Source organism: Ascaphus truei, chromosome 2 (genome assembly GCF_040206685.1).
Source record: "Ascaphus truei isolate aAscTru1 chromosome 2, aAscTru1.hap1, whole genome shotgun sequence".
Taxonomy (NCBI): Eukaryota; Metazoa; Chordata; class Amphibia; order Anura; family Ascaphidae; genus Ascaphus; species Ascaphus truei.
The window spans coordinates 377,367,129-377,439,217 of NC_134484.1; the positions used below are offsets into that span (position 1 = coordinate 377,367,129).

At 43.5% G+C, this 72,089-nt stretch overlaps 2 protein-coding genes and 1 long non-coding RNA gene across 4 annotated transcripts in view; 1 reads left to right on the plus strand and 2 right to left on the minus strand.

The window, feature by feature from the left end:
• Positions 1 to 8,774: 8,774 nt before the first annotated feature.
• On the minus strand, positions 8,775 to 48,893 carry BFSP2 (beaded filament structural protein 2). The gene is made up of 7 exons (XM_075587116.1): positions 48,423 to 48,893; positions 29,842 to 29,924; positions 18,773 to 18,929; positions 17,755 to 17,916; positions 15,851 to 15,979; positions 10,852 to 11,072; positions 8,775 to 9,164 (listed from the first exon to the last, which is right to left on the minus strand). The coding sequence occupies exons 1-7, from the start codon at positions 48,876 to 48,878 to the stop codon at positions 9,161 to 9,163; spliced, it is 1,212 nt and encodes a 403-aa protein (XP_075443231.1). The 5' UTR covers positions 48,879 to 48,893; the 3' UTR covers positions 8,775 to 9,160.
• LOC142487573 (uncharacterized) lies at positions 11,828 to 31,326 on the plus strand. Its single transcript, XR_012799257.1, has 3 exons — positions 11,828 to 16,924; positions 28,953 to 29,015; positions 30,646 to 31,326. It is a non-coding gene; the product is annotated as an uncharacterized LOC142487573 (long non-coding RNA).
• A 20,870-nt stretch (positions 48,894 to 69,763) lies between the features above and the next one.
• The window catches only part of TMEM108 (transmembrane protein 108), a 285,211-nt gene continuing 282,885 nt past the window's right edge, over positions 69,764 to 72,089 (minus strand). For both annotated transcript variants that reach the window (XM_075587118.1, XM_075587117.1), the window contains exon 6: positions 69,764 to 70,287. In XM_075587118.1, the coding sequence (XP_075443233.1) occupies positions 70,165 to 70,287 (123 nt within the window). In that variant the 3' untranslated portion in view covers positions 69,764 to 70,164. The remainder of the gene's footprint in view (positions 70,288 to 72,089) is intronic.

The following is a 72,089-nucleotide window of genomic DNA, read 5'->3' on the forward strand; positions in this document are numbered from 1 at the left end:
CTCCCGCTAACTCTGTAGAAGGAGAAAAATTACGACTTGTAGCGGAGAGTTGGCATGTCTGCATTCACAAGAGAAATGTTGCTGTTTTTATTGCTTGCAATGTTATGGAAGCAGAATATTGTAACGGATTCGCGGGAGGCAATTAATGGTTTTGTTGGAGGTACCAATAAATATACGTTTATTTTATCGATAAAAACGTGGTAACTGTGGTGCTCAACAATTGTAACCAATTCTATATACGATAGATAAGAACATCATGATTCCATAATTGAGAGTCCAAATAACGATGGAGTGCCCCCAATGTATTAGAACAAAACTAGAGGGGATTAGTGACTAGTGGAGTCGGCCTGACATCCACAACTATGTACACTATAATAAATACCCAACCAGCTATACTATATAATATATATAAAGGACAATGTCCGTGGTAAACAGGAAATGATAAGGTACTGCGGCTCTTTACCTGTGTTACCCCAGGGGCACTCTTGTCATCATTGGCGTGCAATCCATCCGTGGTAGATTCAAGAAGGTAGTAGGTGTAGATGAAGCACAGCTGAGGAAATCCTTCATCCGGTATCCAGAGAGGGAAAAAAAGCCAGGCCACTCCAAAACTGACAAAAGGGGTCATTTATTACAAGCTGAACATACAGTGAAAAAAAGGGACTAGATGAACGCACCTACGCGTTTTGTACACAGAGTACAAAATAAGTGCAGCAAAATCAGACAATAAGAGGAAATCCCTGCCCTGAAGAGTTTACAATGTAAGAGGTTTGATGGGCAATTTACAGAGACAGCAGGTGAGGGAATAAGTGCTGTTGATGGCAGGGCTTGGTCACAATGGGTGGTAGGAGTGACTGTGGGTTTGGGACAATAGCCAGAGGCTATTGGGATGCTTGATTTGTGGGGCAAGTTTTAAGGTTGGTCAGGATTAAATCAGAAGGTTAGCACCATTTGCATCGGAGGAGATGGCAGGAAGGCGGGAGTGAGAGCAGGTGTGTTTATGTCTGGGTTCAGGATTAGGAGAGATATCCCTAGCAGCACGAAGGAGTAGAACGAGGGTGTGAATAGAGGATTTGTGGGGGTGCTTTTTATTGAGGGATAAGGAAGTTGTTGGGAAAGAGGTGTATAAATAATGGTGCAGTGTATGGGCACAGACATAGGTGGAGGGGAGGAGAGGTGAAGAAATGTGGATAGGAGGGGAGTGGGGAAGTTGGAGAGAACAGAAACGTTTACAAAGTGGTATGTAGCATTGCATTCAGTAGACGGATGGTCATTTTGGAGCGGCATTCATAGAATGAGAGACATTTCCGCCTTGCAACTGTAAGCCTTAACATCAATGTATCAGGTTACTGTGCTCTAGTTCAGCAGCAGCTTGTAATTTGGGGAGCTTCAATAACTCTGCCAAGATTGAGGTGGCATTAGCCTCGGCTAATGACCACTCAGCACACAAGCTTCTTACCGTTGGCATGGCTGCAAGGAGAAAATGGTGCAGTGCATCAAAACAAACGTTTCTGCTCAGAATGTGCTGAAATGACACGAAAATTGTACAATTTTGCCGTTTTCACATTCCTTTTTTTAAAACCGGCTCACAGTTAGCGTCGTTCCACACCTTCTTTTTCCCGAACTGTTGCAAACGGTTTGCACATCTCTATTTTAAATTATTATTTTTTTTAAACATGAGGAAATGAAAAAGTGAGATGTGCATTTTAATTAAAAAAAGAACCAAATTAAATTGAAAATGATTCATTAAAATAGTGCTGACATAAAGAAGCATGATGCAAGAGAGAAAGGATGTCACTTGCATTCCAAAAACAAGCCAGATGTGTCCCCTTGCAATAAAGGTCGACAATCATTGTCTAGACATTCCTGGTGAGGCAGACAGTGAGGTGTATGGATCAACCCAAAGACAACAACTACCATTTTGGCTGTCTGTTTTTATATATATTTGCTTCACTTGTGAACAAAGAGGTGAAAGCAGGTTAGATGCAGGATATATTCATGCAGCATTTAGATACAAGGCTCCTCAAGTCTAGGTGTGGGGAATGTATAAATATTTATCCCTGTGTAACATCTCTTACTACACCTAAAATGACTGCCCTGGACAGTTAAGAATGGACATCCTGCCACATTCTGCTTCCCCTTTAACGTGCTCTTCAATAATGGCCAAAGTGTGATGATGCTCGTCTTGCAGAATAACCGACCAGAGGCCAGGGACAGAGTCCTGTAAGAGTATCCGAAGTCGGTAAGCAGGCAGGGGTCAGGGCTGGCGGCAGTGGTGCAGAGTCAGGGAGACAGGCAAAAGGTCAGGGCAGGTAGAAAACAGCGAGGTCGGGGTCACGGTCTGGGGTCAGCAACAGAGGAATCCAAACAGGCAAAAGGGGAAGGCGTGACAGCGAAGACCAACAGGAGCTGCGAAACGTAGAACCTTGCTCTAGAAGCTGCAGCCTTATATAGCAGGCTGCCAGTAAACAAAATGGCCGCACTGACTAAAAAGGGCAGGCAACCTGTAAAACCCGAACTGCAGCAAAACCGACACGGATCGGTCAGAATCCTTACACAAAAACATGGGATAATAGGATTTTAGCCCTCTGCTTTGACCTGAATGTCTTCTTTCTAGTATATTTAATATTAGTTATGCAGCTTTGCTTTTCTCTTCATATTCTGTTGAATAGGGTGACGTTTTTTTTTCCAGCCATTATAATATTAAGACATTTTAGCAGACACGCACACAGTGTGACACACAGACAGTCAGATGCATACATGCACAGCCACCCACAAATAGACATGCACGGTGAGTCACTGAAATACATTTATCTCCCAAATAGAGATGAAGACAAAAACGATTTCCTATACTCAACCACCCCACACAATTCCTGTGAGTGCCAAAATAGATTTGAATACATTATTTAGATTTTTTTTAAAGAACTCAGCAGCAATCACTGCAACACTAAAATCACTTCAGTATTCTGTGCTCAGAAAAGTATGATCCCTAGTGGAAGCACAGAGTTGTTGCTTTCTTTCCCCCCTCCCACCCAGAGCACCATTACTTTTTTTATTTACATTCTTACAATGTCACTTTAAAATGATTTGTGGATTTATTTTAGAAAGCTTCTCCACTTTCCTCTTTCTACAGCACAAATATTTTAAAAAATGGTATTTACTGTACTACAGAAGGACCCCTCAATAGGACATCTGTTTTGTGATCACCCTCTCTTTGCACATTAGAGACCTAGAAACATCAGGGATAACATTGTAAAGGCCGACTCACTGAAAGTTTCAGAACCAACCTTTGTATCGACACCATCTGTTGGGCCTATCCATGCAGGAGCTTTTTCAAATGTAATCGTATTATTGGGGGAGAATATTTTTCTCATCCCCATACAGGAAAGCAGTCCAACTCCATTGGTTTTTGGGATTGGTCTTTTCTTTATAATGAGGGCTACCCTATTTTCTGTGGGTGCGCGTTGGAGAAATGGAATAGGTATACCATCCAACCTCTACACTTTCCTACCGACAACTGCTAGGGGTTCCCCAGGTTCACCTATCTGGAATATGGTCCCTATACCCCATAATAAAATCTCTATGCCACTATTCCTTGTGCTGAATCCTTTTATCCCAGCTATTGTGGTAGGCATATTTTATATATATATATATATATATATATATATATATATATATATATATATATATATATATATATATATATATACATGTAGAGGTATCAGTACCGTGTTAGCCGAGCTTCAATAATCAAAAAATAAATAGATGATACCGTTCTGTGGCTAACGAAATGCTTTTATTTGTGCGAGCTTTCGAGATACACTGATCTCTTCTTCCGGAAGAAGAGATCAGTGTATCTCGAAAGCTCGCACAAATAAAAGCATTTCGTTAGCCACAGAACGGTATCATCTATTTATTTTTTATTATATATATATATATATATACTATATATATATATATATATATATATATATATATATATATATATATAAAAAGAAAAGAGAGAAGCGCGTGCCCCATAGTGCAATTCTGTTAAAAGTTTAATGCCAAACTTAAAAGATCATTGAATGCACACTCACAAACGAAAATGGATAATTCAGCAATATAGAGAAATGAGTCTCTGGTGGTTACTTCTCTCGGGTATACCAGAAGAGTGTATTCACAGGCATACGATCTGGCAGCTGGTATTTTCTCTGCTCATCCTGTTCTGTGCTGTGCTGGTTACAACTGGGAATCCTTCGACTACACATCTTTGGGGACTGGCATCTACCCGAGAGGAGTAACCACCAGAGACTCATTTCTCTATATTGCTGAATTATCCATTTTCGTTTGTGAGTGCATTCAATGATCTTTTAAGTTTGGCATTAAACTTTTAACAGAATTGCACTATGGGGCACTCTCTTCTCTCTTTTCTTTTTTAACAGATTAATGTGGATGCAGGTTATCCTACAAGAAGCAGCGAACATCCCAAGGACTAATACACCATCTTGTTGACTTTCATTAAGTATCCATTATTTCATTCACTATATGCCTACTTATATGTATGTAGCACACTCTTTTTTCTAGGTTACATTTCAGCTAGGTAATTTTATCTGTTCCTACTGTTATAGTATTTTGTCATAGAACATTATTACTATTTGTTATCATTTAATTATCACTCTTTCCATTCACATTTGGTCTATCTAGCGCTGATTTTTGTTCTGTATATATATATATCAAGACAAAAAGGTAAAGATATATATATATATATATATATATATATATATATATATATATATATCTTTACCTTTTTGTCTTGATTTAAAAAAATACTTTTTGTATTATAATCTTTACATACAACTATATGTAGCACCAGGATTTTAATTTACAGCTACAAACCCCGGTGCTGACTGCCTTCCTGTATGCATATCTGGATTGATTCCAAGAAGCTCCTGAAATTGAAAAGGCACACATTCTGTGATATATTGATATTGGATGACTGTGAATGACTCTTGTTATATGGAATAAGTAATCGCTTTCTTTATTAGTGTAGCCAGGACTGGTTTCTGACTACCAGTCTGCCCTTCTCCTGGCAGTAAGCCCTGGTAAGAGCAGGCTGCCAGGACTAATCCTGGGGTTTCCCCACCCCCAGCAGCTTCAGTGAGTCACAGTGGAGGTGGTGCGACTAGGCCTGTGTGTCCAATCAGGGACTCAAACCTTGTTCCTGCTTTTCCTGTACTTAAGGGGCTGCACTACCAAAGTTAGTCAGTTGTCTCTACCCTTGAGACAGGTTCTCACCCAGAAGTGCGGATTGGCTGTGCACTTACTCCCTTCTCCCCTTGGGGAGTTAGGAGTGAGACATACCCCTGGCTCTAATAGGGAGTAAGGGAAGAGCAAGGACTGCTGTGTGGGCCCTGTACCCGCAGTGTAGGTCCAGGGTACATCGTGAGAGTGAAACCCCAAGAACTGCTGTAACCACTGTGTGAGCTGTGTATGCTGACCATCTGCAGTGTGTACAATAAAGAGTGTTCCTGTTCCAATATACCTTCCTGTCTGAGACTGCAATCTATCAGGGGGGTGAGGAAGTAAGTTCTCATGCAGGAATTGCCTCCACATCCCTGGGGCCTGCAGAGATGGAGGCGCTGTCACCGTGAGTACGAATCAGTTACTACCCCAGAAGCCTGTTCTGTTCTCCCCTACAACAACGCGGGAGACTCCGATCTACTGTGAGCCAGCAGGTATGCACCACACCGTATTATAGATGTGAATATTGTATAAGATTGAAGCTTATTTTGTTACCTGTATTCAAAACTGGTCTCTAGACTCTAATCTGCTTCCAGGCGATTTGCATACTGTTACAAGGACCGCAGGTGGTGGGACTTTGGGTGAGTGTTAATTGCTTAGGGTGTTTTGTGAATAGTCACTGTTAGGTAATGGGTGCATAGGTCTGATGAAAGGGCTCAGGGCCCTGAAACATTACTTTATGGATGTGTCTGCTCTAAGAATGTTTTGAGAATAAACACAGAGTAAGCTGATTTGACTACACTTGGTTTCCTGTGTGCCTCCTACTTTTGCTTAAATATTTCACAAATATAGTGCAAAGAGTTTTGCCCCACTGAATAACCCTTTGAGTACCAGAGGTGCAGTGGTGCCTGAGTGTCATTGAGGGCCATTTTGCAGGAAACGGAAGAGGAGGAATTCTCTGTTTCGCCATTGGGCAGATCATGTCCTGCGCTCCGTGGGAATGCAGGATGTGATCTAAATGGCACACAAACCCTTCATTTTGCATGACATAGTCATTACGTCATGGGACCTCCGCAGTGCCTCTCCGCAAGATGTAGTGACTACATCCTGGGGCACCCAAAGGGTTCATAAATGTATTAAATCAGACATAGGGCCACCACATTTAGTAAGCCACTCAACCCACTGCTCTTACAAGGCAATTAAATGTTCTTACTCACATTAATTACTGATAATTGACAACTTGCTCAAATCGAGGTTTATATATTTTTGTTTTGCTCCATCCAGAAAGATCCAAGGGCTTTATGATTTATTTCCCCTCCCTCAAAATAATAAATAAACCTCACTTCAGGGATATCTGTTAAAATCAAGGACTGAAAATACGTTACATTGCCATGAATATATATTTCATTTTTTTGGGTGTCATTTATAATGGGATTCCATGACTTGGATCTGATTTGGCTAAATCTAGTGCCCAATGGCATATGTAGCAGTGCAGCCCCTTAATCAATAACCTACAAAACTTCAAGTTGCCCCATATCACAGTTATTTTATATTGATATATTAACCCCACTAGATGTCCCATAGATCACAAATTCTTGTAGCTACGTATTTCCTATCTATAGAGATGGACGAACTTTCAGAAATTCAATTAGTGGTCTCTCTTTCCAACTTTCACAAAAGTTTGAAACATTGCAAAAAATTGGATTCCATTGTAAAACCGAAAATTTCTAGTGCAAGTTGAATAGTGTTTTCAAACTTCTGTAAATTTGTGAACGTTCAAAAATGCACAACACCTTTGCAGCAAATTCGAACTGTGGCGAAGAATTCGCCTCTGCCTTTGTTATCTGTTGATTAGTATGTTGTATGTTGTAGTACACATGTTTTTAAGAGCACCTGGGCTCCTTAATTAGACTTTACAGCCTGAATATGGAGACTGGGATCGGGAGAAGATAGTGAAGAAGTCATATAACTAAGTTCTAATAAAACATCTGCAGTGGACTTTTTATTTGTTTAGTTATGTGGACCAATACAAAAAACACCACCGTTAAAGAATACTAGTTCAGTAGATCAACAGCGCTACCTAAATTCTCTTCTCCAATATGGAAGCATTTTCATTATTTACCCAGTGAATAAATGACACAGTAAAAGCCCATCATTGAACATGCTTTCTTGTTCTGATGGTTACATTTATCAGGTTTTAATTATTTCCCAAATAATCATACACCATATAAAAAAAAAAGACAAGTACGAGTCAGAAGGGAAAAAAGAGCTAACTGGTTTTCTGACACTTTCCATATCATTAGGGAAATATTTTGAACCCCTATTTACCTGGCTCAAAAAGAGTACTACATCGAGGTCTCTTATATACAGTGGTGCTCAGTGTCTCTAATTACTGTACCTTCTGAGGGTGCTGGCATTAAGGCTGGTTGGGCATGTATGCTAAATGGTTGTAATGAAGGATGCCAGGAACTTTATTGGTACAAACAAGAGCTTTGATTATGCTCCACATATAAGGACATATTCTCTTTAGACAATGAGTGTAAAATAATAAAGATGCATTTGATAGTCTTGTCTGGTAGCTCTCACCACTATCCTAGGGAGGTTCAGGACTAGGTACCTTTAGCACTGGGTCTGCATGGTATTAGCTGTCCCTGCATTTGGATTTGCCTCCTTTACACCAGGATTCAGGGTAGAGCTAGCATCAAGGATGCCTATCCCGTCGCTCTGAGTAGTACCCTCCTTATCCCAAGACAGCAGGGCCACACATTTACAACTGGTCAGTATGGGCCAATCCTGCGGTGCTCCAGAACCCTTTATTTAAAAGGATTCCCCCCTGGAGTACCATGTATCCTCCTCTTTCAGGGCAAACAAATAACCTCGGACCATTGCTATGGGCTATGACTAGAAGCCTTCCTTAAGACATCCTTAAACACATAGCTCTACATATAAACATGATTGACACTATATACAGTGAGATCCCCACCTGTGTCTCATCCTGGGACCTGAATCTAGAATCTTCTACCTCCATTATATAGATTTGCTAGTGATATCATTCATCACCATACCTACAGGGGGAGTGGTTTGTACCAGGTGACAGGCTAGACACCACCTAGAAGGTGGGCATGGCTAGGTTTCTACCTAGTCACCCTGTACCACGTGATGGGAGAGGGGCATTACACTTTCTAAGCACATAGAGTTAATCCTTTAGGCCCTTAACCCTTAGTAGTCCCTAACAGGGAGCTGCATATTGTTGATGTAACATTTTTCTTCTCAGTTCTACAGTACTTTGTCACCCCTCTCTGGCCTATATCTGTCACTACTTCTTTGTCTTATATTGCCTGACCTCCATTCTTGCCACAATTTCCTCTTCATCACTCCAGATGTGTGTAATGGAGTGGACTACTCTGGCATACCACATCTTTTTAGCTGTTACATTTGATAGAATGGCAATAAGACACTGCTGGAATTAGAAAGCACCTATTTGGCTCCAACAAATTTGGAAAACTTAAGAACAAAGAGGTTATAGCAATTTGAAAAAAAAATAACACATATTTAAGAAGATTCTGTGAGATGCTTTATTTTAGTTTCAGTTGTCCACAAGACAGTAAATAAACCAGTATCAAAGTAAAATGAGCACAAGATGTTCCTGAAAATCATATATCCAGAATGTCATCCAAAGGTTATTTATTAGAATTGTTTTTCATTTTAACAGTATTGTATAATGGGAACATAGCATGCCAAACTTGTGAGAGGGTTAAATTAAAGTTGTTCAATCTGCAGCCTACCTAAACTGAATTGCACGCAAACACAATAAAACAAGGCTTGCTTTGATGACAGGAAATGTAGCACTGAATCATCCAGTAGAACATTTGTTGTGATTCAATCATCCTTTATACTGAACATCAGCACCATCTTCTGTGGACCACTCATTGAAAGATCATCTGCAAGAAAAAGGAAAGAACCTTGGATAGTTCTACAGGTAACAAGTGGCATAACAATTGGGGCATCATATCAGAATAATATTGGAAGTATGTGCACACAAGCTATAACCCATACACTGGTCACTACTCTATGTTGTGGTAAACTGAGCAATCATAATACTGTCATAATCAAATAATTATGTTGTTTAGAATATCGATTATAGATAAAAAAAAAATATAGAAGTAAAGATTCCTGATTTAGGGGAAGATTCAGAGTTTTCATGCCAGCCTGCTAAACCAGCCATTTAATGTGACTATGCATTTAGGATAGGATAGTGGTGAGAGCTACCAGAGAAGAATATCAAATGCATCTTTATTATTTTACACTCATTGTCTAAAGAGAATATGTCCTTATATGTGGAGCATAATCAAAGCTCTTGTTTGTACTAATAAAGTTCCTGGCATCCTTCATTACAACCATTTAGCATACATGCTCAACCAGCCTTAATGCCAGCACCCTCAGAAGGTACAGTAATTAGAGACACTGAGCACCACTGTATATAAGAGACCTCGATGTAGTACTCTTTTTGAGCCAGGTAAATAGGGGTTCAAAATATTTCCCTAATGATATGGAAAGTGTCAGAAAACCAGTTAGCTCTTTTTTCCCTTCTGACTCGTACTTGTCTTTTTTTTATATGGTGTATGATTATTTGGGAAACAATTAAAACCTGATAAATGTAACCATCAGAACAAGAAAGCATGTTCAATGATGGGCTTTTACTGTGTCATTTATTCACTGGGTAAATAATGAAAATGCTTCCATATTGGAGAAGAGAATTTAGGTAGCGCTGTTGATCTACTGAACTAGTATTCTTTAACGGTGGTGTTTTTTGTATTGGTCCACATAACTAAACAAATAAAAAGTCCACTGCAGATGTTTTATTAGAACTTAGTTATATGACTTCTTCACTATCTTCTCCCGATCCCAGTCTCCATATTCAGGCTGTAAAGTCTAATTAAGGAGCCCAGGTGCTCTTAAAAACATGTGTACTACAACATACATGTGTGATTTTTATTATGGTTGACACATGACTGATCCACAGATAACAAAGGCAGAGGCGAACTCTTTGCCACAGTTTGAATTTGCTGCAAAGTTGTTGTGCATTTTTGAACTTTCACGAAATTACAGAAGTTTGAAAACACCATTCAACTTGCACTAGAAATTTTCGGTTTTACAATTGAATCCAATTTTTCGCAATTTTTCAAATTTTTGTGAAAGTTGGAAAGAGAGACCACTAATATAATTTCTGTAAGTTCGCCCATCTCTATAGATAGGAAATACGTAGCTACAAGAATATGTGATCTATGAGACATCTAGTGGGGTAAATATATCAATATAAAATAACTATAAAATATTTAATGCGAGTAGCTGCTTAACTTCCTCATCCTGACTAAATGGCTGTAGTCATGCTTATGTGAGGCATATTAAAGCTGCCAATACTGAAGAAGAGAGCGCGTGGTTAAATTAAGTGATTGCTACAGGATAAGAAGTAGAGTCAAAATGATTGGCAGTGAAGTTCGGCTGGGTGTCTGTGTCTGCGTAGCTGCCAATAAAGACGCAATCTCTCAGTTATGCAATGTGAAATGTTGGCATTCTACATATTAGCAAAACTGGGTGGGAAAGCACTCCGTGTTCTTGGCAGGTTACCTGTTTTCCTCCCCATCCAGGATAGAGTGGTATGCTGCTATGTCCTTCTCCATTCGCAGCTTGTGGACTAACAGGCTCTCTCTGTCCTGCTGATGCTGTTCACTTTCCCCTTTGATTTCTTCCAGTTCTGCTTCCAGCTTGGTGACCACTGAGCCCAAATTCTGGAGTTCGATGTCATGCCAGTGTTTAGCATCATACAGAGAGTTCTCCAACCCCCTTTTCTGTAAAAATAGTAAAAAATGTAAGTTTGTAGGGGCCCCAAGTAGTATCTTTGAGTAAGATTTAAAGTGGGGGAACCCAGTTCAAATCCCGGGGTCAGCTCTCTGTGTGAAGAATATCAGACGTAATTCTAGCAAGACCCACCCAAATTCCATCTAACTATGGCATTAAGCACCTTATCTTTTAGAGTTACATATGTAGAGACAGCCTTGCTGTCCCCACTGGCGAGGAAAGCCATGGGAACGCAACTGCGGCACAGGGATAATCACAGGGATCAACGCAGCAGGAGGTCTGGTACGGAAGTGTGGGCTCCCCACAGGTTGCCATGCTTTTACCTTCTCTGGAGCCACACAATTTGCTTTTTTCCCCGTGGCTCTGGGGACAATAAGTCTGGCTACACCTTTATGCCAAAGTGACTGCGGTTTAAAGAGACAACTACTAAGAACTACTTTTGTAAGTTCGTTCCTCCCTTTGTATGGTATTTTGATTGTGATATGTCTATACTCTTACCTGCATGTACATTTTTCCATCTTTGCATGTATTGTTTGTATATGTACATTATTATGGTGCAAGAAAGAAATAGGTGCACTCACTGGATTTATGTAACTGTCTCAGGTGCACATCGATCATCCCCCGATGGGGAGACCTACAATATAGAACACATCCTCCTAAAAATAAAAGGAACCGGCATTCCAGAGGTCTTCATACAAAAAAAAAAGAGGTTTTAGTCCACATAGATCAACGTTGTGGTCAAACACACTGACCTTTGTCAAGATGATGTTGTTTGACCGAAAAGGTTGATCTATGTGGATTAAAACCTTTTATTTTTTAGGAGGATGTGTCCTATATTATTATGGTGCACTATAAAGGAATACAACAGATATCTGCTTCACACAATAAATATATAGTATAATGGTATATAATGTTATAGTCACCCTGTTCCTGGTTCAGGGTACCCCTTTCTGTACTCCAATGTCAGCAAGCCAAATTAAAAGCAGGGCACTAGGGATTTACTGCAAAAAAACTATTTATTTAGCCAGTGTTACCAACTGCACATGAGCACATATATAAATAATATATATATATATATATATATATATTTTTATTTTTTTTTAAAGTGTGCTATCTGCAGAGGGGAGTACAGTATGTCACTGTTAAAATATGCCAGTTGATGTTGTATACCATATGTGGTCTTTCATACATGACTTATGGTTAGAAGTACTGTATAGTAGTGCAAAGAATATTTGATAGGTGAATCTTATCCTATACAGATGAAGCAGCCGTTATTGCTCCAGCTGACGTCAGCGGGAACAACTGCCATTGTAAATGCATTAGCTGCGTGTGAGAAAGGGACAGGGCTAACAGCCAGCGGGTGCAATAACGACCGGCTGCATCTGTATTTCTTATGTATTTGTCATGGTTTTACCATACAGCACGTGCTAAAAATAATATTTTGGTGATGTCAACATTGGAGTGTTTTGTGGCATAATAAATACTATTTTTATGTTCTACTTTTTGGGGATGCCCTTGAGTGCTTATTTATATGGTATTTTTCAGCTCTCCTTGTGACCTTCGGCAAGCCACTTTATCTCCCTGTGCCTCAGGCACCAAAATTAGATTGTGAGCTTTATGGGGCAGGGAGTCATTAATAAGTTACTGGATGAAATATAATGGACAGCTTACAGTATTTTCTCCTCCATTTTTTGATAGTCAAAACATCTCCAGGGCTTAGCTGGTTTAAACCTACTTGCCTAATATATTTCCTCTTTCTATTTTTTTCAACTTGTAACAAAATAAATATCATTGCAATAAAATGTGTTGAGTTTTTGGTACAACAGAGGGGAGATGTATGAAGTTGACTCTACACTACATTAGAAACATGTACACATATACATTTGATGACAGTTTTCTAACCAGTCGCAGGGCCGGCCTTCCCTTTGGCGGGGCCCAAGGCGGCATGCAGGCAGCAGGGCCCCTCCTTCTAAGGCATCATGACATCATGGCGTAATGACGTTGCCTTGTCATGGCAACGCCATGCTGCAGGAGGGCCGCTCTGCATAAGGTAAGACCCCAGCTATATACACATGCATGAACGCACGCACGCACACACCTCCCTCCCCCAGCTACACACATCTCTCCTGCTACAGACACCTCCTCCAACTACTCACACCTCCCCAACTACAGACACCTCCCCCAGCTACAGACAACCCCCCCCCCCTACTTTGGGATGAGCAGCGACTTGGCACCGACAGGAGGAGGGAGCGCGGGGCCCCCCTGAGACGCGGGGCCCAACGCACCTGCCTTGGTCGCCTTGCCCTAACGCCAGCCCTTAATGGTAGCCAACATCTTGCAAAGAAAAATGGTGCCTTATATGGAAGACATTTTTTCATGTCATACCATGTGTAATAATAATGGCTTTTTTTCCTGAGTAGTTGTGCTAGAAGTCCAGCACACAAAAGATATAACTTCATCTGGAGTTAATATTACATTTTAAAAGTGCCTGTTTTTTTTCTGCCTCATAAAGGTTATTAGAGTCAAAATTAGCCAATATTAATGGGCCAACTTTATTGGTCAATAAAGCAATTAATTAACAAAACATCTTTACAGTGGAGTTTGACAACCAGATGTGCCATTAAGTAACCAGGACATGTTAACGTAACTTCAAGGGAATTCCAAAGTGCTCTGGACAGAAAAAGAAGAAGTGACCAGGGCAGCATTACCCATGTCCCTACAGATTTACTAAATACAGGAGGCCCTCGCTATCCGTCTGTCCGTTATCCGTTGAATGGATTATCCGATGCCAGATAATGCATTCCATAGAACGTATTATCCGACATCGTAACGGATTATCTGCCGCTCACCGCCGCGGATTACATTGGATCTGCAATCCAATTGCGGTTTGCGGATGGATTTCGGCAGAAAACCGAGGACCACCTATATAAACTAAATCCAATCTGATTTGATTCACAAGCAGGATGAATATACATTTCTGACCTGTGAAGTCAGGCGACTTAATTAATATCAAACATGCCATGTTGTTGATTGTGTAAATGTCAAATATTTGTTTGCCCCATAAAATTAAGAGTAGTCCTGTCAAGACTGATTTATATGCCTTCAGCAAGCTCATCCGGACACAATGCTATGGGTCACATTATTCTAGGAGTTACACAAAGAGAGTTAGGGGTGATTTTTAGTTTAAAAACTATTTCTCCACTAAAAATGTCACAAAAGGTGGAACTCATCTTTGTGATAGAGGCAAAGTTACACTAAAAACCATTTCAATTGTGATATGAAATTAGAATTCAACATAGAGGGTGAGTTTTGCCAATACACACGTGGATTTTCTTACTTTCAACTTCAACCCTCTTTGAAGAATCTGATATTGCTATGTGGTATCGTACTTAGATTTTCTGTTTTTATCCCGTAATTTTCTGAAACTGTCTGCATTTCTATATTGTATGTATTTTGTAACATTCTTTTTCTGTAACCAAGCACTGTACCACTTTTTATACATCTGCGTTGCCCCAAAGGCGGATGCCTGATGGGGCTCCCCAAGAGGATACAGGACCAGAGTGCAAAGGGTTAACATTTGCTGTAATTTGTGGAACATCAACCCAACCCACTGGAATGTTAATAAGCCAAGGGCACAAAGAACTTTGTATTCGCAGCTGCATTCGATCTGAACCCCTTCAGTGTACATCTGCGTCACCCCAAAGGCGGACACCTAATGGCGCTCTCCAAGAGCTGCTCCACTCTGCACAGGACCAGCGTACTAAGGGTTAACATTTCCTTTTACTTTGTCGAACATCAACCCCACCCACTGGAATGGTAATGAGCCAAGAGCACAAAGAATTTTGTATTCACAGCTGTATTCAATCTGAACCCCTTCAGTGTACATCTGCATCGCCCAAAGGCGTGCAGCCTTTGGCACAGTCAAAGGGCAGCTAAAGGGTGTGAGCCGTTTGCTGCCATTCGTTGATGTTTGGTGATGTTAAAGCTTCTCTATTTCAATCTGAAACTCACCAGCTCTTTATCCCCCTTTACCCAATTTTCCAACTCTATCTGTCCATGAAATGTCTGTGAATTGACTGTATAACCTCTGTTCTTTTAATGTAACCATGTATTGTTATAACTATGTGCCTAGGACATACTTGAAAACAAGAAGTAACTCTCAATGTATTAGTTCCTGGTAAAACATTTAATATAAATATATAAAATAAATATATTATATCTAAAATGTAATAAGTACAGTCTTTTTGGGATATAATTTGAACCTAGTCCCGTTTAGAAGAGATTAAATGCATTTTAAGACACATTTAGCTACATTGGGTTTCGTGCTGATTACATATTTTTCCTAGTAAACCAGGACCAAGGACTTTGAAGGTAAGACCTTAAAAATATTTTCTGTGGTGGCAGCAAACTGAGGTGTAGTGTGATGGTTTTGGGGTAGATATTATTAATTGTGAGGGCCCTGCCAGAAGATAAGTCAGCAAGTTAGCTGGAAGTATTTACCCTTTTCACATACACAAGTCACGTACTCACAGATGTGCCATATGGGGCACCATTTATTAAATAACTCCACCCTAACTTATTGTTTTGTATAACCACTCATCAAATCACTTGATGAAAATAATGCTATTATGACCCAAACTAATGCAAATCGTTGGTATAGCTTGGCATACTCAAACATCACTTCAATAACAGTACAAGCAGTCTTGTAGATTTCAATATCGCCCAGAATGTCCATGTAATATTAACTTACAGTGCAAAAAAAACTTACCAAAGTCCTCAAGGATTCTGTCTCTGCTTGCAGGCTCTGGATTTTGCAGGCAGTGTTATGGAATTCTTCTCTCAGAGACCCCACAACTTCTTCATCTTGGCTTTGCACAGCAGGTAAAATGGCTGAATGCTGTTGACAAGAAAACAGTGCTAATAATGAGAAAATAGGCCTCACGATGACAAGTGGCGGTTGTGTTTGTATGCAAGTTGTCTCACTGATTCCAATGCGTGACATCATTTCAAAGCTTGTGTTATGCATGGTAGTGAGGGATATTTTATCCAGTTCTTCATTTTGTGTTTGTTTGAGCACATTCTTGCTCCCAGTCTTATCATCAGGATGACCTCGGCTGGACCACAGTTTTTCTCTGTAAGACCGAGCTAACACACCCATAAGCAATTATGCAGTAACAGAGGAACCATTCTCATTATTTATTAGCTTTGTTACTGGCTATGCTATGCTCCTAGTTATTACAAATAGGTGCAAATTGTGGCAAAACCTGTGGTCTACCAGAGTCAATAACAAAGCCATCTGTTGAGGCTCCCCAACATTTTGAACATGAATAAAAATATATAGTACAAATAGTGCAGCTTGATTTTTTTAAAGTAGCCACCTGCTCTACTCACCATAAATTATACGTTTCCTTTCTTATTACCATTGTAATATTATTTTCTGCTCTTTTTAACAATGCCCTTTCTGTATTTCTGGAGATATCAACGACTGAAATGTATAAAATGACTGCTGCCTATCATACACATCAAGACAACAGTGTTTGTCATGCTAGCAAAATAAAAAGTGGCTTTTGAAAACCATGAGAAACAAGAAATAGATCCCCACAACAAGCTCTTTGTTTCATATGATTGTGATGTCTTTTTATAAAGACCTCTACGCGTCAGGAGGTCTGACGAAGCACGTGGTGCGAAACGCGTAGAGGTCACGACAGGTCATCCTGCGCGTGTTTGCTGAGAGGCTGAAACGGAGCTTGCCTGAGGCTCCAGTGGCGGTTGTTTCCATCTTCCTTGATGCCGTGATCCGGATCCTGTACGGTTATCAGAGGTCCCCCTTCTCTGCCTCAGTGTGAGTGTTCGTTTCCCCCTGTCAGCAGTATTATAGCTCTCTATGGCGGTTTTTACCTTAACTCCCTTGGGCTGTTAGTACTCTCTCTGTTTATTATTATTTTTACATTGATTGTGTTTTTTTCTTATGTTGTGTATGTTTTACTGTGTTAGAGTTTTCTATGTTTAGAGACCATATATATGGTTTACATTTCTGGGCAGCTAATTCATTGAGCTGAGGAGGGGTTGGATACCCTCAGCTGTTTATGTGTTTGTTTTAATAAATTAATACTAATTCCATCCCTTGTGCGCTTTTGTGCATTTTTTCTTCTCTGTTTCTCAGGGTGTCCTCCCCCCTTCGAGGGGGGATCACCTCTGAAGTGGGAGCTTCTGGGGAGATGCTCCATGCACGTGCAGCACAGGGATTATTCCTATCAAAACATCTGCAGCACGAGCGCTGAAAATCCTGCTTTTTGCTTTAAATCATGACACAGTGTAAAATGTCATGTGCTGTAGTTCATCTGAGGGTTGTATTTACCTAATTTTAAGACCTGCTAAGGAACAAATGATTGTTATTATGTCCTGATATGTAAAACCATGTAATTCAAAGAGGGTGTACTTTCTTTTTCACACAACAATATATATATATATATATATATATATATATATATATATATATATATATATATATATGTATGTATGTATGTATGTATGTATGTATGTATGTATGTATGTATGTATATATATATATATATATATATATATATATATATATATATATATGTATATGTATATATACACATGTATGTAATGAAATGTGGATGATGCAAGCATGTACGCCACAGCACTTACTTTGGCTTGAAGCAGGGCACCTGTCTCAGCTCTGTTCTTCTCAATGTCTTTCTCCCAGTGAATCCTAATGGTCTCTAGGATATCATCCAATCCTGTCCCAATTGGAGCATCCACTTCTTCCAGCTGAGATCCAGCCAGCTGTTTGTACAGCATCTTCACATCCTGTAAAATACACATTATACTGCTTTCAATTTATTGGGCTTTTGAACTATAGGCATCATCCGACTATTGTGAATACTATTTCAATGATATCTTTTAGAAGGAAGAGTGTTTCTCCAATAGTACAAATTCCTGATTTGACAGGTTTCAATTGGTATAGTTTTAGACAAAACCTCATAAGAGTTAATGTGTACAAGTGCATGGATGACGAACTATCATGTTGGTCTATAAAAATATATAACTATCTTTGCAACATATATAAGATAATCTACTACCTATGACGAATTAGAACCGTGAAAATAAACTGTGATTGTGGCTATTGACACCTAATTGCTGGGAGAAGCCTGTATTTCTAAGTGAGAAATAGCACATACCAGGTCATGCATTTAACCAGCATTTTGTATTTTCAAAATAGAGCATCCCTAAATATTATTAGATTTTAGACACCAATATCCCCTAATTCCATGCAATCACCAATAGAAAGACCAATTTACTGAAGGACGCTCACAATAATGGGTTTGAGGGGAGCATGGATGGGTCCACATGAATTTAACATGACAGACCTGTCTGTTTTTCAAACCTACTTAAGTTTTATTTCCTGTAAGGATAATGAGATTTTGAGTTTCGAAATTGTATAGTGATACTCAGAATCATTGTATAGTGCACCATGTCCAGTTTTTGGAGAGAGGGAACAGTATGTATGAGTTTGTCATGTCTGAAAGTGCTAAATGTAGGCAATGGTAAGATAATAGGAGCTGCGAGCTGTGCAGAATGACTAATGGAGACTTCTTATTAGTGAAAGTCACCACCTCGATTTGTAATAGTGACCGCGACACAATACCAGGGGCTAATTTCTTACCTCCTCGTGATTCTTTGACAGCAAAGCAAGCTCTTCCTTCATACTTTGGATCTGACTTTCCAGATCCATTTTTGTCAAATTAGCATCATCAATCACTTTGTACAAAGAGCTTATGTCTTCTTCCACTGCTTTTCGAAAAGGCTGCTCATTCTCATATCTGCAGTGGGGACAACACTTATTCAGCTCCTTAAAGCATTTTGGTTTGTGACTCTGGTAAGGGGTCGTGTGCTGATCTTAAATGAGTGTGAGCTGTATTTTGCCCCTCTGGTTATGTAGAAATGTATTGCAGTCTGGTACAATCTATATGGCCTATCTATGTATTCTGACTATTGATCTAAAAATGTTATACTGTTATTTTATAGGTAAAACTGCACCACAGTAGAATCAATAGAAAATAACAAGTTGTTTAGTGTCACAGAAACCAGAGGGAAACACTTGTCCCTCATAAATAACCAGTATATTTGTAATGTTATCCAGCACTCAATAAGGAAAAATGGATCTTAATAGAATTTTAAGTCAACAAAGTAATATAGAAAAAAGATTTTTACACTATGCTTGTTACATACAAAAAATGCAACTATATAGAAACCAGTCAATACAATATACATATAGTCTGCAAATATCAGATAAAACCTGAAAGAGCAACAATACTGTACTTATCCACCAATCTAGTAGATTTGGTCAGCACAAGAGTTTTCACCCCCTCGTTACCACTTCTGATAGCTCTGCCTCGGGGTCTTCCGCTTCTCACACCCCATGAGCCACGTATTCTGGCTCCACAGCACTAAGGGGGGAATCCAGCTGCATGCTAGGGCTTCCTGAACCAGTGGGCCATACAGTTTGAGCTACTGTACAGCCATCAATGTTCACCCCTCATGGTGCAGTGGCATACATTATTTCTCTATTGGTGAGCGAGGCCTTAGCATGGGCCACCCCTATCTGGGAGAAAGACTCCCCCTTGGTAAACGACTCCCTGTTGTTCGTTCAGGCCTTAAAAAAATGTATTCAATGCTTCAGGGTGTGCATTGTCTGCTGCAGCGTCACTGCTTCATATACGCCAAGGGATCCGGACGGTGGGCCAGTATGCGATAGAATTTTGCACCCTTGCAGCCGAGACAGGATGGAACAATGCGGCTTTACTGGCTGCCTTCTGGCAGGGACTCAGCAAAGAGCTCAAGGATCAGTTGGTGAGCCTGAAAACTCCTAAGGATTTTGATGAACTGATCACCCTTTGCATTTGCATAGACCTTCGGATCTGGGAGGGACAGAGTGAGAAATCCACACTCAGGAAATCTTCAACTCTCCACCAGCATTGTGTGTTCAGCATCCCGCTGACCCAGTGGAACCCATGCAAATTGGGGGTACTAGACTGTCTGGACAGGAGAGGCTCTAAAGATGCTCTTCTGGCCTCTGCCTGTATTGCAGTCTAAAGGGCCATAACCTCCTCTTGTGCAACCTACTCAACTTCTGCTGCCAGTATATCATTTCTGGAGTCATGGTATGGGCATACCCGGGCATTCATCAACTCTGGGGCAGCTGATAACTTCCTGGATCACACCTTCGCTTAGTCCCATGCCATTCCACTTCGACGAAAGAAGGATCCACTGGCGGTAGAAGCTATTGATGAGAAATCTCTGGGCCCGGGGTCATCTCCTGGGACACATTAACCTTAAGAGTCTTAAGGGCTCCTTTAATCTCAAAACACTCTGCCTCAACATAATATTTTCTCCTTTGACCATGGTCATTTTGGGATTTCCGTTGCTCTAGCAACACAATCTGCAGATTGAGTGGACCACAGGACAGGTAACAATGTGGAGTCAGGCCTGCCAAACCTCTCTCTCCAAAATTCTGACTAACGAGGACAAAAAAACTTCCATCAATGCTATTAACCCTAGCCTGCTGAAATGGTAATTAGAGTTCCAGTGTGTCCTCGACAAAAGACAAGTCAGCTGCATTGGCCCTATGATTGCGGCATTGACCTTTTCCCAAGCTTCGTTCCTCCCTGTGGTCACACGTATGCCTTCTCTGAACTGGGAACAAAGGCCATGATGGAATATTTTCTGGATTACCTCGAGAAGGGATTCATTCAGGTCTTCTTCTCCTGCAGAGGCAGGGTTCTTTTTGGTCCAGAAGGGCCGACACTTGAGACCCTCTATTGACTGCAGGGGCCTGAATAAAAATCACTCATGAATCGATATCCCCTTCCTCTGATTCCCGAATTGTTTGATCGACTGAAGGGAGCTACTCTTTTTATGAAACTTGACCTCCACATGGCCTAAAACGTTATTCGTATTTCGAAGGGTGATGAGTGGAAATCAGCGTTCAACACCAGGGATGGGAACTATGAATACCTGGACATACACTTCGGCCTGTGTAACATTCCAGCAGTGTTTCAGTTCTTCATTAATGAAGTATTCCAGGGTCTCACAAACCTCTCGGTCGTTGTATATTTGGATGAAATCCTAATTTTTTCCACATGTGTGTACAAACATCGGGTTTTGGTCAGGCTGGTTCTATTATACTTGGGCAACACTGTCTCTTCTCCAAGTTGAAGAAATGGCTCTTCGAGCAACGGATGATTTCCTTTCTGGGATACATGTGTTCCTATATTAAGGCAAACAGATTCCTGAAAGGAATCAAATAAAAACCTTCAATATGCGGGAAACCATGGATAAGGCCAATTCAAAATAGCCAAAATTGATTTATTACATAATACAAAAAAAAAACATAGACGAATAGTTATAAAACCCAAGTAAAAAGAATCACAATCCGGAGTGAGGCAAGAATATATAATCAAATGGGTAATTGCATGTAGAGTGAATAAATGTGAAAGTACTGCTGAAACCAAATACAAATTACAGTAGGAAACAAAGTTTCCAGTTGACACCACATACAAGTACCTGGCTACAGCAATAATCAAACCACAGAACAAAAAATAAATGGTACACTGAATAATCCTAAACATAAATTAGAGCACAGAACATAAGTAATCTAATCCTGTAAAGATAAATGCTAGTGCATATGCTCACAAGATGTTCAAACTGGGTATAGAGAACCTGCTGAGTCCCCGCAGGATAACAAGTGAAATACAGAATATATTTAAGAATGTATAACATCTTAAAAGTACTAAAGTCCCATACCAATTTTAATAGAGAAGAATATCAATAGTAACTGGCCAGGAATGCTGCTCACGTACTGTATAATGCTGGGAAGGTCTCCAGCTGGGAACAGAAAATCACAGGATCTCCATAGAATTGTAGACACGTGTGGCCATCAGCACAACCATGACAAGAAGTCTCGCTATGGGATGTGAAGCCCGACCTTCCTTTTTGCAACAGATTTGTCAATGGTGTCAATTAGTTGTTAAACATACATTATTTCCTCTAACGCAGAGGTTCCTAAATCCAGTTCTCAAGGACCACTAACTGTGCAGGTTTTAAGGCTATCTTCTTATTAGCACAGGTGGCCCAATCCTTTTGACTCAACCACCTGTGCTCAAGCAAGGGTATACTTACAAACTGCACTATTAGTGGTCCTTCAGGACGAGAGTTGGTAACCTTAGTTCTAATGGCTTCAAAATACACCTAGCAAAGGTCACTGCTGTCCTTGATTGACTATCCCCACTGCCCTTAAACCCATTCAAAGATTCTTGACCATGGCAAATTACTAATTGAGGTTTTAGAACCTCCAAAAACTCTGAAGGGAGAATCACCTCAACCTCAACAAGGCTGCCCAGATATAGAAATCTCAGGCTGACAAGTGCCGGAGTCCTGCTCTGACTCTCCAACCTGGGAACCAAGGGTAACTAGCCATAAAGAATATGAATCTCAAGATGCCTTTGACCAAGTTGGGCCCCAAGTTTATTGGGCCTTATATGATTAACCCTGTTTGTTTCAGGATGGAACTACCTAGCAACATAGGAATACCATGGGTATTCCATGCATCTCTACTCAAACCTCTAATCCATAACTCATTTTTCCCTTTACCGTTGCAGCCGTCCCTCTTATTACACTTACTCATCCATGAGCTCTGTGCCTCTATGAAGATGGCCAACATTTGAGGTAATTTCGCCCTCAGCCAAGATGGCCAAAGTGACTTCATTCTGCCCTCAACTAGGATGGAGGATGCAATCGGCTGCACCTGTTCCTGGTCTGTAAATAGTAGCCATTCACTCCTCACTAGTGCTCGAGCAAGGTGTCTAATACTTGGTTCCTAGACAATATCTGTTCCCTGCTATGCTTTACCTTCGTTGAACCTTTGCTTTGACTCAGATATTCTTCTCAATCAGGACTCAGTCCCTAAGCCTGTGTTCAGTTCCCATACCCTGCCTCATCCCTGCGGGTCGGCCTCCTGGTTTGAGATGAGCACAGTCACACCTACACCCATTGGCCTCTGTGACGCAATCTTCTCCTGGTTCGTCCTACCTATTCAACCGCTCTTTTGGTGTCTTCTCCTCTTCATTCCCTCTTTCTGTTGGGTTTCCAGAAGGCTCTGTCCTCTACACCTCTAATCTTGGAGAACTAATACAATCTTTTAGCTTTCAGTATCATCTCTATGTTGATGACACCCAAATCTACCATTCTTCTCCTGACCTCTCCCCCTCTTTCTTGTCCTCTGTCACCAACTATCTATTCACAATCTCCTCCTGAATCTCCAACCGTTACCTGAAGCTTAACATGTCCAAAACAGAATGAATAATCTTTCCCCCTACAACGGCCACTCCTACACCCAAACTCTCCCTCACTGTCAATAAAATCACAATCTCATCAGCACACCAAATCTGCTGCCTAGGTGTCACTTTGTCTCTGACCTCTCCTTCATTCCTCACATTTAAGCCATCACTAACTCCTGCTGCCTCCACCTCTGAAATATTGCTAGGATATGCCATTTTCTCCCTAATGATGCAACTAAAAGCCTAACTCACTGATTTTTCCTGTCTCACCGTGATTACTGCAACCCTCTCCTAGTTTGTATTCCCCTCAACCGCCTGTTCCAACTTCAATCCATCCAAAATGCTGCCGCCAGACTTCTCTACCTCACTCACCGCTCAACATCTGCTGCTCCATTATATAAATCCCTACACAGGCTTCCCATATCCTCTAGAATTAAAGTTAAAACCCTAGTTCTTACTTACAAAGCTCTCAAGGACTCTGACCCCTTACACCTCAGCCCTTATCCCTAAATATATCTGTAAATGCCCCCTCTATTCTGCCCACGACATCCACCTCTACTCTTCCTTATTACCACCTCTCACTCCCACCTTGTCAGAGTCTTCCTAGACCTCCTGCTCCCAGCTACAGTTCCCTTGTCTGTCCACTGAGTGTGCTGCTGTTTTCTGTCTGCTCTGGGGTTCTTCTGTCTGTCTCTTGGTGCTCCTGTCCTCTGTCCTTATAGTTTCATGTTCCTCCCTTGCCTTTGTTTTGTGTCCTGACTCCTTATGCTTCTGCTTCTGTTCCATGTGGAGTCCTGATTACTGACCCCTGCCTGTGACCCAGACGATCCTGCTTGACATGGATCATGTTTCATGGAGTTTCATGGATCAAGTTGATGCAGTGCTGGAAGCATCTCATAAATAAGTTTACAGGTTCAGTACCAAGCTGGAACACTCTAGCCAGGAAGGTCACGGTCTAAACACAGAGCTGTGTACATTAGGGATGCCTATGAGATGGTCCTAAGGAACATAGAGTCAGTAAAGAAAGAGAACATAAACCTGAAGGAAGAGGTTTGGAATCTGTAGTCAGTTCAGTGGAGAGACTGAGAAGTTTCACCAAGCATGAAAAGGGAAGAAACAATTGGCCCAGGAAAAGTTAGATGTACAGGCAGCACTGCAGAATGCAGAGAGAGTGCTGCAAGAAGAACGTGTCTTCCTGAAGTAGTGCACACCAGCAGAGAACATGCTGTGTGCGAGTCTGCAGGACGCCAAGGAGAAACAGGTGGATGCTGAGGAGAAGCAGCGAGTTCTGCAGGAAGAAAGTATCCAGACTGCTAACGAAGTAAAAATCTTGCAGGAGCAGTTGAGTACCCAATATGTGCCCAGGGAGCAACATTAGGGGCTGAAGGCCACACTGAGCATAACCAGAGCCTTGCTGGAGGAGGAGCTTAGAGGCCAGGTAACTCTGTATGAGAGGGAGCACAAGGCGGTCCACAAACTGTAGCAAGAGCTAGAGGAGCAGAGACACTGCTCCATCCCCAACAGGCAGTACACCCAGGAGAAAGAAACCTAGAAAAGGCAAGTTGCTGGGACCCTAGCAAAGGAATTGTCAGAGCTCCAAAATGTAATGAAGAATGCATGGAAGCAAGCTCAGAGCGAGCACAGTGAAGAGATGAAGGCCCTGAGAGGAGAATTGCAGAATGCACTCAAGAAACAGGGGTCTCTCACTGGGGAGTGGAACTTGCTGCAAAGCCTAGAAATGGAAGAGCTAATGCTGGCAGCTGAACACACATCCCAGCAACTCACAGCTCTGCAGGCGCAGATCCCTGAGCTCAAGATACAGCTTGCCAAAAAGGAAGAGAGGGAGGAAGTGTCCAGCCGCAAGTGGCTGGCCTGACACTGCGCTATGAGGCCAAAATGGCCGATGCCTGCGAATTGCTGGACCACACGGCCAATGAGAGGGCCCGGCTGCAGCCGGACTTGGACAAGGTATGGGAGGAGCACCAGCAGCTGCAGGTCAGAAATAAAGAAAAGGAAACAGATTTAAGCCTGGCTCAGAGTCAGCTGGGAGATGTAGAATCGCGACTCAACTCCAAAGAAGCTGAACTGTCAACTGCATTGAGTGGGAAAAAAAATGCAGAAGGAGAGCTTCAAGAGATGAAAACTGAAATAGCTAGTCTTATATGTTCTTTAAATGATACCACGAAATGGCACGAGACTAGGACAGTAAAAATAGATTCCGGACATCAGACAGAATTCAAAAGCAAGCTGGCAGAGGCTTTGCAAGACCTGAGCAAGGGTTACAAGGAACATACATTAAGTGCTAAATTGGAGTCTGAAAAGATGAAGTTGGAGAAAGAGATTCCAAAGCTAAAAGGGATACGTTGGTCACAAAAGGAGACCACGTAAAGTGAACTCAATGTCCTCACTCATTTTTATGAAGAGACTGATTGACTGGTTTCTGGTTCCTGTGCCGTCAATGTGGGGACAAGTACTTTGCCTGTCAATAAACCACCAGAGGTGGGTCACCCCGAGTCTGCTTTTGACCAAGGTCTCCCTGAAGAGCCCGGATAACGCTCCTGAGAGGGGGGAGTAGTGTCAGAGTCTTCCTAGACATCCTGCTCCCAGCCATAGTTCCCCTGTCTGTCCACCGGGTGTGCTGCTGTTTTCTGTCTGTTCTGGGGCTCCTCTGTCTGTCTGTCTCCTCTTGTTGCTCCTGTCCTCTGTCCCTATAGTTTCCTTTTTCCTGTTCCTCCCATGCCTTCGTTTTGTGTCCTGCTTCCTAGTCTCCCCCGTGACACACCTGCAAGACTTGTCCCACGCTGCCCCCCTCAGTTCTCTGAAAACTCACCTTTTAAGTAAGCCTATCTGGCAGGCCCCTAACATCCACCAACCCCCTCAAACCGTATTGGTACCAGCTGTGTGGCTGGACCAAACTCCATGCTATTTAACCTCCCCTAACATCCACACTTCTAAATCCATATAGATTCAGCTGTGCAGCTGGACCATACTCCATCCTCTGGCATACTCCATCCCACAATGAGCAGCCACTTTACCTTTTGTTTTAACATTGTCCTTTATTCCCTCTAGATTGTCAGCTCTCAGGAGCGGGGTCCTCATTTCCTTCTGTATCTGTTTGCGTTTGTCTGTCCTTACTTATATGTCACTCAGTTTATGTAATGGATGTCACTCTGTACTTCCACTGTACCGTTCTGTGGAGTATGTTGGCACTTTACAAATAAACAATAATAATAATAATCTATTATTCTTTTATTGGAGAAGTACTTTCTGGCCTTTCCCCTGAATTTACTACCACTCAACTTCAGAGCATAATATTTTTTTCCTGGTGCTCCTTTATTATGATGCATTTCTCAGGTCGGTATCTTATCTCTATTCCCTTGAGATTTTTTTAAGTCTCTTTAAACTTTCAAAAAGGGTTTTCTCTGACCCTCTGTTTCTCTTTGCCCCTCTGTATCTCTTTCTCTCTGCCCCTCTATGTCTCTTCTGCCGTCCACATCTCTCTCTGCTCATCTGTGTCTCTCTCTGCTACTCTGTGCATCTCTCTGTCCCTCTGTGTGCCTCTCTGTCCCTCTGTGCCTCTCTCTGCTCTTCTGTTCCTCTCCCGGTCCCTCTGTGCCTCTCCCTGTCCCACTGTGCCCCTCTGGTCCTCTCTCTGCCCCTCTGTGCCTCTCTGTCTTTTTCTCCCTGCCATTTGTGTCTCTCTGCCCCTCCCTTTCCCTTTGTGACAGCCTCCTCACACACTCCAACCCAACACACTGCAACATGTACTGGCAACAGGGGAGGAAAGGAGCAACTATAGAAAATGCTGTGAGAACCAAGTGGAGCAGGAAACGAAAACAAGGTTTTGTCTCATTATCAGTTAGGGCTCATCTTAATATTATTGACATGCCTTGTAATTCCATGATCTGTCTCACAAAACTCTTAGAAGCAAGAATAAATAACTAAGAAAATGAGGAGAAAGAGGTGAAACTTTAGCATAAATTATAATAAGCAATGTAACATAGGACATATCAGATACACTGTTCAGCATTTCATATAAAACCTATTGATCAATACAGTTACTGTACAGTAGTTGTAGGCCAAGTGGTTTATATCAATAGCAGAGGACCTAGTTTCAACATAATCAAGAATGGGTTTCCTTCACCGAAGTGATGGAACGGGTTGCCTCTGTTTAATACATTTAATGGTGTCAATCACAGCGTTTTAACCTATCACACATCAATTCACTCTGGTGGAACAGTGCCTGTATGTGTAGCGCAAGTCATTTTTTAAACACAAGTGCAGCATGAGAGCACTCTTGTGCTAAATAAGAGAAGGTACCTTGTTCTCCTATACAAAGAGTGTCCTGATTGGCAATACTGATCCCACTGTTAACTCCTTGTGTGTGTGAATGAGCTATATGTTTATAGATGTAATTTCTGTACCTATTAACATATTTATACATAAGCAGATTCATACATATATGGTACATGCACAGAGGAAAAAAAGAAACAGAAATAGAAGGGTATTATTGCTCGTTTGGGGTCTCTGTTTATGAAGCTGCGTATTTGTAGAATGAGGCAGGATTGGTATAAAATACCATTTAAAGACATTTAAAAAAAATGTGTTTATACTTTTCAATGTTTCTTGTGTTTACCTTCATAGAAGCATGAAATGGTAAATCTATAAACCCTTCAAAGTGACACATATTTTGCATAATATAGCTGATGTTTTATTTATTTTAGTTTAGGAAAGCAGAAGATTTAAAAAAAAAAAAAAGTAGGTTAGTATGTTTTTTGTATTGCCATGGTTATTAATCTATGTGAATGCATTCATATTAGTATTTGTAACCATGACATGCATATGTCTGGGGGATTTATAGCTGTACAGATGTAGCTGGCTTTATTCTTCTCTACTTTGCGATATGCCCAAGCATACTGCAGCATTCTACAGCAACATTACCAATGAATCCTGCAGAAATTCTGTTCTGGAGTATTCCTGGGTCTGTTAAGGTATCGGTGGGAAAAATGAAGCTGGCTGCATCTATAAAAGCAGAGCTACTGGGACTGTATTTTGTATTGTCTGGAATAGGGGGGCTGCACCTTGGGACGAAACCCAGTATTACCTTTATCATGGGTGTGGGGGATGCCTTGGGAGCCTAGCTAAGGTTCTAGTAGCTGGCACACATATGGCATACACAAAAATCTTATTTTTGCTGCTTCCATTGACATATGGAAGAAAAGAGCAACCAACTGACTACTTTACCAGTAGTAAAAGCAGAGTAACTGGGAGTGGAGGAAACTCATCACTCTTCTTCCAGTCTCCATCATGTATAAATGTGTTAACACGTGTTACTTAGATTGTAAGCTCTTTGAGGCAGGGACTCCTTTTCCTATGGTTACTTTTATGTCTTAAGCGCTTATTCCTATTATGTCTCCTATTATTATGTCACGCGTTTTATGTGTATATGGATGGCGCCATACAAATAAAGATATACATAATATAAATGTGTTTTGCTTGGTATTTCAGTTCACCAGATGCCTACAGTTATCAAGATAACTCTCCGCCCAATACTTCTCAGAGATGGCAAAGGTGGCTAATTCAATTCCATATAGTCACAAGTCTGGGCGCTCTGCATTCTCTTTCCTTTTTATAATGACTATTTACATGTCAAGGCTGCAGTGAGAAGTTGTTATTTTTATATAAAATCAGATGGGCATATTCAAATGAGCAGGCCAGGTAGCTTGAACTCTATCAGTAATCCTGACGGCCAGTTTACAGCAGAGGCTGTTATAGAAAAAAGTATTGGTACAATTGGAAGCTATTTGTGCATCTGTTAATAGTTTATTATATATATTTTTGGATCAGAAATAAAGAGACCCCTTTTCTTTACATAAAAAAATCTCCCAACAACAAAGTGTAAGTTAAAGTTTCTAGATGAAAGGTAATGATGCCACCAAACTCCATCACACTTTAATAATAGATCGTGGTGTCATATGTTAATCTAGACAATCAGTGTATTATTCAATGCCTGATAAATCTACCTAAAAATTACGTAGACCCTTTAACAAAACCTTCCTGTTAAAAAAAGGTGACAAGCATTGTAAAAATAAAACATTCTATTCAACGATGTGCCTATAATAATCTGTACTGCTGTTAAGTTTACCCTGATTGGGATGTTCAGTATAGAGGAGGAGGCAATCACTTCACTGTATCTCTGAGGGATCATCTACGTAGGACTCCCATATCCGTTTATTAAAAGATATCAAAACTCACAACACATCCACATTTCTCCAGGACTAATACGGCTATTATCAATGAACAGCTCTTAAAGGTACCACAACGTACTACAGCGCTGTTCTTTTCCAGGACCAGTATGGCACCTGGGTGAAATGAGTTGGGAACCATGGTATATTACCTCTCTTTGAAGTCTTCTGCGCATGCGTGAATATTTTCGGTTTGCAGCATAAGACGGGCATTCTCCAGAACTGCATCCCCCACCTGTACGGATAAAACCAAATCATTACAAACACAGGGTCATTGACAGAAATGTTATGTACTGTACTTCTATTGTTAATTCAAAACCAGCTATCTCTTTTTTTAATGTCCAACAATTTCACGCCAATGGGGGTTTATAGTGGGCAGGAATATCTGAATAAAGAAACAACCAGATCTTTGTGAACTTTCAGTTTTATATACTTGAAGCATTTTTTGGGTTAGAATAATGCTAACTCAGTCCTGGCAAATTAAACTGATCTATAAAAAGTAGAGATAAATGGAAACAAGACACATTCACATTGCTACACTTATTGCTCCATATAACCACTCACCATATTGTCAACTAGCACAGGGGCGCTCAACTCCAGTCTTCACGCCCCTCTCCCCGACAGGTCAGGTTTTCAGGATATCCCAGCTTCAGCACAGGTGGCTCAATCAGAGTCACTTGTGCTGAAGCATGGACTGATTGAGACACCTGTGCTGAAGCAGGGATATCCTGAAAACCTAACCTGTTGGGGGGGCTTGAAGACTAGAGTTGAGCACCCGTGAACTAGCACAAAGGGAGCTAAGTTGATGTAAAGTGCTTGAAAGCAAAGGCTAGATTTATTGAAAAGTGCTATGCGTTTGCATGTTGTTTAAACATTGAAGCTACATTCAATTTAAAATAATGGCTCAAAGTTAAAGCAGCAATCTCGACTAATTGCGCTCCTCCTTATTTTTACAGTATAGGAACCAGGGAGACCTATACAGCTGAAGCACATCATTTTCAGCTACACAGACGCCATGGTTCCCAAGATACTAAACAGTGGTGCTACTTTAAATGGTCATCCAATATGAAGTTGTCACCATTGCAGTTTCCTATTGGCCCATGTGAGCCGTGAGATTATGCGCCCATTCTTAGACTGTCAGGGTCTCTAAACCCGGTAACTGCACTGCTAAGTATATCGGGACTGGGAGGTTACAGCGCAGTTCAGCTCCAGAGGACACCCTAGTATCCATCCTGTAAATAAAAAATAGAGCAGCTGTCATTTACCGTTATTGCAGCAAAGTTAACAGACACTGACATTTACTGGCATGAGGTTTTCTCAATTTATTGAAATATATAGACGTACAAATGCAAAGAAAGGGGTATTCAGGTACAATTCTCCATTTTTTTTTGTTCCCAGTCGTGTCATATTAAAGAAACCTGTTTCTTACATCTGTCGCTACCACAGGCCTAAAAATGGGGTAAAACATGAAGCAACATACAGTAGGTACAGAATTCAAAACATCCAGTTACAATGTGTGACCTGAACTCTTCCAGTACACAGGGAAAAAAAATGTAAAAATAAAAATACAATCTTTATTAATAAGCCATTTCCATGGAATCCATTCAGAAGTCTTGGTGAAATCAGGCAGCTGTTAGTTATTTATCTAACATTTAGCTGCCTTGCTGATACTGTTTGTACATAGAGAAGACTTGGACTGAATTATTAAGCTAAAGTGCTTCCTGTGTAATGTATTGATCCAAAATAGTACAGTATGGAAATCGTCCCTACCACTGTGTTATGCCTATTCAGTGTGTAACCAATCTGTTTATTTTTATATTTTCAACAAAAGACAAAGATACCCCAATGCTACATCCAATGTGACAAAAGGCTGGGGGGGTTCAGTATGGGCCTGGGGGGGAGAGGGGGTTATGTATGGACCTTGGGGGGGGGTTATGTATGAGCCGGGGGTGGGGGGGTATGGGTGGGTGACTAACTGCCTGGGTGGGTGACTGAGTGACTGCCTGGGTGGGTGACTGACTGCCTGGGAGGGTGACTGCCTTGGTGGGTGACTGACTGCCTTCGTGCTGCCTGAGTGGGTGACTGACTGCCAGGGTGGGTGGGTGACTGACTGCCTGGGTGGGTGACTTCCTGGGTGGTTGGGTGACTGACAGCCTGGGTGGGTGACTGACTGCTTGGGTGGGTGGGTGACTGACTGACTGACTGCTTGGGTGGGTGACTGACTGCTTGGGTGGGTGACTGCTTAGACTGACTGACTGCATGGGTGGGTGACGGCCTTAACTGACTGCCTGGGTGGGTGGGTGACTGACTGCCTGGGTGGTTGACTGCCTTGGTGGGTGATTGACTGCCTGGGTGACTGACTGACTGGGTGGGTGGCTGACTGCCAGGGTGGGTGGGTGAGTGTCTGCCTTGACTGAGTGACTGGCTGGGTGGGTGGGTGACTGAGTGACTGGCTGGGTGGGTGACTGAGTGACTGCCTGGGTGGGTGACTGAGTGACTGGCTGGGTGGGTGACTGAGTGACTGCCTGGGTGGGTGGGTGACTGAGTGACTGGCTGGGTGGGTGACTGAGTGATGGCTTGACAGAGTGACTACCTGGGTGGGTGAGTGATTGCCTGGGTGGGTGAGTAACTGCCTGGGTGGGTGGGTGACTGACTACCTGGGTGGGTGACTGACTGCCTGGGTGGGTGGGTGACTAACTGCCTGGGTGGGTGACTGAGTGACTGCCTGGGTGGGTGAGTGTTTGCCTGGGTGGGTGACTGAGTGACTGTCTGGGTGAGTGATTGTCTGGGTGGGTGACTGCCTGGGTGGGTGACCGAGTAACTGCCTGGGTGGGTGACTGAGTGACTGCCTGGGTCGGTGACTGAGTGACTGCCTGGGTGGGTGGGTGAGTGACTGCCTGGGTGGGTGGGTGAGTGACTGCCTGGGTGGGTGACTGACCTTGACTGGGTGGGTGCTGCTTCCTGCTTCCCTGCCTGCCAGACGCTTCCACCCCTGCCCGATCCCCGTGGCTGCTGGCCAGGGTGGGACATAGGCTCGAGGTGTGGGGGGTTCAGGAGGTAGGCTCGAGGGTGGTGGAGGGCGCGGGAGGTAGGCTCGGGTTGGTAGGGGGTGTGGGAGATAGGCTGGGGGGGCATGGTTGAGGGGGGGGGGCGAGACTGGCGGGCTAATTCTCAGCGGCTGCTGCCCGAGGTAGGAAGCTGGCGCATGTGGAGCTGGGTTGGCTAGCGCGGGGGAGCAGGGTTGGCAGGCGCTGGGGGAGCGGGGTTGACGGGCACAGGCTCACCACGACGCTTCCCCTTCATCCCATCCACCCCGGTAGACCCCCCCTGTTGGCAGCCCTGAACTCCTCTACTTTCGGCTTTCAGACTTATGACTATTAATGAGGTGGGGGCCTGAATCCCTATTGATAACTTATTGGGCCACACGTGGCCTACAGTCAGACAGTGGAGAAGAATATGGACAGGGTATACAGGTGATACAACAGGTTAACTTAACCACTAATAAATCGGGTAACCTGTGATCGTCAGCCGAGCATCACTACAGAAAGTAGGCAAAATAACACAATCCCCAATAATGCTGCGCGGGTGTGAGTCAGTGTCAGTGGTGCGTTAGCCACCCAACCCGTGGTATGTTGGCTTATGATGGTGCCGGCACACCGTGGGAGCTCGTTGTGTACTAACTGTTGCAGGACTGTACTTCGAAAAGGGTGCTTCGGTACCGCTGTGCTTTGTAGCCGTTGAGGGTCCCCTCTGACCGTGCTTGGACTCACGATCACGTCCGAACTGTAACCTTCTGCTCCCGCTGCCTCGTGCAGTGGGGCCCGCTCTGGAATCCTTGACCGAACCTGATAACTCTCAGGTCTGCGCAGATCTGATCTGATGTCTGTCCAAAGCATATTGGAAAGGAACCTTCCAGGGGGCAGTGTGACAGTGTGTGGAGCTCATCACACAGGGGGTTACAAGTGGATACCTAACTTCCACCACTCCCTATCCAGAAGCTTTCATAGCCACTCACGTGTTCCCTGAATACAATCAGCCATTTGATTCTCTAGTCATGTTTAATTGTATAATCCCATCAAAATATTTTTTATGAAAGGCATAAGAATTCACAAAAAAATATACAAATGGTACCTTTTTTGTTTTCAGTTTCTATGTAGAACTCATATTATAGACATTGCATTAATTCATATGTTGGACATGGCAGCCATCTTGTTATATTCCCCTCAAAATCTAATACTTAAAACCAGATAACACTGGAGTGCTGCACGTTAGTAATTAAAGTTAAGAATCACTGTACAGAATGTAAAATGTTCTATTGAAAGCTGAGAATACCCTCCCTTCCCCCCATTGCGGTTTCACCCAATTATATGTATCAATGTACCCCACTCTTTTTTCTTGTATGCATCCCCCCCACCCCTAACCCTGCAAAACGATTAATAAAAATGTAAGTAACACCAAAAATAAGAAAAATCAGAATAACATAAGATATGGTCTACATACAGCTACAGTGCAAGAGTACAGCATACAAACAGCAGTTTTACATTTGTGAACTCAGGGCGGGTTTACTGTATATATGTTGTTTCAAGGTCTCTCTTGCATGGTAGATACTTATCAAGAAGGTAGGAAGTCTCCCAGAAGAAAATAGAAGATTGTAATCATGTGCAATTAGTTGTTGTCTAGAGCATATTTTTGTGGTCCCAAGAGCATTCAAGTGGAGACTTGTTTCTGAGTAGTGTGTGTAAAAAATGTTCTTTCAATGCAACAAGCACGGTTGGTACTATATACAAGGGAAATAATCTGGCAAAAATGTGGCTATCCATGAGCTATTTAAATAATAATAAAGAAATATGACCGTAAAATGACTTGCATTCATGCAATACGCAGGCTGTGTAGCCCCAAATAAGGTCAAACCTGTCAGTGACCTGTTTAAATATAATTTTTTTAATTAATACATTTGGTAGCTTGGGTACGTGTGTGTTTGAAATAGAGTGCCAGGGAAAGCCACTGCATCACTTCCAGCTGTCCCAACGGGAGCAAATGTTCCAGAATGGAATTCAGGCAATGACGACTGCATGTTAGAGAAGGCATACGGTATCAGAGAAGCACTGTTAGGATTGGCATCAGTCGGAATTTTAAAGGACCCAAACCCAGGTCTGTTTTTTAAATAAAGACAAAAAAAAATAATCCATGAGAGCATATACATCTTCCACAGGTCTCCCAAACTTTCTTTATTCACCCTGTCACCACATGACAGTATGGTTAGACTGACGACGAGGATTCTGGGTAGTAACATGCGAATGTACATACTAAACATGTCACTTTTTAACTTTTTAGCTTCCTTTCTATTTTAAACAGTTCCTTGTGCTTCTGCTTGGTGTATAACACCAAGTCTGAGGGAAGTAAGACGAGAGAAACCCCATAATAATCCCACTAAAAAAAAAACTGTATTGTCCGTTTGGACGCTTTAGTTTGAGCTTGGTTGCTGATTCTGAATTGAAGCTGAAACAAGAAACAATTACATTATGGCATGGAAAAAAGTGCCAAAAACCCTTACCCATAATAACAGGTACTTGGTGAATTTTTGTCATATTTTTTCTCCACGCCATAACTTTATCGTGTCTGATTTAACTCTCCCAGCCATATTTATAGTACTTCCTACACGTCATCTTGACACCTTATTTAGCCCTTGTGCATTCTGGTATCAACAGTCCTGGATTTACAGTATAAAAAAATGGTGACTGGAGGCCTAGGAATGCAACACAATCTCATGTTAATACAGATTGACGTTAGCAACAGTACATTTAAATACTTGGAAAAGTAGGACATGATTTAGTTCTCTAGAACAACGTTATAACTTATATAAACTTTAGCAGATCATCCCAGTGTCAGGTACTATGTGCAGCTGACATCATTCTGTTCCTGCAAGGCCTAGCAATGAAGCAGTGAGGCCTCCTGGGCCTGGCTATAATAATATTATAATAATAATGCATGTAAACCTGAATATAGTAAGGGTGGGCACTTTCACCTGTGTTTTGGTTTTAAAAATGTCTAGTGTTTTGATATACAGTAGGTTTTAGCAAAACTCGATTTGTAGTTTCAAAAAATATTGGGTGGGGGGGGGGGGGGGGGGGTGGTGTTATATTGTTCCCGAATTCTGAACAACTGTTTTTCAAACGCTTTAAAAATAATTGTTTTTTTTAGATAAAATTCCAGTTTCCCCACCCCCCAAAAAAACACAAAGAAAATGCCATTTAAAAAGAAAACAATAACACATTTTGTCCAGAAGGATACAAGTGGAATCATCAAAAGTAACAAAAACAGATGGAAGGTGGAAAACACAATTAAACAGAAAGGGCTGCTTTTTTTCAATTAGACCGCGGCAATGGTGCGAGCGACTGCAGGGGATTTATGGGGCCGGCCATAGTGCGCTCGAGTGCGCAAGCGAGGAAGCGCGACTGCGCAGCAGATTTTTTGGTGACGGCCGGGTCACGTGAGCGGTTCAGCCAATATGGGCGAACCAGCCTTGTGATGTCACGGCCACGCTTCCACCACGCCTCCCCGTCGCTGTGGATGTTTCGTCACACGCCCACTATATCTGAGGTCTTAGGCCTCGGGCATGGTGCCTCGGGCCGCGCTGATCCGCGCTCCTGCTCTGCCTCGCCTGCTCAAGCAGGAGCTTTTTTGCGTCCTGGCAGGCGAGGCAGTGAGCGCGCTTTGGGGGCGGAGTGAAGGCGGAGGCATGGCGGGAGGCGTGGTGGGAGGCGTGACGGAGGCGTGGCGGGAGGCGGGGCTAGTCCCTAGCTATCATTGGCTGTTTTCGGTCACGTGACCGCTCCTCCGCTCCCCTCAGCGCCGAAATTCAAGCAAGCCTGTCTCCTCAAAATTTCTGAGCCTCCGCACGCATGCAGAAGCGGCTGTTAAAGCCGTGCTGATGACAGATGCAGGGGGTAAGTGCATCTGCTGTACTATGTCCCCGGCCTCAGATTGAATGATTGTACTTTTTTTCATGCAGGAAGACCCATGTAGCTCAGCCACAGCTGCAGGAGATCATCTCCTGATATCTCCGCAAACGGATATGGGCGGTTTCAATCCGCGCGGATTCATTAAAATCCGCCATTGGATACAATCCGTGAACGGATTTGTAGAATCCAATCTGCAGATTCAGCAATCTGCTGGCTGGTTCTTAAGAATCCACCAACGGATTTACTGAATCCACAGATTGAATTCTACAAATCTGTCCGCGGGTTGCGGGATCCACGTAGTGTATTGGTAATAATAATGAAAAAATCAGCAAAACGCGATTCGCACTTTTTGAATTTAATCGGCTAAAATCCGCGGACCAAAGGAACCGGCCGATCCGCTGCGGATTAAAATACGCAAAAACAATTCGCCTGTCTCTAATCCTGATTCCTGACTGAGTGATACACAGGGGGAAAGCATCGAGGTACTTTAGGACAATTTTGCTTTGCTTGGGCTATTGACTTTTGTTGGGAGAGTTGTAGAAGGGAGAAGTGAGTGCAATATTTTAATGAGATGTATCAACCTTTCCATCTGTAACTGTAGTTTTTCTTTCTCTTTGGATTAAATAATTCTGCTCTGTTAAAGCTGCAGTTTTAAAAAAAAATTCCATTCAATATGTGCATCAATACAATCTGCACGCAGATCAATCCGCTCTCCTGTAATTGATCGCTGAATCAGGGGTTCTTTATATCACTGTTAGGGCTGCACAAGAGTACCCAGGATGCAAAGTCCTGTGGGGAAGATCATGTGACCAGGCAGGCACTAGATACAATTGGTGCACTGCTAGAGAGAGGGCAGGGCTCAAGAGCCAGAGCCTGTCTCAGAAGAGGAAGGGGGTGTGACTTTGTAAATGGTTTCTATAGAAATGCTTGCTACATTAGAATACTTTTTTTTAAATGCTACAAGTATTTTCTCATAGTACAAAACTGATTTATTTAAAAAACAAACAAAAAAAAAAAAACACGTACTGTAGGATTTTGCTTGTTATGCAGCTTTAAGTAGCATTAAACTGTGGTCATGAGAGAATTGCAGCCACCAGATGTACTCTATGTAACAAGAGAACACATTTTATACTTATGCTGCCCGTGGGAATTGATGCAAAGTCAACTTTTTGCAGAAGTTATTGGTCACATTGGGTCATATTAATAAAAAGTTCCCTGCACAGTATCATTTTAGGTACATTTTCTTCCCTCACAGGGAGTCTATTTATTAAAGTACGGTATCTGGACTGTAAAATCATTGCGAAACTATCATTGCTTTTAATAAACAAATTCAGTGTTGCTCCAATTTTGACCCAGTTCTTAAGCTGGGAACTGTGATAAACATTCTCACATTCAATCAGTGATGGTCGGTAAAAAGGGACAAAATCCTCCACTGTACAGCGTAAGGCAAATAAAAATACCAATGCAACTCTGCCGTTCCCTATTATTACTTCTTGGAAATGACATGCAAATGAGCATTCAGTCACAGACTGAATGTGCTCATTTGCATGTCATTACCCAGAATACCTTGCTGCAGTGGAAGCACTGTATGCTAAGAGATAATGGTGAAAAGCAGGGTTGCAGTCCTGTCTAAAACATGTGAACTTGCTCTCCAATGTTACTATATAAACCTTGTATTTGATGTTCACGTGCATCATTTATTGTCATTTTACATTATGTGGGCACAATACAAGATTGCACAAATGTCTGAATATGATTAGGCACAAGTGGAGCCGTGCGTCATAAATGTGCTTTTCAGATTAAATAATGCCATTTACATTATTATAACGTCTCCCACTGGATGTCTAGTATTAGTAATTTCCATATTACGGTAATGCACAGCACACAATACCCTTTAACTGGGGCAGTGCTCTGCTGCGAAAATCATTGGTTATTTTTATAAAGAAAACTGACACAATTTAGTATTTAGTAAGTTCATGCTGAGACACCTTGTGCTGCTTACTAATGATACAGCTCTTCTTACAGTTGTAACGGTGTTTCCTCCACCCAATCGCAGATAGGGGCCATTACAGAGTGTATGGAGCATATACCTGCTGGCAGCAGGAGGGCTGAGTCATTCGCAATGACTTGGGGACACAGGAACAGGCTTCTGGGGTTCATACCCCACATAATACTTAGCAGTGCAGTGTCTCCATCTACCGTAGGCTCCAGGGAAATGGAGATGATCTCCCACGGTAGAACTAATTACCTCTCCCCCAGTTAGATCACACACCAGGCTGAAGGTATATTGCAAAACAGGAACGGTTTATTACTACGGTCTGCAGTAACACAACAGGTACTCAGCAGTCTTCTGCCGGATACAGTCTCTCAATAAGCTATCACTAAAGATGGTCCCTGGACCATCACTACAGGCCAAGGGCACATGCAGCCGTCCTAGCTCTTCCCCACCTAAATAGCGGAGGCAGAGATATTGGACCACACACTCCTCCCCGTAGGGAAGAGCACATGGGAAAGCTTCAATCACAGGCTCCCAATCATGTGACCTGCCTTCCTCAGAAGGAAGGAACAACTACCTAAATTAGGACGGTGCTGCCCTTAAGTACAGCCAGAAGGCGGGCACCCCGTTGTCACAGCTACAACAGCATGTACCACCCCCTGCTGTCACTCAAGTGCAGTACCAAAAGGTAAGGGGGAAAACCCCATACCAACTACTGACAAGCCTATAATACCAGGGTTTACTGTCAGCCCATAGGGTTGTAGCTAGGGGTACCCCGCTACACTCTCCCTCTGGTGGATTCCCAACGACCACGCTTGGGTCCTACATTTTCGGGTATCATCTCTGATGAAACCTGAACAAACAAAATAACATTTCACATGATCTTCCATTACTATGCATGATATACATTTTCAATGGGAAAACAGAACATGTCATGTATTCACTAAACACATAAAATGCTGTAATATTAATGTAGGTTCCTCAAACATGGAGAACCTTGTTATATTAGTGCTCCGGTTTTAATAGCTAACTAATGCTCTGTACTACCGGGCACTGTTACTGAAAATATCCTATTATGGGGGTCTGCATACGGCATGATCTACTGGTTTTAAAGCAACCACCGAACGACATTCCTGGTAACATAAGGGGCACCCTCAACCCGTCATGGTGGTAGGCATGGAATTTAAGTACGCAGAAATATCCCTCCAGGATAACCCTCGAGCGCTTTTCTTGGAACTAGGCATACCCCAATCTGACTGATTACCATAATCTCACTAACCCAGGGGGGTGAAGCATAAGGTGGTGCAGATTCAACTCTGGGGAAATGCTTTACAACAATTATCGGGATATCATCCTTAGTTGCTCTATCAGAAAATTCCCTGAACTCATTCCCTTTGGGGCAAGGTTCACTCCCTTCACTCTCGTCTGAAAAAAGTGTAATATCCTCATCTTCAGTACTATACTCAAACTCTATATCCCCTTCAACTGATTCCTAAAAATAGAATTCGGATTTCAACCTGTTCCTTTCCCACCTCGCCATACATTTGAAATTCACAGGCATGTCTGGTTCAGGCAAAACAGTCTCTATAGGAACATGAGAAACATTGTCCTTAATTTGCTCCACTTCCCAAGGAGGTACTCCCCACATACCGGCAATATAAGACTCTATTGGCGGCGGAAAGGATTGTTCCATAGCACAGTTCTGGTGCTCAGCCAAAGTATCACGTATGAGCGGTAGCACTGTAACTGGATTGGAAGCTTTTGACTCTGGAAGGTATCAGTTCAGCGGGCGTCGCCATCAAGCCCTGCTGGGAGTTGGGCTGTGGTTCATCACCACTCTGCAGGTACACGGGAATCCCGATGATTACTTGAAGCGCAGTCCGACTGCTGCTCGAGTCGCTGAGTCTTGACACCCATGAAAGGTTCCGCTGTTGCTAAACTCCTTCCAGATGAGACCTTCAGACTAAGCTACGCCATCATCTGGAATCTCCAGCAAAGTCCTCATTTTTAAGGACAAAAGTAGAACCACTCACCGGTGGTTGCGGCATCATAGGGGCTGAGCTGCGGCATCATAGGGGCTGAGCTGCGGCATCATAGGGGCTGAGCTGCGGCATCATAGGGGCTGAGCTGCGGCACATGCTGGTGTAGCTTAAGGCCCTTCAGCTCGCTCATGGATCGGCTCTGGCTGTGGAACCGTCTTGGATACTGAGCCAGCCTCCGTTGTACAGAAAGAAAGCTCCCCATCGTCTGACCCTGTGTCAGAGTTGGTCCTGTTTCCAGGCAAACAAGACGTGGACGAGGGCAGGCGGGGAGTGAAGTAGCTGGCACAGCAGGTAGGGCACGTAGCTCCCCATTCCAGGTCTTGACCTGGACAGGCACAATTTGGACATAGGCACATAAAGCGGTGGCCTCCCCAGTTATTACTTCTAGGTATTCCCCGGGCAAAGAGCAATGTACTGCTGCACAGTCCGCCATTTTGGATCAGACTAAAGTGCATGGAGGCAGCAGCACAGGTAGAGTAGCTCCGCTGATGCTGCTGGCTCCGGAGAACTGAGGGTGCGGTCGGGCACGTCCGACTCCTCCCTTGTCTTTGGTAGTCGATAAGCATTGGTTGTTACTGTGGCCCCTCCCTCTGGTGGAGATCAGAGGAGGGTACCAACAGTGACAGGGCGTGACTTGGGCTCCTGACTCAGCCAGTCACATCGCTGGGATGGAGTCCTGGTTTTCGCGCGATTGGCGGATCCCAAGTCCCCGGGAATAGGTTGCACCTAGTAGCACGTGGTTCAGCACCCACGCTGAGCACAACCTCGTGGGCATTGGCGGGAAGTCGGACGCTATTTTGAAATAGTTCACTTGCGGGTTGAACCTGGGCAGTTATGACAGGCTTCTCGATCTGAAGAGCAGGAACGTCGTCTGCAGCCCCACCCATAATCACAATGTCCTCACTGTCTGCTCCCTACAGTGAAACCAGAAGTCCTTAGCAGCACAAAAAGGGGTGGTTATGGCTTTCGTGCCACCTCACAACATACTTGCTACTGGACCACACGGTCTGCGTGGTTTTGGCAGGAACTTATTTCTTGTGGTCTCTGCGGCATATAGATTAGCAGTCTACCAATAGTAGGTTGTACCCCAGGCTAGCAAAATTCTCAATATGCTGTACACGATCTTAATCCATTACAAGCGCTCGGTGTTTCCATAGTCTGGCTACTGGCTTGTAGTACACTGGGCTTCTTCCCAATGTAGTACCCTTACGCCGCCCCTTCTAAGCTGCCGGTATAGCAGACCCTTCCTTCGGTGGCTCCTGGGGCTTCCATGTACACCAACTTCTAGGTATCTCGATTACCCACCTTAGGGCGACTTAGAACAGCAATAGCCTTGTGTCTCCAGACCATTCACCTGATAGGGCAGTCTAAGTCATAGTTTCATGGCAGAGAAAGTGGTCCCTGATTATGGTATACCGGGGTCCCCTGAACACTATACCTAGCCTCCCTGCTTCTTTAGTACTTGCTCTGGAAGCGTACCTTGTTACTTCCAGCTTTGTTTCGCTGAAAGCCTGTCCTGTTACAGATCTCAGCAGCGCCTCCAAATGTAACGGTGTTTCCCCTACCCAATCGCAGGTAGGGGCCATTACAGGGTGTATGGTGCATATACCTGCTGGCAACAGGAGGGCTGAGTCGTCCGAGATGACTTGGGGACACAGGAACAGGCTTCTGGGGTTCATACCTCACATAATACTTAGCAGTGCAGCGCCTCCATCTGCCGTAGACTCCAGGGAAATGGAGATGATCTCCCACGGTAGAACTGATTACCTCTCCCCCCAGTTAGATCACACACCAGGCCGGAGGTATATTGCAAAACAGGAACGGTTTATTACTACGGTCTGCAGTAACGCAACGGGTAATCAGCAGTCTTCTGCCGGCTACAGTCTCTCAGATCAGCTATCACTGAGGATGGTACCTGGACTGTCACTACAGGCCAAGGGCACCCGCAGCTGTCCTAGCTCTTCCCCACCTCCCTAGCGGAGGCAGAGGTATTTGTCCACACTAACTCCTCCCCGTAGCGAAGAGCACATGGGAAGGCCCCAATCTCAGGCTCCCAGTCGTGTGATCTGCCTTCTTCAGAGGAAAGGAACAACTACCTAACTTTAGGGCGGTCCTGCCCTTAAGTACAGCCAGAAGGCGGACACCCCGTTGTCCCAGCTACAACAGGATGTACTGCTGTCACTCAAGTGCAGTATCTAAGGGTGAGGGGGAAAACCCCATACCAACTACTGGCAATCCTGTAATATCAGGGTTTACTGCAAGCCCATGGGGTAGAATAGTAGCCAGGGGGTACCCTGCTACACTGTATACATAGGGACTGCAAAAAGGGAAATGCCATATATATTTTTTATAGCCTTGCCGATTTAGGCTTGAGACCGAAATTGCAAAAAGAACAACAAATATCACAGATTAAAAAACATGGTATATGGAAGGTAACAACAGTTGCAAAACTGGAATAAAAAATAGAACATCAGATTTATATTAAAGAAATTGATATGTCCTTGGAAATTTTTCTGTGATGACTCAAATGCTGTTTTTCCTGAAGTGCAGCAGCTCTGAGATGCTGGTAAATAGCCAACATTCTGACTTTAACGTATTCTAATCAAAAAGTACATTTTTGCTGTTAAGATAAAAAAAGTAATTCTGAACGTGCATCAATTGGTCTAGGTTCTCTCGTCAGTGTTCACTGTTAGTTCCTTGTGAGTCACTGAGCCATTTTCAGCTGCATTTACAGTATTAGAGGGGGTAGAAGAAGAGTTATTATAATATATATATATATATTAGTTATTATAATGTGACTAATTTTTGTTCCCATTTTCTGTATGTCAAACAGCTTTAAAGTCGAAATGTTACTGGACAATAATCTGCATTAAATGTAAGAAATGTTTTTTTCCTACTATCATGTTGTATATAGGGTTCCCAGGTGGCTTCTCCAACAATACAGTACTGGACACAGTAGTGAAATGTGCGACGCGCTTGAGACACTCACACAAACACACACCCCTCTCACGTCTTTCTACTCTATGCTGTTTCCTCCTCTCCTTGGACCCATCCCCAGGCTCCTGACACCTCTTCCTGGTTGGCTGCATTGCCCAACAGCAAGGATGGAAAAAGCTGCCCAGCCCCCTAGTAACAGCCAGTCAGGTTACTATATCCAGAGACGTAATACCGGACACATACATGTCCAGTGTTATTTCAAATTTGTTACTGGACAGAGTTTCTAAATAAAGGACAGTCCGGTTCAATACACACAGTGTCACACCCACACTGTCACACACACACACACACACGCACACACGCACAAACAGGGCCGCCAAAATAAATCTTGGGGCCTGGGACAAATGAAAGGAGCAGGCCCCCCCCCGAACCCATAGTGCCCCCCCGGACCCATAGCGCCCCCCCCCCCCCCGAACCCACAGCGCACCTACCACGAAAAAATATTTTTTAGCGCGCAACTTTTACTTAACTGTTTACTTAACTGTGATACAGAAAAAAACATTACAATGCAACATGTTTATTTTTATATTTTCAACAAAAGACAGGTATGCCTGTATGGGTGGGTGAGTGACTGGGTGAGTGAGTGGGTGCGAGAGTGAGTGGGTGCGAGATTGAGCGAGTGAGTGGGTGAGAGTGAGCGACTGGGTGGGTGAGAGAGTGAGCGACTGGGTGGGTGAGAGAGTGAGTGACTGGGTGGGTGAGAGAGTGAGTGACTGGGTGGGTGAGAGAGTGAGTGACTGGGTGGGTGAGAGAGTGAGTGACTGGGTGGGTGAGAGAGTGAGTGACTGGGTGGATGAGAGAGTGAGTGACTGGGTGGGTGAGAGAGAGAGTGAGTGACTGGGTGGGTGACTGAGTGACTGGGTGGGTGACTGAGTGACTGGGTGGGTGACTGAGTGACTGGGTGGGTGGGTGACTGGGTGGGTGACTGAGTGACTTGACTGAGTGAGCAACTGGGTGGGTGACTGAGTGAGTGACTGGGTGGGTGGGTGACTGAGTGAGTGACTGGGTGGGTGGGTGACTGGGTGGGTGAGTGGGTGGGAGAGTGAGTGAGTGGGTGGGAGAGTGAGTGTGTGGGAGAGTGAGTGAGTGGGAGAGTGAGTGACTGGGTGGGAGAGTGAGTGAGCGGGTAAGTGACTGGGTGGTGGGTTAGTGACTGGGTGGTGGGTGACAGTGACAGGGTGGTGGGTGACAGTGACTGGGTGGTGGGTGACAGTGACAGGGGGGGGGTGTGACACTGACAGGGGGGTGGGTGACAGGGTGGTGGGTGACAGTGTCTGGGTGGTGGATGACAGTGACAGTGACTGAGTGGTGGGTGACAGTGACTGGGTGGTGGGTGACAGTGACTGGGTGGATGACAGTGACTGGGTGGTGGGTGACAGTGACTGGGTGGTGGGTGACAGTGACTGGGTTGAGTGACTGGGTGGGGTGGGTTGAGTAGCTGACTTACCTTGACCGGGTGGGTGCTGCTTCCTGCTTCCTTGCCGCTTCGCCCCTGCCCCTGATGTCCCCTTGGCAGCTGCCCGGGGCGGGAGGTGGGCACGGGGGGGGGGAGGTTGAGGGTGCAGGAGGTGGGCTCGGGGAATGCACAGGAGGGGGGCGTAACAGGAGGTGGGCTCGGGGAGCGCAGGGGCGGTGGGCTCGGGGAGCGCACAGGAGGTGGGCAGCTGGGGGGGTGGGGCCGAGATGCCGGGGCGGCTGCAGCATCCTCCACGGCTGCTGCTGGGGCGCGAGGTTGGCAGGCGGCTGCAGCATCCCCCGTTGCTGTTGCATGGGGCAGGAGGCGCACGCGGGGGTGCAGGGTTGGCGCTTCCCCGCCTTTTGTCCCACGTGGGGATCAAGGAAATGAGGGGGGGATCGAGGAAGCGAGGGGAGGGGGGGAGCGGGCCAGGCCCACAGGCAGGGCCCACAGGCAGCAGGCAGGGCCCATAGGCAGCAGACAGGACACCCTGCGGGACCTCGGCTCTGCGCATGCGATTTAAAAAAAAAAAAAAACGCGTACGACAGAGGGTTTGCTCTAATTCATTTACTGTTTGACAATGGATGTCTGCATATACACTTTGCTTTTGCATAATTCATGTTCTTTAGTTTAGTGATTGATATCTGTTGTTTTCACTCGGTCCGCTTCACGATTCATAACATATATTGTGTGCTTAGTGAGTGTGAGATTTTTGACAGTGGGGAGGGAAGGCTTAGGGAAGTACCTCTGGGACCCTTTGGGACCAGGGGGATTGGGCCAGATGAAGAGGTCACCCCTCTAAACGTTGCCCCCCTAGTTTGCTTTCTTTTTTCCATTTTGTGTTTTTTTCCTTTTGTTTCATGTGTTTTTCGCCTTCTCATTCTTTCCCCTTTACCCCCTACATATTGACTTTTCCCATGGTGATATTGATTTTTTCATTGACACATAGGCTACTGTTGTTAGAATTTCAGTTTATTAAAATTATTCATATTCACTCCATTGGTTTTTTTCAGTATCATTAGCTAAGAGTCAGAGTGCAGGTACTATTTTTGTTTGATAACCTTCTTTGGGTTCCAGAGTCTGTATCAAGGTAAAATTACTGCAATTCTGGGGCAGAAAAAACATTCCAAATTAAAAAAAAATCCCATTAAAAGTAATATAATTTTTTTCTTTGATACACTTGATGTATTTTGTTTGTGCCCCAGAATGGCACCAGTTTTTACTTAATATATGTATAGATGTATATCTTCTGATGCAAGACGCAACATGCAACAAAATGAGTGGGGTTTTTTGGAGGGGGGGGGGGCAGAATTTCTCCAGTTTAGCATCAAGGATTCAATGACATATAATCCCTCAGTGATCACCCTAATGTAGGTTACTCTCCTGGGGAAACAGTTTCAGGTGAGGAGAATCCTGCTTGTGCACCAACACAGCACAGACAAACAGATTCCTCAAAGTGCAGGTCCCCTCTAAGACAGAGATACAAAGTAGAGCTCTGCTCACAAGTTCATAATGAAGTTCCCCATTTAATGTGACAGCCAAGAACAGTGGAAAGACAGCGTTTCAGGTCCCATATGGACCTTTCATCACGTTTTTTGACCCAGTGTTGCCTTGATTGTTCAGCCAGGAGACTTTAATACTATATATATAACCCCATACCTGAATCTAAGCTCAACCGTTATTGTTTTTCTTTCTCCCTTCACAATGTTCCTCATTTTCATCCCATGCCGATAGGTTAGTAATGTTTATTAGAAGCAAAATGCAGTTGTTGTCTGTATAGATGCACTGTGTATCTACTGCCATCTTGTGGCTACACCTGACACCGAAATACATGACGGCCAAGCCAAGGTACTGAATTCCTGATTACGCTGATCATGGGGGCTAATGGCGGCCTTGTCATTACATTGATGCTAATACATGGTGACTATCAATGCATGAAGCTACAAATTTGACTGCATAAGCATCTGATGCACCAGCTTGTGAGTTAGGTAGTGCTGGTTATAGGCAGAGTTAGGGAGGAATTAATCAATACGCATATTATGACAAGTATAAATGAATATACCTTTATGTACAGTACAGGTATATCAGTTTTTCCCTTAAAAACCTCTGCCATGATTGAAGTGGTGTAAATGTCTGATGATTTTTTCCCATCATATGTCAGACACTTGACAAAGAAGTTTTCCTTCTGAAGCATTTGCCCAAACAAGCCTTTCCCGGTAGTTTAGTACATATGGGGATTATTCATTGACCTACAATAGTGCAAATCAGGGCACTATCGATTGGAGTTTCCATGCCACGGTGCCAGATTGGTACCATTACAGTTTAATGATTAACCCGCATTACCCCCTTGGAGTTACTGTGACTATAACATATCAACAGATATGAACTAAATATATTATTATGTAAAAGTAATTCGATACTGTAACATATTAGTGTTTGACTGGAGATGTGTGTTAACAATGTTTCTAATCATTTGCATGTCATGTTTAACTTCAGTTGCATTGTTAGTGGTCTCCTGCTAAATTGATAATAATCACTTGAAAAATTGTCCAAAAGCTGTGCTTTAGATATATATGGTAAGTTACAGTGTGGATTGTATTCACACAACGGTGACAGTTATTGATCAAGAACAAGCATCGTAAAAAACTATCATCATTTAGAAAATATATATTAACCGCTTCAAGTTTTTCTGCGGCTCCCAACAAAATAGTTATTCATAAAGTTATTATTTGCATTGCAAGTAAGTACACACAGCGCATGATGGGCAGTAGTGTGAGGCTGGTCAGAGAATACACATATATGTATCTAGTTTTATTGTAATCTTGCTATCTGTGCTTCTACAGTATTTTGTATATTTTTTTTTTTAGATTTTCATTAGCGGCTGCTATTTCCTCTCGGGGAGATAATGATTTTGCTGTTTAAATTGTTGATGCATATACTGTCATTTCGAAGAAGTGTTATTAAAATGAGCATGGAGCTGACATTTTTTTTTAAAGTGCATGTTTTCCTCTGGGAGTGATTACAGACTAAACTTAATGCAAGTAATATCATTTGTTACCAAGACAAGTAGTGGCTCTGTGGTAATGGTGCCATATTTTCCACCTTGAACATAACTCTCTGCTTTATAACTTTCTACATTAAACAGTAATCTACAGTAGGATTCATTTTGTATGTAAAGGTTTACGTACAGCGATGTGTACACTGTCTGTCCTATGTAACAGCAAATAATTATTACAGTGCATTATCAACACATTAGATATGTTCTATTTTGAACACTTACTTGGTGGTAGATATTCTCCCAGTTGTCCCTGAGGGACCCCCAGCTGCTTACAGTTGAATACTTTTTGTCCAGGTACACTCTGATGTGCTCTTCCAGCTCTCGGTTCACCTCTTCTAAGGCTCTCACTTTGTCTATGTACTCCACCAGGCAGCCATTCAGAGTCTCAAAGGTTTGGGCTCTTCCCTTCTCCAAACCTTGGGCTACTGGAACAGGGGAGCAGGAGCTGCGTAGTCCCTGCATAAAGACACTGCTGATGCCCAGTGCCCGTCGAGACACTCGGGTACCAAGGCTGCTGATTCCCCCAGTTGGGGCACTGCCAACATAAACACCAGGGAGCCTGGGTAGGTTACTCACACTACCAATGCTAACCCTACGGTTGGTAACCCCAGAACACTCTGAAGAGGTCAAGGGGGGCTGCTGCCCCAAGATAGAAGATCTACGTCTTGGCAAAGGCATCACTGCAAGAGGATCCCACCACACTGTCCCTGCTCTGAAACACTCTGGATTCCCTTCTGTGTATGGTGTTTGTTGTTGTTGTATTTTTAGTGTTGCATCTTGTCATATGCTTTTCTGGAACATTGTGTTTGCACTGATTGCCATGGAGTGTTCGGTCTCATTGTTCTAGGTTATTCACTGCCTCAGCAGTTCATTTCAGGAATAATCTATTTGTTGTGCACAATGTCTGATGAAAGGTAGTGAAAGGGACAAAGTGCACAAATAATTCCAGTAATGCCAGTTTGGGATCTTGGGTCCTGGACATGACACAGGGATGTGCCTGATTTTAGGACATCAACCGTTGGATGTACTTTGAAAATTGTTGATGTTTAATTCATATAATAAGGAATATGATCTCCCCAAAAATGCTGTTGTAGAACAAACCCGTTCAGTGTTAGAAGAGCAATACATTGTTTAAAGTTCAATCTGCCAGGTCAGAGGTGACTAGATGTGAGAAGCTCAAGTAATAAGCTTTGTATATATTTTTGCTGCATCAAGATGGAGCCAATTGATCCACTTGATACAGATCCCAGAGTTTTTTTTCTATAAAATAAATAAAATAGCAATGCAATTAACTATAACATCACCATTTCTGTCATAGATACACCAAGAGTTATTTAAAATAGTTTGTAAAGTGTTTTAACTTGTTAAAAATAATTATGCTCTTTTGTATTCCAGCACAGACCACTACTGTAACATTGCTGACTGCAGGACAGGATACAGACCCGCAGGGCAGAGGTATTGAGTAGTACACTGACATTGGCATGGGATCAGAGGCCTGGGGTGCAGGGGTAGTCAGGTCCAGTTCCAGGGTCGAGGCAGGCAGGCAAAGGGTAGTCAGGTCCGGTTCCAAGGTTGAGGTAGGCAGCAAGCAAAGGGTAGTCAGGTCCGGTTCCGAGGTCGAGGCAGGCGGCAGGCGACAGGCGTCAGGCAACGGGTAGTCAGGTCCAAACGAGTCCAAGCACAGACAGGCAAAACAGAGGCAAAGGCAGAGCTCAGACAGAACAAGGTACCAAGTACTTTGAACGAGCAAAGAGTAGTAGCAACTGCCTGCTATTTAAAGGCCTGAGGCAGCTGCTGGCAATAATAACCAAAGAGAGGCTGATTTCCTGAGGGCAGGAATGCCAGGAAGCAAAATGGCCACTGTAGTAACAGTGAGGGTTTGAGGTCATAGTCTGTTGGCAGCCATCTTGAATTTTTAGACAGATCCCTTATAGTATCCCCCCTTTCAGGGTCAAGAGCAAGAAAAGCTGTATGGTGATCTAACACAGACCCAACCAGCTGCTTGGTTTCCTAAAATATGATAACCATAATTCCATTTCCTTGAAGTGTCCCACAGAATGATAGACCATTTAACCAATGTTACACCATATCCAACATATCAATAAACCGGAAGAGTAACACCTCTTGATTGGTGAATACTCACACTTGCTTGTGTCCAGTCTCACTCATTGAATAGGATTTGTTTGGTGTATAAAGGAGCAAATCACTCACTGTTTTGTAGAGTGGTCTTCAGTGGGTCTGTTTCCTTCACAGGTGTGTGCTGCCGGTTCTCCAAAGATTGCAACAGGTTCGACGAGGGAGAGATGAAGCACTACTGGAAAAAATAATTGCTAGAGAGTGTGTCCCCAATAAAAAGGTTTTAATGGATCAGAGCATGGTATACAAAACGAGCCCTCAGGCCCCCACCAACGCGTTTCGAGCTTCCGCTCTTTCTCGTTTTGTATACCATGCTCTGATCCATTAAAACCTTTTTATTGGGGACACACTCTCTAGCAATTATTTTTTCCAGTAGTGCTTCATCTCTCCCTCGTCAAACCCCCTTTCAGGGTCGAACTCTGGGGCTCTGGTTTCTCATGGCTGACAACAGTGGAACGCCTTAACCAGGGCTGGAGCATGAAGATCCTGTGCCTTCACCCAATTCCTCTCTCTGATGCTGGACCCCTTCCAGTCCACCAGATATTGAATTGATCCCCTGGAGATATGAGTCAAGTATCTGGTTGGTATGAGTCAAGTATCTGGTTGAATATCTCATATTGAATTTGAACCTCAATGATTACCGGATTAGGAGGAGGGTCCTCTGAAAAGCGATTTTTCACCACAGGTTTCAGGAGGGACACGTGGAACGTGGGGGGAATTTTTAATGAAGAGGGAAGCTCCAGCTAACAAGTGACATCATTGATCTTCCAGATGATGTTAAGGACCAATGAATCGTGGTCCGAGCTTCTCAGAAGGTTGGCGTAGATGGATGTTCCGCGTTGTGAGCCATTCTTTATCCCCGATGGAGTATGGGTGGGATGGCCTTCGATGTTTATCCGCAGAGTTTTTTTCTCTCAAAGTAGCGTAGTGAAGGGTTGCCTGAATCCCCTTCCAAAGGTCCTGTAAGTTCTGAGCCCTGATATCAGCCGCTGGAACACCTGTTGCAGGAGAATGAAGGGGAAGGGTATGAGGATAGTAACCCCATGCTGTGAAAAATGGAGAACAGCCCAGAGAGTCATGAGATAAACTGTTGCGGACAAATTCTGCCAGTGGTAGGAGTTCTGCCCAATCATTCTGATGTTCATTAACGTAACATCTGAGGTATTTCTCCAAGGATTGGTTGGTGCGCTCTGTTTGCCCATTGGATTGCGGGTGGTAGGCAGACAAAAAGTGAAGGTCAGTCCCCAATCGCCTGCAGAACGCCTTCCAAAATTTCAAAATGAATTGGGACCTCCTGTCAGAGATGATCTGTAAAGGCAGTCCATGCAGACGAAGTACCTCCTTGGTAATGATGTCCGCCAGTTCAGAAGAAGAGGGAAGCTTTTATAGGGGTACAAAATGAGAAAAGGTCTAGATGGTATCGGCAATGGTTGCAGAAGCCCACAGGGCAGTGTTCAGGGAGACTTAGTTCGGGCACATACACTGCAGGTTGAGACGAAGTCCTGTACCTCAGTTTTTAATTTTGGCTGCCAAAAAGTCCTCTCAAGAAGTTCACATGTCTTCTGAACACCCGGGTGGCCTGCACGTTTGGATTCATGTCCCCATCGTAGGACCTCCTGCCGAAGTGAAGGAGGAATGAAAAGTTTGGATGAAGGAATGGCTAGTCCAGTGGGCACCTTGTTATGGGCTTTCTGAATACGATGGAGGATCGTAATTGCTGACACAATCTTAGATGAGGGAATGATGGTACCCTTGTCCGTAGAATCGGTGTCATCCGTGGAGAACTGGCGTGATAGAGCATCAGACTTGACGTTTTTGGAACCCGGGCAGTAGGAGATTATGTAGTTGAAGTGGCTAAAAAAAAGTGCCCATCTAGCCTGACGAGTGTTTAGCCTGTGTGCCCCTTTGAGGTATTCTAATTTTTTATGGTCTGTAAGTATCGTGACTGATATGGCGGTTCCCTCAAGAAGATGTCTCCATTCCTGCAGAGCCATTTTTACAGCTACAGCTTCAGTGAGGGTGTGAGGTCATATCCTGTTGGCAGCCATCTTGGATTTTTGGACAGATCCCTTATAACTACATTTTTCTTTTAATAGCAATGGATCACTGGACCAGCGATTCATTTTATTTGAGTATAACTAATTCACAATGCATATTACTGAAAATAGTACATACTATGGGGTCGATTTACCAAAGACTCCTGACTTCAAAATTGGAGTAAAAGAAAACACCAGCTTTATTGTTATTATTATTATCTTTTATTTGTATGGCACCAGCATTTTCCGCAGTGCAGTACAATGTCGAAATAAGGACAATAACATTGTTTAACAAAAAGATTATGCATAAGTTAAGACAAACTGAGACAAAAGGAAAGAGGTCCCTCCCCAAGGAGCTTACAATGTACAAAGGTGTGGGGTGGCGACGTAAGGAACTGTGTGTGTTGAGGGGAAAAGAAGTTGCGCAGCACGGGTTTCGCTATCAACTTCGCACTTCTGAGTATGCTGTAGGGCAGTTGATCCTTACATCAGGGTAACCATCTTGATGGTCAGATGTGGCAGTCTGACCACCTCTTTCATCACAGCTCCCCACCTCAAGATTGGACCCAAGGGTGCTGGGCCTGATGGGCTGGCCCCCTAGGTCCACACAGTCTCCTTTGACCAGTCCATGGTATTCCTGGTGGGATAGGCATTCTGCATTCTTGTGAGCACTGGCCTTTTTGTGCTGTATGGAAAAAGGGTACTGTTGTCACCAAATACCTGGTGCAGTCAGCTCAAGGGGTTATAATCCGTGATCACAGTAAACTCCCTCCCGTATATGTAGGGCTGGAGCTTTCAGAGGGCTCACACAATACGCAGACACTCCTTTTCCACCATGGCGATGGGATTCTCCTCTGCATTGCTCTCTGGAATTGGGTGCACCATATCGATCTCCTGTGGGTGGTTGATTGCCTGTTGCATCAACTGTTCGTGGGGCAGTTGCAGGCTTATTGTCCAGGACCCACTCTCTCATCTCTGGGCTGTATCGGTGTAGGACTTGCACCCTTAGGAAAAAATCCTAGACCTCATGTAGTGCTAGAGCCACAAACTTGGTGTATGCGTGTTCTGGGAACATCATTGTAGGGATTTGAACTGTTCGTGGTAGGACTCGGTGTGATGACATATCTGGCTAACAGTGTCTGCTTCACCACTTTGTAGTTTCCCGCCTCCTCAAGGATGGCTCATCGGTATGACTTGGCAGCTTTCCCACTCAGCTGGGGGAACAGGAACTTTATTCATTCTGTCTCAGGTAGTTGGTGGAGGTGGCAGATCTTTTATAAAGATCTCTGTCTATATCCTCTTTGGCCTCATCGTATTTGGGAATGCTGCTGTAGCTCAACCGGGGGCTAAACTGGTCACTGAGTCTCAACTCTCTGATGCTGGACCTCTCACTCTGTAGTTGGATCCACTCATTACTGGCAGAATCTCTCTCCCTTTGTCCCAGGAGGTATATAGCTGCCACTCTCTCCTCGGGTGTGGGGTTGTGGCCCAAATTGGCCAACAGTTTCTGGTGCAGGGTCATGGGCTCACATGGGCTTGACCCATCACTGGTCCCACTATCAGAGAATGTGGACCAGATTGCCTCTCGTTGGTACAACTCTGGTTTCTGGGGGGTGACTACTTCCCAGGTCTCATAGTCTCATAGTCTGCCTTTGGAGCTCTTTAAGGAGGTCCGCCTTGTACAGTCCCTCATATAGTCCCATATCTTGGCACTAAGCCACCATCCTTGGTCCAGCCTCTATAGCATGCAGCCATCATACATAGGTCACTATCTCACAGGCTAACTCAAACAGAGGAAGGAGATCGGGTGCTGAAGTGGTTATGTTACTGTGCTGAGGACTAAAGCCAAGACCTTCTCAGTGCTGGGAGACCCGGAATAATTTCAACATTGAGCCTAGCGGTACCACCACTGCCACCAGAAAAAGTCTGTCATGTAATACATGAAGATGCCACACTCTTAGGGATCCTAGGTACACATGTAGCAGGACACAAGGGTTAATAAACTAAGACGTTTATTAGAAAGTGTAACAGTAACAATAACACAAAATACAACCGAGAAAATAAAAGGGGAAAACGTACCACGACCCTGTCTTCCTACGTGCAGGATGCCACTGAAGCTAGCTTTTCCTGGGTGGTAAGAGTCTTTGCAGACTGCTTGGAATCCAGAACAGAAGTATTCGGTGAGGAACAGTCACAACATATTGCCTCAATACAGTCCACACAGTCCCAGGTCACCAAGATCTCTTCGCAGTCTCTTTGTTTAATCCACTGGGGTCTCTAGTCACCGAGACTCACCCCGAGATTTTCTGGCATTTCTTATTGGCTATGTTGGATATAGTTTCATACAAAAGCATGGAAAAATCGGCCTCAGCCACTCAGAAGCACCCCTTTAACTCCCCGACCAATCCAGAGAAAGCTGGGCAGTCGCAATGACTAATCACGGGCAAGGTTAGAGCTACGTTCCAATGCATGGCCTAAGGGGAAGGAGCCAAAGTGGTGGGAACTTCAAATTCGGCCAATTGCAGCAGCGCCAACAAGGTTAGTGCTCTGCTGCTTGTAGTCTGGTAGAGTTCCAGGCGCCCCGCAGAGCTTGGCACTGCACTGCTGGGAGAGAACAATACTCAGGCTTTGGAGTGTGCATATCCTCGGTAGGCAGCCAACCTCCTCCCCAAACCCAACAATGCCCCAGACCACATAATGTGTTCAACATACTCATACAATAGTTAATGCACTCAACATACACACATTTACATAAAGCATTTAAATAATAGCATTTTTCTATAACAAGAAGTGTGGCAATTTACCTTTACAGTAGGCTAACCATCTTGATGGTCAGAGGTAGTGGGCTGGGCTTGACCTTTATTATATGACTGCCTCTTTCGGCCTTGTTTTTTTCAAGGAAGTTTTAAATGCATGTATAGTAAGGGAGAGTCTAATTGGGTGCAGCATGGCTGATGCTTTGGAGGCTGGAGATAGATGAAGTAACGAGGAAGGTCAAGAGATTTAGATAATGAGCTGAATTGAGATTGCATGTGGGAGATTAGTAAAAAATGTTAGAGAACAGCTGAGCTATGTATTCCTTTGTAGGTGAGTACAAGTGTCTTGAATTTGACCCTATATAGCTGTGGTCTCCAAATGGTCATCTGCCAGACCAGTTCCTGTAACAGAATTTTGAGAGGTCGGTGGTGGATCCTGGCCGTGCACATGCTCCCCTCCCAGGCCTTGATGTAGCGGTATCCCCACCCTGCGCAGCCGATTGCTCCTCCCGTCCTGCCTGTTTCCACTAATCAGTGCCGGAAGTTGGGCCTAACTTCCACCAGCGTGGTCAGCAGAGCTCTGCAGCACTGCAGCTTCCGATGAAGCCGGTACTCTAATCGAGCAGGTCTATTCACCCAAGGTAAAATACTTAGAGGGGGGTGGGGAATGTCTGTATGTGTAATGGAGTGTGTGTGAGGCTGGGCTGAGTTAGATGGAGGGGGGGTGTGTGAGATGGGGTTGAGTGTGAGGAGGGCGGGTTGAGTGTGAGCGATTGGGATTGCGTAAATGTAAACCTTCCTTAATTCGATTGTAATTTTTGTATTTATATATTCAGCAGCGTGTTTAAAATGTTAGCCCTTCATAGTGTTAACCGGTCCTCCAATTCAATTTTTTTGCCGGTTCTCTTAAGGCAAAAGGTTGGAGAATGCTGCTTTAGGGTATGGGTAGCCAATGTACTTCTTTGCATTGAGGAAGAGTGGTGGGTGAAGTAAATGAGCCTGGCAGTGGCATTTACAATGGGATATAGAAAAAAATGATCGGAAGGCGGTGCACTGCTAATTCAAAATACCAAAACGCAACTTGATGAAAGAAAGATAATCTAATTAGAAAAAACGGAGGTATACATAAACAAGAGCCACTCTGATGCGTTCCGTTCCGATGGGAACTTTTTCAAAGAGTATACTGTTTGACAATGTTCCCATCGGAAGGAAACGCGTCAGAGCAGCGCTTGTTTATGTATACCTCCGGTTTTTCCAATTAAATTGTCTTTTTTCATCAAGTTGCGTTTGGTATTTTGAATTAGCATTGCACCGCCTTCCGATAATTTTTTCTGCTTTACTTACCTTGACTGGAGCACGCTTACACCACGGACGGACTCACAGCTGTTTTCTCTCCTGTTGGCGCCTTATTCATGAAGTCTGCATGGCACTCAGGTTTCCTTTCTCTGCGTGTCAGGAATCGGCGTTCTCCGCGCTCCCCACACAGTGCACTCTCTCCCCTCAGGGAGTCCCTGGACACACAAAACAATCCTGCCTTACTGGCCTCTGCGGCTCCCCGCCCCTGCCGCCGTCGCGGGATCACTCCCCTCGGCGATTCCTCTGCTCAGCGCCGGGCGCGCCCATGCCCTCCCGCACGCACACCTGCACCATCCACTGGCTCGGTCCACACGCGTACACGCGTTACGGAGCGAGCTCATTCTGCACATTCTTCTTCCCATCCCCCGGACCTCAGGCTCCGCCCCCGCAAGCCGCACGGGCATACTCAGGTTACCAACAAGTCTCGCAAATAGAAGAGAATGCAGCGCACCACGATCCAAAGAGAAGAACAGGTCTGGCCAAAAAACAATCTTTATTGAAGAGTCATAAAAACAAGGGATGCAGCCTCACCTGGCCTGTTATGCCTGCACCAATCTGCAGTGTCTCCCTGTAGCTCTTCCTGTCCCGCCTCCATTCCTAATTGGACCTTCCTGCTTTATCTAGCTCCTCTCTGCTCTCAGTCTTTGCTCGACATAGTCTCTGCATGGAAGTACTTCAGGATTCTCTTAATGTTTTCACAGGTTCTGACACGGCTCGTATGACTACCCCCTCTGACTCTCGATCTCGGCACTCCTTGGACAACGCTCACTCTGATACCCCTCGAACACGGCTTGGACTATAACCTATCTCCACTCTCCACTCCTTGACCTCGGCAAGGCATTCTTCACTCTATCTCTACAACCGGTACCGGCAAGTATTGTCTACATTACTACACCTGGCCTGGCAACACTTTATATCACACTCCGGACACGCTCCCTTTGCTGCGGGTGCATGTATTACCACTTCCCCCTTCAGCTCAGGGGACGGGTCTGGTCTGCGGGCAGCACCGGCGTAACACTGCGTGACACCAGGTATAGTGGGGCTGTGGGATTATAGGGAGGGTTGGGGTTTACTGGGCTCATCACCTTACGGTGGGCACTTCAGTGGCTCAGTTTCTCTCCTTCATTCATTACCCCCCCCCCCCCAGCCTGTATGCATGTTCGCATCAACATATGGGACTTGGTTATTGATGTGAAAATACAGCTTTTCAGTCCTACCTCATCTAATTTATTTTTCAAGGATTTAAATACTTTATTGTGCCAGCAGTACTTAAGCACTAGTTTGGGGTTTATGTCCCATTTTTTACTAGAATGAAATATTTACAGCAAAGACAACAGAGGGAGAGACCAATTAGAAGCAAGTTTCACTAGTCCAATTAGGAAGTAATGAGTGACTGAATAAGAATTGTGGTTTTTATTGTTCAGTGAGGAAGGGGCGTGTTTTGGCAATATTGTGAAGGTACTAAATAAGTGGAATAAAGGAGAGGGAAGTGTAAAAAATGAAACCTAAGCATCTGGTTTGAGGTATCAAGATAACGGAGTCTTGTATTGCAAGTGAGATATCAGGTACAGGTGTGGAGTTAGGAGGGAAGTGATAACTTTTTTTTTTTACATGTTAAGTTTAAGATTGCAGAAATACAGTTAGCAACAAAAAACTGGAAGGAAGAGTTTGGAAGAGATAGATTTGGTAAATCATAAGCATAGAGGTGGTAGTTGTATTCATTTTCCAAGGGAAGAGGTGTCATGGAGACGATTAAAGGAACCTAGAACAGAGCCTGTGGTACGCCAACTGTGAGCGGGAGTGATGCAGAGAGTGTCTCAGCAGAGGAGACTCTGAGGGATTGGTCAGATCAGATAATGAGATAAACCCAGTTTGATACCAGCACTCCTAGAAAAGCAAGGATGTGATTGGTGCACTAGGGGAAGAGGTACTGTTGCGGCTGCGTTTATTCTAAAACTTACCCGGAATTGTTCGGGGCTGTTTGCTTTTACAGCCGAACTTGGCCGCGCGCCAGCCGCATCTCTTGGCCGTGCGCCAGCCGCATCTCTTGGCCGTGCGCCAGCCGCATCTCTTGGCCGTGCGCCAGCCGCATCTCTTGGCCGTGCGCCAGCCGCATCTCTTGGCCGTGCGCCAGCCGCATCTCTTGGCCGTGCGCCAGCCGCATCTCTTGGCCGTGCGCCAGCCGCATCTCTTGGCCGTGCGCCAGCCGCATCTCTTGGCCGTGCGCCAGCCGCATCTCCGTTCAGCGCTAATGGCGCTGAACAATGAAAGCGCCTGCGGCGCCGAAACTAAAAAAAAAAAGCCCGCGTCTGCCCGCGGTTTAAAAATTCCTGCGGTGGCGGCCGATTTAGACTAAAGGCGGCCGCCACTGTATAAGCGAACAGAGTACTGGTATCTAATGCATCCAGATGGTGGCAGAGAGACAGAAAGTCCCCAGTTTACATGCACTCTAACTCACACTAGGGTGATATATAGTATCTGCACAATTGCAAGAGGGAAAATGGATGATAGCAAATATATCAAATCCTCTTGTGACAAGACGTACCCCAAAATTAAAAGCAGTTTATTATTAAAATTAAAAGCAGTTCATTCAAGCAAAATCAGTAAAATACATGAGGTACACAACATACAAATATGCAGCGACTCTGGCTGTTAAGCAGAACACAGGCGATATTCCCATGTTGGGTGTAGTGGCTGCTTGCTGTGTATGGTAGGGAATTCTGAAGGCGAGATTGTAACGATTCTCGTCTCAAGCAGGAAACGGACCCGCAGGGCTGAGGTAGGAAGGTGAAAGAACCGGCTTGAGCCGAGGGACAGAGTCCTGATAGAGTAGTGAGTCGTAAGCCGAAGGTCAGGGCTGGCAGCAGAGTTGCGTAGTCGGTGAGAATGCAGAGGTCGAGGCAGGCGGAAAACAAGGATAGAAGAAAGGAACACAGGGCGCACCAAAGGGGAAGATAAAATGTATTGTACAGACAAATAAAGCAAGTGAGAACTTACATATATGATGTCTGTAGTTTAGTGGGTTCGTAAAACAGTGTGTCCGTGCTGCCTTGTTGCTGGCTAGGGAGCTGGGAGACAGTGTAGTACTCAAGGCATTAGATCCTGTGCGCTGGGATCAGCTGAAGCCTCGGCGCTGATCTGCTTCTTCAGGGTTTGCGTAGCCCGTATGCTGCAGTCTGACGCGGCTCCTTAGCTGCCTGATTTTACAATGTCTCCCTCGACACAAACGGCAGTTTACACAGGACAACTCTGATGCTCTCCCACAACACGTTTCACACACTGTGCTTTGTCAGGCGGTAATTTGCTGCATCCATATCAGACTAGATATACTGTCTGCTACAACAGGAATCAATTTGGCTTAATTGATCAGTATACTTCAATTTGAAAACATCAGTCATGGCCACGGGTACCCTACATACAGTAAGCAATGATCACTTTCATAATCATGCAAGTGTCAGATAAGTGTGGTAAATTACCTAAAATTGTATAGTCTATGTTCTATATCTTTATGGTATAGAGATAATGCTGTATGGTCTGATATGGATGCTAAAGAATAGCAAGAGCCTATATAAAAGTATTCTTTAAAAAATAAAATAATAAAACACAACATTAAACAGTTCCAACAATTAACACGCGCATGATTCCAGTACATAGTAAAAAAAACACACATGGGCATAGGGAAATATTGATGAAATTAGCAGGTGGGGGGGGGGGGAGAGATGAAAAGTGGGAGGGGGGAAGGGATAAGAGGAAGGGGTGGGAAGAGGGGAATGGGGGAGAGAGAGAGGGGGGAGGGAAAGAGGGGTAGATGGGAGGGGAGGAGGGGGGGGGGAAGAGAGAGGAGAAATCAGGGTTGAAGCTGTGGATAAAAACGTCAATATAACAGACCAAATTTGGCACAGAATAGAGGAGAATAATTCCTACAGGCTATATATGAGGGGAACAACCGAATTTGAAATAAACATAAACAATGCTCAATGATAAGAGAATTATAAGCCCTCTATTTTAAAAAGGGGGTGAGTTCTATGTAGTCGTTTAGCCCCCCTGGCAAGAAAAATAGGCAGAAAGGCGCACAGAGTAGCAATGATATTTAATCAATAAAAGCCCACATAGGGTTAATAATAACAATTAAAAACAAATATCTATAACGAAGTAATTATGAGCATGTACAATACACTACAAAATATAGTACAAAATATGAATAAAGTAAACTTATAATTATCCTAAATGGAGAGTGGTGCCGGAGAGGTCCGGTTGTCAGCTGGGTGCAAAAGATGGTGTGGGTCCGGACCCGCATTGCTCACTCGCACTGAAAAATCCTTCTCTCTCCTGGCAGCTCTCTCCACAACTGAATGCTCGCATCGCAACCTCTCGTGACCTCTACACGTTTCGCACAGTGTGCTTCATCAGGCTCACAGGCTTACAATGCTTTGGGCAAAGGGGCAAAGGGTTTAACTAAATGGCCCTGTTTCAAGAGAATATATAAGTATTTTACTGTGTATTTTTGTCATATTGGATGTAGCATTGGGCTTCTCTGTTGCGTGTTGTATACATTTGCCACGCTCAATAGCTCTCATTTTTGACACTTACTGTATATACATATATATTTTGTGGGGGCTCAGGGGTTCCTGAAATGAGCTTGCTGGGGTTCTGTGAGTTGTTTCTTAACTTATTTTCAGCATCCATGAAGCTCCCTGAAGTGAGTTAAAAGGTGAGTCAGTGGTTTAAAAGACTCCTACAATTTATGAATGTTAAGACTATTCCGAAGATGCTCCATAATACATAGTTTTAAATAGCATTTTGTTCTGCCTTCATACTGCAGTTCACAACTGCATTGTAAGACATACACCACGGATGTAGACAGACAATCAATGTAGCTTTTAATATCGTACTCAATACTTGTAACATAGGTGTCAGATTTTTTAAAGGATAATTTTAGTGCAGATTTTGCATCTCGTGCATTTGTAGTTTCCCACCAGGCCCAGGGTGTCTCTTAGATCCTTTTTTGTGATCTTATTTGTACCCTTATGGAGACTGGGCCCAAGAATGGTTTTTAGCATTTGTGATTTTGTGAAAACTATAGGGTTTGTTGCAAGATAAGGCAGTGTTGTGATAATATCCGTTTGATAGATTTATGAGAACTGTTGAATTGTGTTACAAAGTAAGGGGTATGTTTTTTGGATTCTAGAATGTCTGCAGTAGCATTCATGGATGTTACATTGTTAATTCCAATATTATTTTTGACATGTCGATTTGTGTAATTCCTATGTCTCAATGCATTCATGTACTTTTTATGAAACAGTGTTTCCCTTTTCTACATGAGGGCTTTTTGATATACATTTTGTGTGAGTTGTTCATTGTATCCCTTCTGTATAAATCTCTCACTGAGAAATTCCAATTGTTCTTTAAATATTATATCATCTGCACAGTTTCGTCTTAAACTAAGGAACTGGATGTAGGGTATGTTGTCAATGCATTTGTGCTCATGGCCACTGGTTGGATGTAAGAATGAATTTACATGTGTACTTTTAAAATGAGTTTTGGTTAAAATCTTGTTCTTTTGAATATAGATCACCAAGTCAAGAAAGGTAATGTGACCCTGATTAATTTCGCTCTTAAATTTGAGATTACATTTGTTGGGGTTAATCTTATTAACAAAGGAGTCAAATGATTCTTCATCTCCATTCCAGACTACAAGGATGCAATCGATGTATCTCCTCCATGAAACACCGACCCCCCCATATGTGTAGTGACTCCCACAATCCCATATACAGGTTGGCGAATGGAGGTGCAAAACGTGTTCCCATAGCAGTGCCACACAGATGTAAATAAAATTTGTGATTGAATAGAAAGTAGTTGTGTTTCAATATATAATCAATAGAATTGTGAATACATTGACGTTGTTTGAGTGGTAGTGTGCCATGTAGTGCTAGATAGTAATTAATAGCTTGACTATCAAGGATAGTCGAGGTACGTGAGCCGGGTCTGGTAACGAGGAAGACAATAGGTAAGCGCATTGCGTGTACTCAGCATGAACTGGAACTTTGCTTGGCAACTTCCTGCTTACAGGGCTGTCCTTTTAAAGAAAGTTGCCAGGAGCAAAAATGGACGATCCAGCCACAGAGGGTGAGCAAGAGCAAAATCCCAAACCGGAATATGAAAACCCGGAAAGGATTTTGCCAAACCTCAGAGATAATGCAATGGTCTGTATGCGGCATAGTACTTTGTGTCAGTCCAATATAAGCCGACACACTAAATAGTAGCAAACTCACCCTTTCGTGAGCTTATTTGAGTAATTTCAACTTCTAACACCTGGGTAAAAAACATCCTTGAATCCTGTCTCTCCAACTCACCCTTTGCTGGGCTTATTTTAGTAATTTCAAATTCTAACACCTGGGTAGGACAATGATCTGTTTAGAAATAACATTTGTTTGTATGTGCCTTACATGTCCTAATTGAGCTGTCTGGGTAGAACTTAATTCAGTCATGTGACTTGGTAGACCTATATAACTAGAGAGACTAGGGAAGCAACACCTGCAAGAGTAGCAGCATCCCATCTTTAAATTGGCCCCTTTTTTAAGTGGCAAGCAGTGTGGAGTTTAACAGGGAGTTCAACAGGTGTGTACAACTGGACAACACAATACCTACTGGCCCTAATTCTTGAATTTGAACTACGCTGAAAAGTAGGACATTATCTATCACAGACCGCACATCTCAGCACTGAACTATTGCTGCCATGCTGCCTCTACTATTTATTTTTGCTCTGACCTCACTTCTTTAAAAAATACGCATTTCTTTCTACCAGCCTTTTTATGTCTCTAACGCTATTCATATATCTCCATCACTCCTTCCATCGCTACTTCTCAGTCCACATGACCTCTCCTACCTGCGCTGTCTGACACTACACAGCTATACACCCTGCACTAAAACACACCCCTACAAATTATCTCTGCACATTCTCTTTCTATCCATGCTTCTCCTCCTTGCTTCTGGGGATATCTCTCCCATTCCTGGTCCCTGCCTTATTTCTGTATGCTTTCGTCCTCGCTTTCCATATGCAATTTCCACTCCTTCTGGTGCCAACCCCTCCAACCTCATACCCACCCACTGTCAATCTGTAAGGATTCAGCTTGATCCATGTTGGGTTTTCACTACGGTCCAGGTTTTCTGTCTCTCCTGCCCTTTCTGCTCTCTGTGGCCATTTTGGGTACAGGCAGCCTGCTTTGTAAGGCTGCAGTTACCATAGGGAGTCGCCGAGCAAAGTTCTGTGTGTTTGCAGCTCCTATCGGTCTTTACAGTTGCGCCTTACCCTCTTGCCTGTTTTGAATTCCTGTTGCTGACCCCGGACCATGACCCCGACCTCGCTGCCTTCCGCCTGCCCTGACCTCCGCTTTCATATCGACTACGGATACTCTTACAGGGCTCTGTCCCTTGGTTGTGGTTTATCTGCATCCCTACATCAGCCCCGCGGGTCCACCTACTGATTTGCGAATAGCACCATCACACAACCTCCCTCCTCTCCCTTTTTACTATGCCTTTTGGAATGCTCGCTCCCTTTCCAACAAGTTCCTCTCTGTGCATGACTTATTTTCCTCTCACTCTCTGCTCCACTATGCTATAACTGAGACTTGGCTAACTCAGTCTAACTCAGTCTGACTCTGACTCTGTACTGGAAGCTGCCCTCTCTTATGGTGGCCTTTCTTTCTCTCACACTCCATGTTCTGATGGCAATGGTGGAGGCGTGGGGATCCTCCTCTCCTCAATCTGCTGTTTCCGAACTCTTCCTATTCCTCTCTTTTTCTCTTGTCTCCCTATCCACGTGGCAGTCATCTATTGCCCATGTACCTCTACTCATCCCCATTTTGTCTTTCTCTCTCACTTTGAATCCTGTCTCTCCTTTCTCTCCTCCGACTCCCCTTTTCTTCTCCTTTGGAGACTTCAACTGCCATTTGATGACCCCTCTCTCTCTTGGGCTTCCCACTTTGTCTCTCTAACCTCTTCTTTTGGTCTTCAACAGTGAACTGCAGTTAGCACCCACAAGGATGGCCACTATCTAGACCTGGTTTTCACTAAAAACTTTTCTCTCTCTGATTTCTCCATTTTCCCCATTCCTCTCTCTGACCATCATCTCATCTCATTTTCTCTTCTTCTCTTCTCCACCTCCATCTACTCCTTGGTTCCGCAGAGACCTGAACTCTCTTAACCGACCAGCTTTTGATTCCACTTTACACTCCACCCTCTCCTCTCTCAACTCTGCTCCAGACCCTGAAAACCAGGTCAGGGACTACAACTTTTCCCTATCCTCCTCTCTTTATTGACATGCCCTGCTTTCTCTGGCGTTCTCGCCCTTCTGACCCCAGACCTTGGCTTCATTTCTACACGTGCATGCTGCGTTCCGGCACTTGTTCCTCTGAATGCCTCTGGTGGAAACTCTCGCAGACTTCCTTCACTACAAATTTATGCTATCCTGTTGAAACTCTGCCCTCTCTCAGGCTAAACAAACCTACTTTTGTTCACTAATCAACACGCACAAGTCTAACCCACTCCGACTCTTATCTGTCTTTGGCTCCCTACTCAGATCACTCTATGCTGCCTGTTTTTCTTCCTCCATCTCACCTCAGGACTTTGCTGACTATTTCAAGGAAAAGGGGGGATCCATACATCAGGACATCACCTCTGTATCCTCCTACCATCTTACACCTTTTCCTAACTCTCCTCCTGCCTTCCTCGACTTTTTCCACTAACCCAGAGGTTGTATCATTGCTGATCTCCTCTTCTCCCTCTACGACCTGCCCTGTTCACCGCATTCCCTCCCACACCCTAAAATCTCTTGCTCCTACTGTAATTCCTACGCTCACACATATTTTTAACTCCTCCCTCTACTCTGGTACCTTTGTATCCTCCTTCAAACATGCAACAGTTATAACATTACTCAAAAACAGCAGGCTTGACCCTACTTGTCTTTCTAACTATCGTCCTGTCTCCATCCTGCCTTTTGCTTCTAAACTCCTTGAATGTCTTGTATTCTCTCACTTGCTCTATTTTCTCACCACCTATTTTCTCTTAGCGCCTCTACAATTTGGCTTCCGCACTGATCACTCCACTGATATAGCCCTCTCTAAAATAACGAATGACCTACATGCTGCCATAGCCAAAGGTCAATACACTCTGCTCATATTACTTGACTTCTCTACAGCATTTGATACAGTGGACCACCCTCTTTTCTTTCAAATTCTCCACACTCTTGGTATCGGTAACAAAGCTCTATCCTGGATCTCCTCTTACCTCTCCCATCGTATTTTCAGTGTCTTTTTTGCCAACAGCTTCTCCTCTATCGATCACTCTGTGAGCGTACCCCAGGGCTCTGTCCTGGGACCTCTTCTCTTGTCTCTTTACACACTCTCTAGGTGACCTAATCACATCTCTTGGGTTAAAATATCACCTCTATGCTGATGACACACAAATTTACTTTTCAACCCCTGACCTTACACCTGCTGTACAGACCAAAGTTTCTGAATATCCCGCTGCTATATAATTCTGGATGGTCCTCTGCCAACTTAAACGTAACATGTCCAAAACGGAGCCCCTCAAATTTCCTCCCAAACCTGGCACTACTCCCTCCTTCTACATTACTGTTGGAGGCACTATTATACACCTAGTAGCACAAGCACAAGCACACTGTCTAGGGCAGGGGTGAGCAAACTTTTTATGCTGAGCCCCCCTTTTCATCCATGAAATTTCTAGTAGAAAAATAAGGCAGTGCACTGCCCAAAGTAACAGAAGGAGGCTCACGGTTTTTAGCAACTAAAAAATTTATTACATAAAAAGTGGACAAAAGAGTCCCCCCTAGGTCGCAGCAGGGGTCCACCAACTAGTTTCAGGCAAAAAATGCCCTTTATCAAGGTGCAGCCGGCTCCCCCCCTAAATAATCTTGCACCTCCCCAAGGGGGCACGCCCCCCAGTTTGCGCACCACTGGTCTAGGGTACATTCTTCCTACTTACAAATTAGATTGATTTGCAAGCTCTTCAGGACAGACACCCCTTTTCTTAAGTGTCAGTTCTATGTCTGAAGCACTTCTTCCCATTACGTGTTATTTGTATTATTTGTTATTTATATGATTGTCATGTGTATGTCTGCTGTGAAGAGCTATGCACATTAATGGTGCTATCTCAATAAAGATATAAATTCTTTACATACATACAAAGGAGGATTGCCTCTGATGGTGTGGTTAACTGTTGCCACCCTAAGGAAACACGGTTGATACACATTCAGTCGTTTAGACATAGCTAGGGATAGAACTGCTTAATGAAGCCACCGAGAATCCAAGATGTAGACAGACATAGCGCTCTATTTGGGGTGGCCAGCGCTAGTAGGGTGCTCTGTGTAGTTTACTGGTATAATGATCCTTATATAATAGGCAAGAGGCTGCAGAACTGGTCAGGTGACCGTTCCCTGGTTAATTAGTCCCTGGTGAACTTGTAGATACAATGGGGTCATAATGCAATTGAAATAATAGTAGTATGACATGTAGTGAGTCCTATGTGCCCTGGTGGTAGTAACAGCCAAGTAATGGACAGTAGTCAGCCCCAGAGAAGCCTGATGTACGAAGTTCTAGAATGTGTTGTAGAGAATAGGGGTAATAGCCCTGATTAAATAACGTACCCAGGTTTTGTAGTATCACAAATTATAGGTGGGAGAAGAAAACCAGGAGATGGGGGGGGGGGGGTCTCGAAGCCCTCCGTTAGGGTTAGCCTGATTGTGGTGGACCGGAAACCAATGTTGGTGGCATTCAGCCTACTAGCAGGAAGGGAATTTCAGGGAAACTCCCCCATGCCACGGCCACACTACAACACTATATGAGAGTAAGTGAAATACCATGGTAATAACGGTTTGTAGTTCACACCCAAGTGGAGACGGCAGCAGATAAATGGTTGAGACTGCAATAAATGCTTCAGCGTGCAGGTGTATACCCCAGGGGAGGGGGTCAGGATGCCCTCCAAAAGGATTAGCCTGGCTGTAGGGAACTAGAGACCAATGCAATAATGAGCCTACTAGAGGGAAGGGAAATTCAGAGAAAATCCATGGCCACACTATAATAAATCTATATGCGAGTCAATATAAGTGCAGTGCTAATAACGGTTTACGATATCACACCTGAGCAGTGCAGTAAATGCCTCAGTGTACAGGCGTGCGTCACAGAACCGTGGTATTAACGGTTCGTGTTTAAATGCCTGAGCAGAGATGGAAGCACAGAAGGTACTGCAGTACTCAGTGCAGTCTCAGTGTGCAGGCGTGCGTCCCTGCAGCAATTTCGCGGTTACACACTTTGTCACGGGATGTGCACGCAGCCTCTACAGATGCCTCTTAAACATACAGAGTAAGGAGCCGAGTAAGGCTGGGGCCATGGTACCTTTGCCTGCGCAGAGTGCTTTCCCTGGCCATGGTGGACGGGCCGTGGGGGGAGTGCCTGGGGGCATGCCTTGGGGCGTCACGGAGCTGGTTCACCCTCATTGGGTGAACCGCTCACGTGACCGGCCTGTCGCGCCAAGAAATCAGTTTCAACTGATTTATTGTGCAACGCGTGCCTCCTCCCGCTTCTGCGTGCCTGCACGCCGTATGGATGCGATCACTGCCTTAAGGCAATCTGATCGCCCAGCACGGTCTGCGACACCATGGCCCCAGCCTTAGAAATGTAATTGATTCACTGCCAGACAATGACAAGGGGCGGTGTAACAGAGTTCAAGTAAGTAAAATTTCCAATACAGCCAAGTATAGTGGCTAGAATTATTACGATATAGGGACACAATGGGTGCTGGACTTAGGAAGATGGGTTGATATTGTACTGTGACATAATATGCTATTGTCGCAATTGAACTAGTAGTGCTGCAGGGACCAGATGTGCGTAAAGAAGAGTAGAGGTGTAGATCTAAACGAGGAGTGTACTAATCCTCAGGGCTGACCGGAGAAGAACAGCGGCATAATAAGCCCCTGGGTCTCTACCATGGGAAGCAGTGAGCCAGCGGGCGAAGCAAAGAGTCAGTCTGTGGTACCTCTTGTCACACGAGAATTTAATATATTTGCTATCATCCATTATCTTTCTTGCAAATGTGCAGATACTATATATCACCCTAGTGAGTGCATGTAAACTGGGGACTTTCTGGCTCTCTGCCTCCATCTGGATGTGTTAGATACCAGTATTCTGTTCAGGTCAGATAAGTAAGAAGTAAACCATGAGAGGGCAGTTTCATGCAGACCAAATAGAAGGGAGGGTATTCAACACTATCAAATGCAGCAGAAAGGTCCAGTAGAATGAGTTGAGAGAACTGCCCTTGAGATTTTGCTTTGAGGAGATTATTGGTGACTTTTTTTTAGGGCAGTCTCAGTATGGCAGAGTGGTTAGGATGGAATCCAGACTGAAGTGTATCAAGTTTAAGTTAAATAAAAAGTTGAATTAAATGAGTCATTCAAGAAGTTTAAATTCCAATGGCAGAAGGGCGGTAGGGTGGTAGTTGGAAGGGGAAGTGATATCAAGAGAAGGTTTCTTGAGGATAGGTGTTTCATGAGCATACCTGAACGTTGATGGAAATGAGTCTGTGCTGAGAGGATGAAGAGTAGAGATGGGCAACTTATCTTTACGGATTTCAATCTGCCTCAGATGGGCCAGTATCTTTGGTCCACGGATCAGTCTCAAAAAGGCCAATCCGCCACTTCTGATATTTTTTTTTCAAAGACAGAGAGCAATCGGAAATCCGTTGCCAGATTGTTAAAAACGACAATGAGTGCTCTAGATGTGAAACTGGGCAAAAAATGGCACAACAACTGTACCAGATATATCAAAGAAAATATAATCAAAATGATACTGATGGTAATAAGTCTTTGATAAATTTAAGCCTGTTTTTTGCGCTTTGTGAAATCTGCCCCTTTGTCTTTTATTTATTTGTATATGTAGTAATAACCTACAACATATTATTTTTTTCATGAATGTAACTTCTTTATGAGCTTTGAAGCCCACACTCAATTTCAATGTCATCTGAAAGCCCTGTAAAAGGCACAATGACTTACACAACATTAGAGTTGGTTACAGGACCAGTATGGCTAGTATAATGCTTTGCATTAATTGCAGGCAGTGTTGTACCTACATTTGTTTTAAAATGAAAATAATAAAAACATCCTATGTCACAATTAAAAACAGGTCACATAACCCTTATTAAGAGCAACATACAGTAAAACACTTATTTTTTTTTTTTTACATATAAATAACTTTATTTATAAAGCCACATTTTATCCTGTAAAGTTTTACCACAATTGTAAAAAGATGTTGACAATTCTTAGGAAAAACAAGCTGAAAACATTTTTATTCATTGAGGGATTACACAAAGCATATTTATAATATTTATATATATATATGTATATATTTATCCAGGTCTGCAAGTCGGATGTGTTTTTTGGGACTGCGATGTCAACTCAGAGCTGAAATTATAGAGAAACTTTCAATGATTGAAATGACTATTCAGGGGCCTATTAACTGATTGTTATGTCAATTCTAAATGATGCTACCAAGGCTTTGTAACTTTATTTAAATTCAGTTCCTGTATCTAAATGGTTTTGTTAAGCAACACTGTTTATAATTTAGAACCAAAGACAAATGCAGGACTGCAAATATCCAGACGCAGTGACAATCAAATTTCTGAAATTTGTTCATGTCCAGCAAAGAGTGTTTCCTGACAGAAGGGGTTGACGAGAACCATTCCACTGTTTCTGTAGTCACCGTTGGCCGGAGAGCGAGGCTCAGAGAGATGGTCCTATGGAAAGAATAGAAATGTTATAATGCTATCACATGTTAAATACACATACAAGGTGCAGCAAAAATATGTAGCTCTGTGTGAAATCAGTTTTTGGCTCCATTACTGGACACGCTTCTGCAATATTGAGTAGGACTGCATATGTTAAAGCTCTAAATTGGTAAGAAAATGGAGGCCATTGTTGTTTGTGTCTTGTGACTTAACTCCCTCCAAACACCAATTAAGTATTAACTACTGTACTGTGAGGGAGGTAATTTTGATTTATTGATACTGTGGGTTAGAAAGTAAGATACACTTAGATGGTGATTCACTGAGCGCCGATGCAGCCATTTAAGTCAATGGCAGTTAACACTTGGTGGAACCCGGCCTTAGATTACAGTATGAACCACCAGATATACAGCATTGTTTCATTGTTTCCAGTATAGCCAGTGTTTTGGTGCCAGCCAGTATTAGGACATAAATGAATGTTGTCCCACAGTTTTGGAGCACCTGGATTGGTGACTTATTCTGTGAGTAACTGTATGTGCTGCTCCGTTACCATTTGGTAGAAGGCAACAGGGACAGGCACCAAGAAGAGATCAACATAAAAAAATCAGACGTGGCTCTATTGATTTTGAGAGTCATATTATCTCCTTGAGACTTTTTCACCCAAAATTAGTTGGTTTGTTTTTTTTAGAAGGGATTTATGCTTAAAATTCCTATAAACTGTATTGAATATCCTGTCAGGTCTATAGACTATATATATATATATATATATATATATATATATATATATATATATATATATATATATATATATATATATATATATATATATATATATATATATATATATATATATATATATATATATATATATATATATTAGCACACATAAATTACGATTTAAATCCCTCCCCTTTTTTAATTTATGTTCATTAATGGAAGTCTATTTTAACAAAAATAAAATGGACTAGTAGGTGCAGTAGCATTTTGTGTTCAATTTAACACGCGTTATGAAAAACACAGATACAGATAATATTCTAAGGAAAACAAAAAGTCCAGAAACAATGGCGACACAATGCAAGAACAACATGGGAATGTGGCAACACACGTAGGGTTTTCAATTTCATTGTGGATTCATGCACTCATGAATGAATGCATTCATTGTGAAGAGAGAACAGAACATGAAGGTTATTTGACATTCTCTACCTACCAAATCTGTGATTCTACTATATGAACTCATTCTAGTAAGAAAAATACAATGTCATGTTGTGGCTTTTTAAAATAAGTCTATTTTCTATTCAAAAGAACTTTGACACGGCAAAAGTGGCGAATAACAGAATATTAGCTAATGTCTTGTTAACAATTTGGCCTTTGCTAACTGTTATGGCGATGTTGCACTATAACCTGCTCAGGTAACTCACTTACCAGGTCTGTCAAAAAAAGTCAGGGGTAAAGGAGTATGTTAAAGGAATGATCAGAATTGCAGACTCTCCATAAGCAAGCTACATGATTTATCTTTGCTCAACTAATTATCAATAGTTTTACTCCTTCGCTGAACTGCAGGAATTTCTATCTGAAATGCACACAATCGAGCTGAAATTCTGAAAGTTAAACATATTTTTGTACCTCTTCTGTGGATGAATTTAAACTAGTTTATAATCAATTGCTATATACTGTACAAATAAAGAACAATGAACACATAGATATAATTGTGATTAATGCTTTATTTATTCATCTGTTAATTCCGCTCAGGTTTGCTAAAAAAAAAAAAAAACCACAGCTGTGATATGAAAATACCTCTTGCAATATGTTATTGC

What these genes read in the sequence shown, in the direction of transcription:
- BFSP2 (XM_075587116.1), bottom strand. Translation starts at nt 48,878, where the DNA reads ATGCCTTTGCCAAGACGTAGATCTTCTATCTTGGGGCAGCAGCCCCCC. An exon ending in GGGAGAATATCTACCACCAA is followed by an intron (nt 29,925 to 48,422) that starts GTAAGTGTTCAA and finishes TTATCCGTACAG; the next exon opens with GTGGGGGATGCAGTTCTGGA. An exon ending in GCAGAAGACTTCAAAGAGAG is followed by an intron (nt 18,930 to 29,841) that starts GTAATATACCAT and finishes TCCCCACTGCAG; the next exon opens with ATATGAGAATGAGCAGCCTT.